General features: G+C 46.1%; 2 protein-coding genes and 1 pseudogene across 2 annotated transcripts; 1 reads left to right on the forward strand and 2 right to left on the reverse strand.

Annotated features, from left to right (window-relative positions):
- Nucleotides 1-34,898: 34,898 nt before the first annotated feature.
- LOC135989250 (potassium channel subfamily K member 16-like) lies at nt 34,899-46,712 on the reverse strand. Its single transcript, XM_065635959.1, has 5 exons — nt 46,392-46,712; nt 43,379-43,499; nt 41,147-41,313; nt 39,440-39,608; nt 34,899-35,808 (listed from the first exon to the last, which is right to left on the reverse strand). Exons 1-5 carry the CDS (start codon nt 46,584-46,586, stop codon nt 35,450-35,452), a joined length of 1,011 nt encoding a protein of 336 aa, XP_065492031.1. The 5' UTR covers nt 46,587-46,712; the 3' UTR covers nt 34,899-35,449.
- Nucleotides 46,713-57,173: 10,461 nt separating this feature from the next.
- LOC135989085 (inositol 1,4,5-trisphosphate receptor-interacting protein-like 1) lies at nt 57,174-59,028 on the reverse strand (annotated as a pseudogene).
- Nucleotides 59,029-64,114: 5,086 nt separating this feature from the next.
- On the forward strand, nt 64,115-65,707 carry LOC135989624 (inositol 1,4,5-trisphosphate receptor-interacting protein-like 1). Its single transcript, XM_065636588.1, has one exon. The coding sequence runs from the start codon at nt 64,115-64,117 to the stop codon at nt 65,705-65,707; it is 1,593 nt and encodes a 530-aa protein (XP_065492660.1).
- The last annotated feature ends 5,674 nt before the right edge of the window (nt 65,708-71,381 follow it).

Raw genomic sequence — 71,381 nt, forward strand, 5'->3', positions numbered from 1 at the left:
TGCTTCCTATAAACCTGGCCTGGAAAGAGTAACTGTTCCCCAAGGGAGTTAAGTATTTGAGACAGTCCTGACCTCTCCCTACAAGTAATGTGCATGTAAGAAGGGCTTTCACCAGGTGTTGTTTGTTTAAATAGATTTCTGGTGACGGCATGGTTATGTATGACCTTTGGGGATGGGGTTGATAAGGAAGGAGCAATTAAAACAAAACCCTGAAAGCAGATATGGAGACTCATCAGGAAGCCAGGGATGCAGATGAAAGAGCATTGGTCCCACAGCTCTGACAAAAGCCAAGGGAAAGACTCTTGTGGGCTGCGTCATGGCTGAAAGATTCTGGTGTTTCTGGGAAAAGATACACATGCAAGTCAGTCCTGGGATTTCACCTGCATGTTTTTCGTAAAACATCAGGATACCTGCCTACATTTCCAGTTTTGTTGACTCATCAGAAACAACCCAAAGACATCAAGTGTGACCAAATCAGAAACAGCTATAGTAATTTATTGATGATTTTGAGGTAGGGAGGTTCAACAGATGGGAAACTGGCAGAGGACAAGCAACATGCACAAGGCAGCCTCAGAGATCTGTGACAGAGAGGCTGCTTATGGATATCTTAACCTACAAGTGAATGCCCTAGATGCTAGAACATCCTTTTACTCCAACAAGCGACCTCAAGCCTCTGTTTCTTCTGTACTAGGGCTGTTGCAAGAGCCAAGCAGTTAATCTTCATCCATCACTTATTATATTTTGTCTAGTTAGTTTACATGGTTTGCTGTCTCATTATGGGGTGAACCATCCTTGAGGTCTCTCTAAGTACTGTTCCCTGGGATTTCAGGTCAGGTTGTTCCCCTCCCAGGCACCATTCTTCACCTAGTCACAAGCCCAGCATACCAACACCCTTCTGTTACCTCTGCTGCGAATCTGGCGGGTTTTGAGCTTGGGAAAAGGTTTTGCATTGAAGCCTAGGGCATCAACTGATGAAAAGTGACTCAGAAACCGCTATGGCTCATAATTGTTCTGCCCTACGTGTCCCAGGTGGGTGGGAGATAAGGGCAAGGTGATCTGCCAGTCAGTCAGGGGCCAACGGGAAGAGATAGAGACATTCTTCTTCTGTTTCCCTCTTCAGAGGTGCTTGGTTGGGTTTCCCTTCTTTTTATGTGGGTGATGAATTTTTCTTTGTCTGTTCAGTGAGAAACAAATCAGTAGGAGCATTATCTTGAAGGCATCTACCTCTCTTTTGAATGTGGTTAAAATTGGCAAGCTGATTCAAATGTTTAAGGGTGGAGAGGAACCAACAAGCTGTATCCTCATATAAACCTTGTTTCCTGAGATAGTAATGGGTCCTACACTTTCTGCATAAACTTAACCTTCTCTTGCTGTGTGTCAGGCAGCTAATTGCTTTCAGCAAGTAATGAACTCATCTCTTTATGTCCTGCCCTAGTATGTCGAAGGGACTCCTCCTTCGCTCTCCATCTCTTTTTGCCACTCTCACCATCGCTCACCCAAACATACTGTGCCTTCCAGGGTCTTGGAGGTCTGAGGTCTCCTTTGATCCGAGGCTTAGCTTGAGGAAGAATAGCTCACTTCACCTGGGATGTGTCCAGCCATTGTTATCTTCATGCCTTTGAAGCTGCATATCTGCAGTGCACTTCTCCATGCTGTTGTTTTTACTCCTCCGAGTCCTTTTAACAGTCCCTTCACAGCTGCCTTTGCCTCCACCCCAGGCATTTGGCAGCACAAAATCAAACAGGAAAGTGGAGTCGCCCATAATGTTAATTAAATATTCCCCCGCCATCCCGTGGGTTGGAGATGCTGGCTGCGGGAGGAAGACTTGCTGGCTGTGATGAAGGCTGCTTTCGTTTGCCCAGCATCCCACCCGCTCTTTCCCATGAGGCACATTGCAGCCATTTGCCATGACCCCAGGGCTGAGAGTGTTGTACAAAACCAGAACAGCTATCATGCTGATTGGAAATGAGCCACAGTGAAAATCCCTGCTTCAAATAGCTCTGAGCTTTGGAGAGAAGTTTTAATGTTGGATCAAGAACTGACTAGTAACAGGTTTTTGTTTTTTTTTTTTCCTGAATGCCTTTATCCTCTGCTCATGGCCAGGCTACCTGAGCCTGTAGCAGTGATAAAAAAAAGCAATACCTGTGAAACACTGAGGTATTCAAAAGCTGATCAGGATAATGTGAACGTCGAACCTGAGTATTTCATTATCAACTCAACAACAGTACCGGGACCGTCTTTGCAGAAAGACAATCATTATAGAGGATTATCGTTCATTTTTAGGGCTAGGCGAAATCGCAAAGTGAGTAGTGTTTAGCTGGGAATAAGTAAATGAATTCTTCATTCAATTTGGCCTTTGCTCAGGACAAGTGGTTGAGCCTCCCCTCCCTGACCTCACTTATTGAAAACATAGCATTGTTTAAAGCCATAGGGAGTTCATTAGAGTTGTCTGTCTCTGGGTGACTAGAGATTAAGGTGTGCATACATTAGCTGAAGCAAAATCCATCAGGCCAAGGAGAGAAAATAAAACGGGCTGTATTCACTACAGCTGAGTACAATTGTGTGCTGCCACACACCAGTGAATATGGCCCTGGATCTCTCACGTCTGATTCTGCACAGAAATAATTCAGGAATGAATATGGGATCTATTTGTATGTCAGCCTGTGGAACTCTTAAGCGTGACTCCCAGCAGAGGTTACTTGGAATGGAGCCCTTGAAGCCCCACTGAGATTCCCATTGAGATACATATAGACCATTGTGTATTGCACATTAATGCAGAGTAATTATGTCGTACTGGAAACCTTTCAAGTCAGCATTCATCATTCAGAAATCGTCTTAAACCAGTTTGTGCTGCTCTTGTGCTTGAAAGCGAATTGTGCGAAATTGGCAGCCATAACCACCACTGCAACTGAGAGTATAAAAGCCCTTTCATTGTGGAGTTAGTGGTTTTACTGTAACTTCCCTGTCTCATCAATAAGCACCATAATTCACTGCAAAAATCTATAAATCCTGGAACATCCTGAGTCTTTGGCTTGCTGAGCATGAGCGACTCCATCCTGAGCTGTGGTGGGATCGTTTCCCCACGTCCCAAGGGTACCATCAGCAGGCAGACAGCAAGCCTGGACAGAGAGTCCCATGGAAGTTGGTCCAGATTGCACTTTCCAGGTGGTGCGGCTGCGCTTGCTGGGTGGGAGCAGGGCGGTAGGAGGAACGTCATCCTCAGCAGCAGTTCTCTAGCTGAGCTAATATAGAGGCAAGCAGGCATTTGCAAATATCATGCTGGGCAAATTCTCCAGGGCCTCTGTCACAGCTGCAACATGAGAGAGATGATAATGAATATCTTGTTTGTTCTGTGGCCTTTTGGGCTGTTCCTGACTTTGCAGCAGGATTACAGTATGCAAAGAGCAAGCCTCCAGCCTCGCGCACCAAATTAGGTGGTAAAAATAATTGTGAAGCAATTTGTGGCTCAGTTTCATTATGTTGTTTTTTTCTTTCTTTAGGAGCTGCCGTGTGCTGCAGGCACATGAGAATAGCGTAAAAAATACTTTGGAAAAAAACATTTAGAAATAAAGAACTTTGAAGATTTTGGTTGGTGAAGATCTTCCAGCTCAATCAGGTTTGAAATCCAGTTAGAATCATAGAACCATGGAATGTCCTGAGTTGGGAGGGACCCACAAGGATCATCGAGTCCAACTCCTGTCCCTGCACAGGACACCCCCACAGTTCACACCGTGTGTCTGAGGGTGTTGTCCAGTCTCTTCTTGAGCACTGTCAGGTTTGGGGCCGTGACACCTCCCTGGGGACCCTGTTCTAGTGTCCAGCACCCTCTGGGTGAAGAACCTTTTCCTCATGTCCAACCTAAACCTCCCCTGGCACGTCTTCCTGCCATTCCATCAGGTTCTGTCACTGGTCACTAAAGAGAAGAGTTCAGCACCTGCCCTTCTGTGTTCTGTGTTATTTCAACGTCTGGCACAGCAAGGAAGAAATATCCAGGTTGCTAGTGGTGGGAAGGAGCAAAAAGAAAATAAAACCCTTTGAAACTTCTGAAGAAAACACCATCGCCCCTAAATTCAATGGCAAAACCTTAACAGATCTCATTATAGCCAGATTTTCACCAGCCTTCGATTTTAGTGGAGCTGCCCACATGCTTATAGCAGTGTCTTAACAAGTTTTTGCAAACTTGGAGCCTTAACTCATGGTCCCAGCTGCTGGAGGTGGGAAAGATATATTAGTGCAGCTTTTTGCCATGTGGAAGACTGCTCTCTACATGACATTAATTGCTCTCTGCCTAGCTTAATAAGAGTCTGCTTTCAGCAGCCGAATATAACCATGTAATCGGAAGAATTTCTGTTTATTGTTAAAATGTTTTCATGCCTAGAAAATGAGGACTTCTGGAGTGTGTCTGATGGCAACACGATATGGGCGTTAGAAGCGAGCGCAAATGTCTGGAGTGCTGAGCTGTGATTTGCTCTGCAGCCACCCCATGCCCTGCTCTGCGATCAGCTGCTGCTGATGTAGAATTTAATTTCAGATTAAGGAGCCTAAGGCAACAAGGACTTTTCATTATAAGTGAGGAAATAGCGTGCCAGTTATGCTGCCTGCTTGCATGTGCTTTGTGTGTGTGAGCACACAAGCATAACCATCCGTCGTGATGGGAAATGATGAGCAGCTGGGACATGTCCTCAGCACATGCATAACTCCTGCAGTGAGGGCGATTTGTCAGACATGTTACTGCTTTCCCACAGTAGGGATGGCACAGAAATGGCATTGGTAACGTCCTCCTTCCCAGGATAATCCCATGCCAGCTGTTCACATCACCCCCCGCAGCTACTGCCGTGGCATGCTGTGCAAGGAAGGAGAGGACAGTCTGTCCTTTGGAGTAGCAGCTTTAGGATGCTGTCAGCTTCGGCCATGTCTCTGGCACTCAGCATCCCCTCTGGTCCTCTCCACCCCAGGAGGTTGCCCCATGTGTTTTGCACAGGGAGAGGGCTTCAGGGCAGGAGGATGTCATTCTAGGGAGGGTCTTTCTCCAGGAACCATCTCGCAGGTGCCTTCATCTCTTACGAGGAGCTGTGCTGGAGAAAGCTGGGCTCAACAAAAGACACCCCCCCCAAAAAAAAAAGAATCTCAAACTACTGCTTATGATTTTTAATTGGGCAGCACGTTCTCAGTCAAATTAACTGGTGCTCAGCTGGTTCATCTTGCCTAAACACTCCCACATCCTAAGCCCCAGACTAGGGTCCACTGGGTCTCGCCTGGATCTGATTAGCGCTGGAAGAAAATGAAAACAATACATTTGAGAAGCTGTGTCAGAAACAGGAGTTTTTCAAAGGTTCTTTTTGCCTACGGGTGTTCAGTGAAGAAAGCCGCCACGCTGGAACAGCGGGCTGTGTGTCAGGGGACATGTCTGCAGCGTGTCCCCACTCTAAGCATCATGATGAGTGGTTCCTACAGCACTTGGTGGCTGAGCTGCAGTGGTGGCAAGGACATAAGTACCGCAGGCATCCCGTGAACTGACCGGCCTTGGCTTTATTTATTTATTTTTCAGTAAGCGCATCTGAGCCAGGAAAGTTACTGTTTTGGCTGCTTCTCCCTTCACCCCTGAGTGTTTTTTTCATCTTTAGGCAGCCACCTGTGTGCGGGGCACAAGGGACTCAGTAAGGAGTTAAAAGCACTGATTTTTTTTTTTTCCATTGCATCCTGCACATTTCTAAGGGGAGACCTCTCCCCTCTGCAAACGTTCAATGCAGCTCTTATGCACTGGATCTGCAAAAAAGCAGTAAATACGGCACAGAAGCATGCTTTGTGTGCTCTCCTGCCCGAGAAAAGTGTTGTAGAGCTACTAGAGTTTCAAAGCTTCCTCCGATAGGACGTTTCACTCCCCACGGGATTTTGGGCACCATGAAGCCTAGCTAACTCAGCAAATGTATTTACTTTTGTGAACCAGAGAGTCACAAGGCAGGAATTCACAGCAACCCCAACTTCTTAGCACAGAATCAATAATATTATGAGCAACTCAGGGCAGCTGTGAACAAGGGTTTCTTTTATAGGCAGGAAAGTGTAATGCAAAGTGATTCTCGGCCACAGAAAAAGGCAAAATCGCCCAGGTAAATGTGCAGTGGGAACTGCAAACTGGATTCTTTCTGAAAAGTTTTATAATTCTATGTTATCCTGTGAAAGCTTTCCGGTATTATGAGTAATGATCCTCTCCCCTCTCCCTCCATGTTAAAGTAATTAGATTGCAGAGATTACAGAATGCAATGGCTGCAGAATGTATCTATAGCTTTTGTTATTTAGAGGTTTTCGGTGGTGGTGGTTTTTTGTTTGTTTATTTGTTTTGGGGATTGTTTTATTTCTTTCTCTACCCCCATGATGAATCTGAGCTGGAAGCTTGCCCTAGGTCTGCAGCCCCACTGACACACATATTTTGTTCAAAAAGTTCTAGCAAGTATAAAGCCAAATTAGAAAGTTAATATGCCAAGATGCTGCTGGAGATGTTTAGCTGTTCCTCAGGAACTGATTCTCCAGATCAGCTCTTTAAGTGTGAGGATTTTTCCTTCCAGCCAACCCAGCACAGTGGCATTGCTAAATGAAATCCTACAGGGATCACCAGTGCAAGGAAAAGAAAAAGAAAATCTACTGTTCCCTGAATGAAGGGCTGTAGCATACTGCCTTGTCAGACTGGAATGAGAATCCACCTATCAGGGAAATAGTAACATTAGGCTGTTTTCTGACTATTAAGTGACATCAGTGCTACCTTGAATTTAGTTAGAAATACATGCAATTGCTTTATATTTTCTTCTAGCTGTTTGAGAAGAGTTTGGGTGTAAAGTCAGGTGCTTCCCAGAGACCTGAGAGACACCAGAAAGAGTCCTGGTGCTGCTTCCATCCCACAGAGAGTGTAAAAGTGGAGGTCACGTCCTGAAGGGCCGGTGCTGAGTTATCAGGAGGGGGAGCTCTGACCACACAACCCAGCTGCGAGTGTCCCCCGCGGGCTTCCAGATTTCTGCCCGTATATTCAGTTCCTGCTGGTCTGTATTGGCTTGCGCGTTAGTGTCCATTCCCGTCTTACTCTGATCTATACACCTACAATAAAGATCTTTGCATCACCTTCATTCCGTCAGGGAAATGGGATTCCCCCCTATGGCACTTTTGGGGTTCCCCAGGAGACATCGCAGAGTATGGGTTTGGTGCCTGGTAGGGGGACCTTTCCCTGTCACAGTACAAAGCATCGGTGCCTGTGGCCCTCTCTGTGTTTATGGTGTACTGGGGAAGCTTTTCATAAGCAGTTGTTCTTGATGGAAGTTTTTAACACTTTGCATCTGTAATGCTGAATAAAATGTGTCTAGCTTTTGAGTAAACAAATAAAATCCAGATATTTAAGTTCATAGAAAAAGACTGCAATGAATATAAAAGTATTTTTTAAACGCATGTTATAAAGGAATATTACAGAAAAAGCAGAATATTGAGGGCTAGCTATCAGCTGCTAGGATCCTGCTGATCAATAGGTATCAATCTTCATAACAGAGCAGAACAGGGCAGAAAATGGTGAATAGAGATTTTCACCATCATACTAATTTCTGCAGCACCTGATGGTTTCCCAGTGTCCTGATTAATTTAGCCTCATGGCTTCCTAAGGTGCCAAGTGGTCTGAAGGGGACGAAAGGCACAGCCTAACATGCCACTTAATAATCTTAGGCTTGAAGCTTCTTCCTTGGCTTAGATATCTTTAAAACTGATCCCCAGTGTTTGAGCAGGACAGTGTAGCCCCGAGGTATTGGCCATCTCTGTATGCATCTGTGTTAGAGGAAAATGAGGCACTTCGGAGACTTTGTTGACATTCATTTACAGCAGATGATTTGCGAAATGTCAACAGTTCAACACATGTAGGCAACTGTGCTTCATGTCTTCTGCCAGTGCTTCTTGTGTTCAGGGCCATGATGGTTCAGCACTTTGTGAACAGAAAAACTACAGCAAAATTTGCCCAAACAGTGCCACCTTCTCAAAGCAGGCTCCTCTAGGACCTGTCCATGCTGCCACACAAATACCTGCCCAAGAAAATGAATATAAAAGGGAACTGTGTCAGGGTTAGTTTCAGCCCATCCTCTTTAAGAATATACTTACATATCCCAGAGTATTTATTGTGAAGAGAAAGTGTCGCAAGGTTCAAACCTCCAAGGGTTGGCTTGCAGGGAGAATGCAAAGGGAGAATGGATCCAGCCCTGCCCCAGGCTGTCCCGGTCCTGGCTGGAGCCACCATGCCCAGATGTGCTTCATTCCTTCTGCAAGATGGCGTGTGAATTAAACAGAGAGGCATGAGATAGATTCATCTCGTAAAACTGCTGGGCTCTGAAATGAAGCCCAGCCGGTGAGGTGATTGTGAAAAGGAGTTGGAAATATGTTGCCTGTCCCTGCTCTAAAATATGCTTCCAGTTGCAAAGTGTTTTGTTTGCTCAACCTCTTTCTAGGCCACAACCTGGCTCGTGTTTCCTTGTGCTGGGTTTTTCCTTTCCAAGTGATTCAGTCATTGTTTCCACTCCAGAAGTTTCTCTGGTGGGGAGAAATTTCCCATTCTGAAGCATTTTTGCTCTCTGTGGATTAAGCACAGTCCCAGCTCCTTGTAAATTCGAGGTCTGTGGGTGAACGATGAACACTCCTAACCAAGATTTAATAAAAACTAAAAGTGGTCACAGTGGCAGCAAAAGCAGCTGGAACCAGACAGCTTCCTTGCATCTCTAAGTGCTCTCTTAATGCTGAGGAGTGTTGCAAAAGATGATGCTCTTTTTTTGGAAATCAGCACTGGCATTTCTTCACTTCTGATTGCTGTCAAGAATATCCCTGTAAGCAGAGGAGCGAGGCCAGTCCCAGCCCTTAGTTGCTGCTGGAAGCGCTGGGGTTCACCTGCCCCCCCAGTAGCAGTGATGGCTGTTCACAGGGTTGCAAATTCCCCCTGGAAGCTTTTAAAAATCCAGTGTCAAATATTGTGAAAATACAAACCAAAGAGGCTTATTTGACATGGAATATCAATTTCTTTCCCCACAGCTGGCTTTGTGGGGTAATCTGAAATATTACTTGCAATATTATGAGATCCAAAGTGATCTTCCAATTGATGATGTCCCTTTAAAATGGCTTTCAAAAATCCTTTTAGAGTAGATGGCAGAATTTTAATACTGCCCGCAGAGTTCAGCATGTATCAGTGTCACTGTTCCTGTGCAGCTGTAAAAGACCCTCTGCATCTGGACTTTAAAAGATTTTACTTTAAAAAAGCAAAACAGCAAACTCCTCATCATTAACCAGGAACCATTTGTAATAGAGATCTATGAAATTAAAGAGCGCTCATGCTAAATGACATCTATCCAATATGTATGACACATTAGATTTGTTACACTTTGGGAAACAGTGATATTACTAGGCAGAAATGTAAAAATTCCTCATAAAAGAACACACACACATGAAAGAACAGCTTCTTGTGGCATTTCTCTTTGAAGTTGCTCTGGCTTGGTGCCAGTGAGCGGTCACAGACTGATCTGCAGCCGCTGTACATTCTCGCTGCATTGCTGGACCTCATCTGCTAATAGAGCCGGGTGGACTTAATGCTGAAATTCGAATCGGTGTGCTTGTCTCTCTCGTGCTGTTATGACTGGTAGGGCATTTTTCAGGCTCAAAATTATTTTCTTTTCTTTTCTCTTTCTTTTTTTCTTTTCTTTTTAATTCAGTTTCTTGCTTTTCAGAAAATGTGAATTGTTCCCTTCTTAAGTGCAACAGGTAACTGCATTGAGAGAGCAGCATTTCAGCACCAAGGGACTTTGTGTGTCTGTAAGAGGAAAGTCACCTTCTGGCATCTCCTCCAGCAGCAGTCCTACACCTCATCCTCAGAGCCTGCTCTCTCTAACAAATAGTTTGTCCTGATTTTGATAACCATCTGCCTCTCGTTTTGTGCAGGTTATCCAAGGATACAAAGCAGGAGGACTTATTGTAAGAGCTGTTAGCATCAATGACGTGTGGGTTATCTGAGGCATGAGTTGAGAGCGTGAGAAATGGTCAATCTAAATCAAACTTGCAAAACTGTTGAGAAACGTGGTAAACTCCTGCAAAGTCTTGTCTCCTCCTCATCCTCCCACATCCCAATGTGTGTGAGTCCTGCCTCTGCTGGAAAATTGTACAAATAGTCAGGAACCCAGCCAGTGTGAGGGAAGGGAGAGAGTGAGTCTGCAAGAACATGAAGAAGAAAATGAGGAGGAGTTGACTTTTCTTGACATCTTCCACAGGCTGACATTCGTCTTCATCTTCTATGGAGAGATGATTTTATTTATCAGCTCTTTGCAAATTCCTTGTGACATGTACGTAGAGAGGATGCCCAAGACATGGATGGATGGATGGACAGACAGACAAGTAGACATGCAACATATCGTCTCCTCTCTATTCTCCCACTTATCCATTTTTTCAGTACAAATATGGATGCCCCGTCATTTATCACTTCCTTCAATCCTGACAGCTGATGAGAAACTGTTGTTTAGGACTCAGGTTCTTTATTTAGTTTCCTAATAAAATAATTTAAATGTACAAATTGACACAATAGATTAAGAGCCACAAATCCCACTGCTTTCTATTACATGTGGTTCTTCTTTGAGCAAATATATAATCACAGCCCTAAGTTATAATAATTATGTAATATTTTTTGATAGAAGCAATTGGAATCTATTGTGTAGGGAAGTAATTACAGCCTACTTTAGTTCCTTTGTTTCCGAGTGGGTGGCATTTATGGGCAAAAAATTATGCATGCTCAAAAATCTTTATAAAATGTTGGATTCTCTGAAAGTCTTGGACCTCCTCAGATGTATGGGATTTTTAAAGGATAATAATTCCTCTTTATTTTCCACAATGCAAAAATGTTTATTCAATTAACCAAGAAACATTTAGTTCTAAGGATGACAGAACAGCAAGGGAAATGTTTTCTTTAAAAAAAAAAAAAAAGAGAATTTATAAATTTACACGTTCAAATAGGCTTGATGGGTGTGTTCATGTTCTCCCTCACACACACAGAAGATATGAGCTGCTTTTAAGATGACACCTTAAATACTGACTTTTATCCTGTAGCAATTTCATGTTAGAGGGTTCTCTTTTTTTTTTGTAATTAAATTGTTGAGAAAACCTTCACCGTAGTGACAGTGCAAAAATTGGCTTAAAGGAATAAATTAACAGTAAGAGCACAAAAGAAGGAATGTTAAGCAGACTGCTACAACACTGTCTAATTTGCTTTTCCGATCACATCAGTGAAGGTCTGGAAATAACCAGGCTCATTAACATTTTTCTAGAAATGATAAAAGTTACCATCCTGTCAGACATTCAGTTGGTTTATTAATTACCAGTAGAAACTTGAGATGGGGGGTGTGTTGGTTCAACTACTTAACTGCTCACTGGAGAATGTTTTTAAAGGGATTTCCTGTAGAGGAATAAGAGAGGTTTGGGAAACATTTTTGAAGCTTGAAAACAAAAATGTTAAGTTTCAGTTCCTGCCATGGTCTTTATAAGTCTTTCATCAAGTGTTTGGGGGGGCTGGTAAAGGATGCAGGAAGTGAGCTGAAGAGGAGAAAAGATCATAAAAACACAAATGTTTATCCTGGAGGCATGGGGTGGCTTTTTATACATAGCAAACTAAAGGGCTCCTCTTATAGCACAGTATACTCAATCACTCCTACACCCGTTACAGTCATGCTGGGTGCCAAAATTAGCGTTCAGGAAGCTGGAACTGGTGTTTTCCATGTCAGAAGTGGCACTTGCGTCACCTCCAGCCCTGGCAGTGTCCTTTCTCACCATAACTTAGTGTTGACACTGGAGATTAGATGAGGCATCTCCTAGCTTGGGGGATGTCTGGTGACAGAGTTTTCTTCAGGTCTGTACTTTCTGCTTGGTTTTCATCTGCTCAGATAAAACAGCCCATCTTTGGTGTCTTCCTAAACATTACCTTCCTTTTCTGTGATATTACCCTTTTAAAAGGTGCTTTTCCCATCTGCCTCAATTTACCTTTCTGTAGCCAGTTGCATCTCTTGAGATTTGGACATGCAAGAAGATTTTCTGAGGTGCCACTGTGACATCTCCTCCATCTCTGTGTCTCTTGTTGAGATCGGAGCCAGAAGGGGCTGGTGGGACACCAGTGGCCAGTGTTTTGTGTCCCCGTCTCTGCCATCCTGCGGTCTGAACAAAGGGCAGTCTTGCCAAAAACATTTTCCGGGGGTTTGTCGAGCCATCATCTCAGAAAGGGGATTATTTGGTGCTAGTCTTCAATTCCTACCCTCAATTTCAGTTACAGTAAAGCACAAGTATGCAGCTGGGAGTCTCTGTTATCGCTAATATTTAGTCACCAGCACCAGCTGAGAAATTGGCCCATGGCTTCATTTTCTCCTGACTGACACAGAGGCTTAAAAACATCAGCTGCAAAGACACCTTCAGAGCCACCACTCTGCTGATAGCGGTAAGTATTTATTCTGCTTAGATCAGCACATTTCATCTGCATATCTCCCTTTTCATGGCAGGAGGTTGTACTAGATGACCTTTGAAGGTCCCTTCCAGCCCAAACCATTCTATGAATCTATGATCAGTCTGCTTCCTAAGGAAAGCTTTGCAAGTGGCTTCTGAAGACGAAAAATACTGTTATTTTCCTCCCATTGCACATAGACCCACATACTTTTGCTCCTTTTGACCTGATTCCCTGCCTCCTGATCAATAGGCCAAAATTTTAACTAGTGGCCATTTCCAAAATGTTCTCCTGGCCACTAGAGATTCCCTAATTTACTTTTAACAATTGCCCTGGCAAGAGCAGAATTGGCAGTGTGGTCCCAGCCCCATGCAGTGCAGATGCACGGGCTGTAACCCCTCGTATATCATACACATGTGTAAAGCTTTGCTGGGTATAGACCTATGTGCAGGACCCAAAGTCAAAGCCTTTTCTCTGTATCTGAGTTGCATTTAAAACTTTTTTCTTGTGTAAATCTTATTCTGAATGCCCGCTGCTTAAAAAAGCCATGGCATGTTAGCAAAGCCCACCCTGTTCCACATATTTTGACTAATTGCCTCAAAACATCCTGTGTTAAATTCAGGCTGTGCTTTACACCCACTTCAGCAGCATTTTCTTGTATGTTTTATTTCACTGGCTTTCTGAAGTGAGACTGCGAGCTGCCAAACTCCTTGGAGATAAATTAGAGGGCAGGGTTTGCATCACAGCTCCCAAATTACATGGACAAGGAGAAAGACCTAACTGTTCCCCTGCCTGTGAAAAACTTCATTTTACAGGATGGTAAAGAAACTTTGTATTGAATTAGATGGAAAACATAACTGATCAGTGTGGGAGACGGCTGAAAATTCCCCCTAAAGCTCTTTGTACAGGGTTCGGAGAGGCGGATCACTGTTGGGTGCTGTCATGCTCATCCCTGGCCACAAACCCTGGTTTCTCCCCAGACTTGAGGCTCACCTGAAGGGAGACTTTCAGGAACAGACACTTCAGGGATATGTCAACTACATAGCTGCTGCTTACCCTATTGATATTTTGTATTGAGATTCAAATAATTTTTGAAAGATTGCAATTTAACCATCAGTTTTATTCTAGCTGTGGAGATTTCTTAATAACTTCCTCTCACATACACAATGCAAATTAATTTCTGATCCTAAAGAAGTGATGTGACAAAGGCAGTTTTAATGACAATGTTTGGTACAGCCAACTCCAAACCAGTCTGCTCACTCAGGTCTGTGTGTACAGCTCATGCTCCCATAACCCCTTCCCTGATGTGTTTCACCCCCTAAAAACAGCACTGTAATCCCCATTCAATTGGAAAAAAAGTGAAAATAAGTTAATAAATAATTTATTTTCACGTGTATCTTAGAATGACCTATTTGGCCTGTTGGTTTCAGAAAGTGAAAATACGATCCCACCCCAGGTGACAGCTGTTAGGGATATGCCTGATAGCTCCATAGTGGGACTTGCTTCAGCAACCTGTTGCGATAGGACAAGGGGTGATGGTTTTAAACTAAAGGAGGCGAGATTCAGGCTAGATATAAGGAAGACAGTTTTTTTTCCACTGAGGGTGGTGAGAGCCTGGCCCAGGTTGGCCAGAGAGGTGGTGGCTGAACCATCCCTGGAGACATCCCAGGCCAGGCTGGACGGGGCTCTGAGCAACCTGAGCTGGTGCAGATGTCCCTGCTCATGGCAGGGGGGGCACTGGATGAGGTCTGAAGGTCCCTTACAACTAAAACTATTCTATGATTCTATGACAACCTTCGTTTCTCCATGTGCACACTTGTATCTGCCTGCTGCACTGTTAATAAATAACACCTTCATTTTCATGGCATATATGCCAAGACAGCAAGACGTTGTCCCAGAAGGCAAACACCTCTTATGATTCATAAAAGAGTTAACAGGCAATCCTGTGCCTCGCAGGGAGACCTTTGCTACACATTTTTAATGGCCTGGGCTCTTGGTAGGTGAAAGGAAAGTTCCAAGCAATAATTCAGGTTTAAAATACTGTCTCAGTGCCAAGTAATCAGACTAGTTTTAAGTGAAGCAATTAGCAAGCATTAGAAAGGCAGTTATTTCCTGCTTGAAGGTGGTAAACTCTGTGTCTCTTATTATAATTTCTCTGGGGATGTGAGTAATGAGCTATGGGTGTTTTTTTGGGGGGGTGGGTTTCTTTTGCATGTGTGGAAATACTGGCAATGTCCTAACTCCTTGCCAATTTACTAGATACGAATGGCAATGAGGGTGGAACAAAGTCCTTACTCTTTTCTGGTAGCTTAAGCAATACATGTGCCAAAGTCAAAGAGGTGGTTTTCTCATTAGTTAGTTAAATACAGGTTTTTCATTGTCGGTTCAGGCTCACTGCCTCACCAGATCACCTTCTTTGGGACCAGGTTAGCACTGGCAGCTGGAATGAGCAGATTGGGCAAAACCCAGTTGTTCTGCTGAATTTGCTAGAATTTGTTGGGGTGTTGATGAAACACAGGCAGGGAACACATCTCTCTGAAGAAGAGGTTTCTCTTTGAAACGCGTTTGATTTTCTGCCCAGGGGAGCTCTCAGATCCCGCATTTCCAAGGTCTGCAGCAGTGAAGTGGCTCCCATTGCGTGCAGCTACACCGGCAGCCAGTTTTAACCCAAGCAGGTGATTTTGGAACCAATCTGCCACTTGTCCTAATTTCTTGAACTTTACTTTGTAACAGGGAGCTGCCCTGGAGAGCTGGACCAGCTCTGTCCCCCATCTCCCTTATCATAGAAACGTAGAATCATAGAATGGCTTGGGTTGGAAGGGACTTTCAAAGCTCATCCAGTGCCCCCCCTGCCATGAGCAGGGACATCTTCACCAGCTCAGGTTGCTCAGAGCCCCGTCCAGCCTGGCCTGGGATGTCTCCAGGGATGGTTCAGCCACCACCTCTCTGGCCAACCTGGGCCAGGCTCTCACCACCCTCAGTGGAAAAAATTTCTTCCTCATGTCTGACCTGAATCTCCCCTCCTTCAGCCTAAAACAATCACCCCTCATCCTATCACAACAGGCCCTGCTAAAAAGTCTGTCCCCATCTTTCTAACTGGCCCCTTTTAAGTACAGAAAGGCCGCACTAAAGTCTCCCCGGAGCTTCTCTTCTCCAGCTGAACAGCCCAGCTCTCTCAGGCTGTCCTCCCAGCAGAGCTGTTCCAGCCTCGGGTCATTTCTGCGGCTCCTCTGGCCCCTCTCCAGCAGGTCCATGTCTGTCCTGTGCTGAGGACTCCAGTGTTGGATGCAGGACTTGTGCCTCTCTCCTCCACCACAGCTTTGTAAACTGGCATCCACATCTAAGGCTCCTGAGATTAATAAGAAATTCCCCCGTTGGCTCTGCTGGGCTTTGAAAAAGGCCTCAGGGGCTTCAACCGAAAGCACGTGCAGCCAAATAAAGGTGAGAAGTGAGGCTGACACCTTGCAAAAATGCTAGAGATGCAGGAACATGTCCCCGAAGGCTCAGCATCACATGAGGGCAAACCACTGCCCCAAGGGGAAAAGTGCCTCTGCGGGAAAAGTGAAGACCAGAAACAGGCACTTCGTGATTGTTTCATTGCAATTTATTCTACCTGTTTTGACTTTGGGGAAAAAAACCCCACCTTTTCTGAGTGAAAAGTGTGAATGTTAGGAAATATTAAAACCAGTTTCCTTTCTGTGGTTTATGTTCCTTCCCCACCAAATTCAGGCAGGATGGCAACAGACTGGAAAGCCTGAAAACCAAATTCTTCAACAGCATTTCAGATTTGTGAGAGCATGTGCCCTTATCTAGTACCAAGCTTGATGAGACTAATTTTATTTTGATAAATCTGGATCATAAATTTGATCAGATGGCAGTTCATGCTAGCATCAGCCAAAACCTGTACTGGTAGAATTATTGCTGTGTATAAGCAAAAAAGAAAAGCACACCAAAAAAAGCTGGAATCTTACCTCAGCTTAAAGAAGCAATGAGAAGTTTGGCAGGAAATGTGAAATTATGTCCTTTTTAAAAAGTATTGGATTTTTGAGACCACAGGAAGCAGAGGGGGGAGGTCCCCCTCACATCTCCTGGATTTTCAATCAATTTGTTCTTAATTCTTTCTCTGAACATACAGGACAACTCAGGCTTTTCTGACAGGGTGTCTAGATACTGGAGATAACTACAACTGTGCTTAAACTAATGGATTTTCTGGCTGAGTGCTGGGATAAAGAGCAGGCAAGAGGAAGAAACAGTGTCCCCAACATGCAGGACCTCAACCCAGATGAGTATTGGCAAAATAAACTCCTGTTTTGGAAAAGGAGGAAGATAATTATCTCCTTTCCAGCTGATAACTCAGCTGATGAGTCTATCAGCTCATTGAGAAGCCTCTTGTGTGCTCTTTACTTATTATCATAATGGCATCTGTGCAAAATTTGGTGTTTTACACAGCTTTGATTTTCACATTCAAGTTTTTCTGGTGGAGGCATGAACACCTTTACAGCAATCTAAGCACCTTCCTAGTAGGTTTGAATTCACAGAGAAATGAGTCACAGGTTGAAAACTATTAGACCGCAGCTGATAGCTAGATGTGATATTTTCCATCAGAAGACCTAGCATTTGGTTTTTTAGAGCTTTTTCTGCTTCAAATGGGTATTTTTCTGTGTGTCTCTGGTCAGGTCAGACTCCTCAGAGACGGGTGCTAATTACATGCTGCTGGTTGCTTTAGTCCCGAGCTTGTGACCCCCTTCTGCCAGACACAAGGGTGAAGCTCTCATGATTGCAGATGCAGTCAAAGGGGACCTGTACTGGGACCAAGTAAAGTGCTATGGAAATAAGTACTCCAAAAAATCAGCCCTTGTGCTTTCTCAAATTAGCGGATGCTTTTAACAATGTTGACTTTCCTATCTCGGCAATTCTGTTCCCCGACTCCAAAAATGGGGATAATAGTATCATTTTGTGGCACAGAGTTCCGCTGAAGATGCATCCATTAGTGCCGGTGAGGTTTTCAGTCCCAAAGAGAGAGCACTTCACTGGAAAGCTCAGCCCAGGGTTTGAAAGTTCTGCAAGTGAATGAGGATGAGAGGCTGTGTGATGAACAGGGAGAGAAACGCACAGCAACTGCCTTGTTTGGGGATGTGGATCATTATGTACAGAGCAAAGCAGGGTCTGATGGAGGGCAGAGGTCTCTGATCATGTCTTTCGAGACTGCATTATAATATATGCAGAGGAGACACGTGGATGGCACTGTGTGTGTGCACGCACGCATATACATGTACAGGATCTAATCTTAAATTAACAGCTCGGGTGAGGCAGTAATTTTTAATGGTGAGATTCACAGGAATGAGTGTGAAGTTGAGGGTGACTGTGAAATGCGTATTTATCAAAAAAGAAGTAAAAAAAAGAAATTAATAAAATAAAATAAAATAAAATAAAATAAAATAAAATAAAATAAAATGAGATTTTTCTAATCCTGCTATGGAAGGATCTTCTGCTGCCATAAAAATCATCAGAACAGAAAAAAAATAACCCATGGTTGCACTGAAATCTTAGGGCATGACATTGTGGCACAGAGCAGACTCCAAGGCATTTCAGGATGAGAACAACCAGGGCTGCTGAGGCAAACCTCGAAGGTTCAGGGCTTTACCAGGCACCAAGATCCTTCCAGGGTGTCCACCCCCTTGTCTGGAGCAGGAGAACCTCCAGTGCTGGATCCTCTGCCTGTGTCTGGGGTCTCCACAGCTTCCTGCTCGCAGCTGCCGCTGCCAGGACTTGCTCAATGTTAAGGTGGTTATTTATTGTTTCTGCAGCCAGATCTCTTCAGGGTTGGGATGTGAAAAGCAGAGAAATGTCTGTGCTGTGCAGATGGTGGGGTGGTAACCTCTGGCCAGCTGGATGGGGCAGCTGGGGCTGAGAGAGGGTTATAAACCTTGGATTGGGGGGACCAGTCACTGCAGGAGGTGGGATGTGCAATTTGGACACTCCTGTGAGATCTCTTTGCTTCTGCATCAGTCCTCAGATGGGAGACAGCAAGGTTTGCTTCTCACAGCTTACATCTTGCTAGCAACATCCCCCAAACCCTTCTCAGTCCCACAACCCCTGCCAAATAGAAATGTCTCTTTATACGTATTGTTTCCAATCTGAGCATCTAAACTTCTCTGAATATCCTGTTCAAATTTCCTCGTTTGAAGATTGAATCATTTATATCCTGTTTTTACTCCATTTTTCTTTCAGGTGGGCCTGATTGCTCCTTGAAATACTCCCATTGCATCCAGCTGATCAAGATTTTTCACAGTGGAGCACAGTGTGTTCACCCGGAGTGTATCCACCTGACTTCAGCAGTGCTGCATTATTAGCTTGGGAAGCAGTGACCTTGAAGGCTTTATATTTAATTTATTTCAGCATTCCAGCCATAGAGATGTTTGCTCTGATTAGACCCAGTAAATTACCCTCCACAAATGAATTATCAGTGGATTTTCTTCTATTTTTTTTCTGCCCATTCTCAAACTACTCAGAATAAGCCTGGGCACGTAGCTATGTGTGTCTGGATAGCTTAAACAACTCCTTTTCCATAACACAGGACTCTAAACAGTCTACAGTGAATTTTCCTGAAAGACTGCTCATCATGGATGTGCCATTTATGGTGTCACCCTGTCTCCAATCTGATTATCAGAACTTCTCAACAATTAAATAAATCACAAATTATTTGCAGTTTTAGCCAGGGATTAGCAAATAGGTAGTAGATCCATGGGAATATCTGTATCTGCATCCCAAATAAGGCATAGCCAGATGTTGTCTTGGCTTTATGGGAAGGAAAGCATCTTTCTTATCAATTTAGGAAAGGAGATATACAAATAATGAAAGAACAACAGAAAGTCTGAATGAACATCCACAAATGCTTGCCTTCTGGAATTAAGTATCTTGATTTATATAGCCCACTATTGCAGTGACCATGGCTTCTCTAGGTGAATAACATTGTTTGCAGAAATGTTCAGGATTCTGGTAGCAGAAAAAGTGGGGATTTGGTCTTGGTGTGAGAACTTTAGACACACTGACCAGTCAGGAGGAGAGCTGAACCAAAACTTTAACATCTTCTGGTTCTGTATGAGGAAGAGATGTGATTTTTCTGCAGCATATATAACAAGTACTTGCAAAAAATTGAGTTACCGAAGCTTAATTCTTTATCACTTTCGCCCCAGCAAGAAGCCACATGCAACTCTGACCTAATTGCAAATGTAAAATAAAGCATATTAGCTCCAGTCGCCCTGCAGGGACATTTTGTTTTGCACTTGCAGGAGGCTATAAGTCTGCACATGGGTAGTCACTGTAGTTTACTTTGTTCACAGTAACTTTTGCTGAGCTTCCGTAACTTGATTACCTGCAGCTACGTGAATATATCCCTAGGGAAGAAATGGTTATATCAGCATTTAGAAAACTACTTTTTCCAGAATGACTCATCTTAAAGACTAAGAATAAGGATAGATGCACGCTTCTGAAGGTGATTTTTTCTCCTTGGGGGACAACTTTTCTTTGAGCAGGACCTGTAGCCTGTGCAGAGGCTGGGTTTATGCCAGTGTGCTCATGATTCCCAGCAGAGCAACCAAAAAGCCTGTTAGGACAAGCATTTACCTTGCAAGATCCAGGACCGTGCTACCTTACCTAACACTCACGGAGCTTCCTGCAGGCTCCTCAGCTTCATCTCACTTCTGGAACAGTGATGAACATTGCCTGCTCCCCTGCACCTCTGTCCTGGTGTGCTTCCAGTGCTGTGCTTGGGGACTCCATCGGGAGCTAATTGCACTCACAGAACAAGCTATCATTACAAAAAGCACTTTTTACTAATAATCTCTGCAGCTCCATGAGAAGGTTTCCCCCCACAAACTCATTTTCTAGTTTAGATGGGGCTGGAATTGATGGGAGCTGGTGGCTCTGGGTACCCTGACATTTGTTTCATTGCAGTGATTCGGATAATGCTTCTCAACTCTGGGGGAAGGAGGGTTGGGTTTTCTTGTTTGTTTTTATATGGAGGACTGGAAACTGTGATTTAATTCTTGAACTGTGTAAATAAAATCTTAAATGCAGAATTACTGGAATAGGCACAGGGGCTACTTCAGCCAGGAAATAGCTTCATCAAATGTTTTTTGGATTGAAACTGCTCAAAGTGTATTTTACACTTTCCATGTCCAAAAAAAAGTGTTGCAATAAATGAGGATACATAATTATTTGAACTCTAGCATAAAATGCTAACATAACATTCTCGTGCACCATTAGCTCTGTTTCTTTGGGGTATGTATAGCTACAGGCAATTCAGAGCTTTGGCAGGTCAGGGTAACATTTGCTTAAAACATGTTTAAGCCTGAGCTCTGGTGACCTCACTAACCAAATAGAGGAAGCTAAAAATAAATGCGAGATGTTGTAGACACACAGGAGCCCCTGTTCCCCCAACTGTTTGCAAAAGGAAGAGACTGATTCTCCTGGTTTCAGTTTGTCATTGGAGATAAGAGCTCACATCAGACAGTTTGGGTTGGGGGTCCTTCGGTCTCATTTTCTCAGACAGCAAATACTGCATAGAGATCCTCCAGAAATCCCTCCTGCTCTCTGCATTCCCATTCCCCAAATACTTTAGGCCCTTACATTTTTATGGCTAGATAACGAGACCAGACCAAATCTGTCATCTGATCCCTCTGCTAATGTAGCAGACACAGTTTTCCAATCCCAGCTTAAGCTGATTTTACTTAACTGTGACCCCTGCAGCTGATGGGAGCGGAAACGAAACTTCTTCAGTTCAGGTCTGAGGTTTTGGACGATGTGTGACTGCTACTGCCTACAACTCCATTTGAAAATCCATATAACCAGCAGGTCAAGATGCTGAGTTCAGAGTAACAATAAACTACCTTAAGCAAATAATTAGCCTCGATCACAGAAGTGGGATTTCATTTTCACAAACAATTTGAGAATCAAATGGAGCTGGCACAGAAAGATTATGACAGACAACAGACAGTTGTCAATTTTCCCATGTAACATGGACAAAAAATGGTTTCAACAAAGGTTTGGATGTGCTGTGCTATGGGACATCAAGACGGTCCTCCACAGGTCTGGATGGGTCTGATTCATCTGAAGATACAGGAAGCAGAAGAAGGTGATGGCAGCTCATCGTGAAGGTGAGAAATGTTTGTGTTGACATGGCTCTGATGGCCAGAGTTGATTCCTTTAGTCTTCATCCCGAGATGAGGCTGTGAGGCACATTTCTGAAGGCTAGTAGAGCACTGGGAGAGTTCAAGACAGGTAGGTGCAGACAGACCCAGGCCACTCACAGCACCGAAGGTGTCACCAGGACACCTAAACAGAGTGAATTTTCCCTAAGAAAATGCATATACAACTGGACAAGGTGTGACAGTTAGCATTGGCGTGGTGATCTCTTCGACGTGGTGTGTTGCGGGAATAGCACGTACTCGTTGTTCCTTCCCCTCTTAATTAGATGTGGCCTTTTGATAATGAGGCTTCAGACGCAAAGGGACCTGGGCTGGGCAGGGACATTGGCCATTCCCACCGCGGCACTGTTCCTCAGGCTGAGGTGATTTCCTCCTTCTCCTATTTGGAATGAGGTCTTGGCGGGAGTGGGGCAGGGCTCTTTAGGGGATGTTTTAAATGATTTTTCCTGCTGGCAGAAGATGAGGAAAAGCTTCCAGAATGAGACCTGACCTTTTGCATGCTGCGGCACTGGCTACCAGCGAGGCCCGTCGAATTCCTCCCTAATGAGGAAGAACTTTTTTTTTGTGCCACAGCCGAGTTCACTGAGAATAGCCCCATTTCCCTGCCGATCAGCTGGAAAACTTCCTCTCTCAGGGCTTCTGTGGGCTCTTCTGGCCGATGGCTCATCCCGTCCCCCTGTGTGTGGGGACCCTACTGCACACCAGCCTATGGGACTTTCTGTCCAGAAGCATCTTGGTCTCTTCAGCGCTTCTTCCCTGGGTGACTCCAGGGTCCTTCACAGCTGACAATCAATTTCAGGAGGTCCAGGAGCTCTGACTAAACCCCAAAGCCCCAGGGTAAACCTGATCTGCCTCTAATATTTCTTAAAAGAGTCAAGAAGGCCCAGATCATCCCAGTGGAGGGAGAGTCTGGGGTGTGCAGACAGGTCTTTTCCTTCAGGAAAGGCAGAGATGTCTCCTCCACTGCTTATTCCCCGTCCTGTGTCCCAAACCCAACTTTATGCAGTCAATTCCCTTTGCTCTCCACCGTACTCAACCTCCCCTCATCCCTCCATCCCTCTTTCCTTGCCCTGGAGCTGGTAGCTGCTGAGGGAGATGAAGGAAACTTGCACGTTGCAGCAGAAGGAATAAACATGGTTTCCCTTCCTCACTCCACGCTGAAATTCAACTCGGCTCATTTTCACCCTCTGCTCTCCTGTGATCACCTCTGATGAACTTTACAGGCTAACTGCAGTGTCAGCTCAGCTCTGTACAAACTTGTAATACAGGTATGTAAAGAAAACCCCCAAACATATCCCTTTTTGTAAAAAAAAAAAAAAAAAAAAAAGACTAGTAGGAATGTGTCAGCTGCAATAGCTGCAACGTTTCACCAAGCAGGTACAAATAATTGCTTTAGGCTGCAGAAAGGCAGCCCAGGGCCAGAGACTGGCTGTTAGAATGTTTGCGGTGACACTGTGCCGGGCTCTGTGACGGGAATTCACCTTCGTGTAATTAATTCTGAGGCTCTGTCACCGAATCCAGTTCTCTTCAGATAAAGCCGGTGTTAAATAGGCTCAAAAACTTGCCATGTCAGTACGCTTTGTACTTGAGAGGAGACATGTACCTCAGGGTAGGGGGAAGGAAGAGAAGGCAAATATGCTGATGACTGAGAGACATTAAGATATGCTGGTAATGGGGCCAGCCAAGAGCCAGAGAGAGAATAAATAAACATAATTTGCTAGTGACAGTCTGTCTGGCATTGTACTGTGGTCTGCTAAGATTTCTTATTTTTTTTTAAAGAATGAAGTAATTTAGTGAAAACAGTTTGATGAAAGGGCTCTGGTATTATTGATTAGCTTTGATCCATAAATTGCTGCTGAACTCCTCGAAAATGCAGGAGATAAGGACAGCCATACAGGACAGACTGTGGTCAGATCTGGACTGATGCACAGGTCTCGATGGTGCTAGCATCACAGAATGTGACCTTAGAACCAACTTGAGTGGGAAGGGGCTTTTACTAGTCTATGGTGGGTCTTTCCCGGATATAAAGCTAATGAAACTAGCCCTACTCAAGCCCTTCAGGTTCTACTACAGTTTAGGGAGACCATATTGGACCTCAGTGGCAGGAAAGCCTGTTTCAAGCTGTCTCAGTGTGTGTGTGAAGTAAACCCTGAGGAGATGGCTTGCTGAGCTGGGAGATGGAGAGGAAGCAGAGAAAACCCAGACCAGTGACTAGCAGAGCATGATGCGACATGTCCCATCGGGAAACACCATGAGTGCTGGGCTCCTCCAGCCTCCTAATGCACCCTTTCTATGACACATTTGCTCTTGGATTTGGGTGTGTTACCACACTCATAAGTGGGTTGCAACCCCCTGTACTATGGGAAATATGTGAGTTGAAACCCCGTCCCTTGTGATGCTCCCTCTGCGGGAGGTTTCTTTGCAAGCTTAAGTTGGTCAGTGTTATCAGAAATGCTTATTCCCATGGACAAATTTGAGCATCTGAGCCCTGTTTGGAGGAAATTTTACCAGATTGCTTTCTGAGCAGTGAAACAGCTACATTTCACAGGGCCCTGGCCCCTAAAGAGTGTAAAATATTCATCTCCTCTGTGCGAGCCTTGCTGGCTTGATTTCCCAAAATACTATTGTGTCTCAGCATTGCAAGGTTTATTGCATGTCTCTGAATGCACAGCTTGGATCCCTCAGGCACAGGCCTCCTATAGCCGTTATGTCACCGTCACCATGAGCAAGGCTGGTAGCAAAGAGTGGACCCATGCAAGGACATTTTTGAGCAGGGTCAGGCTTCCACAGGGCCTGGAACTGGCAAATGAACTGCAAATTGCCCACAAGTCTTTGCTGCCTTTGATGATGATGGTCGTCCAGAAAAGCACATTCTCAACCTCTGGTGATTCAGGGCCAACATTTTATTTCATCAGGGATCAGCTGTGGTTGGACATCTTGCCAGCTGTCAGATGAATGCTCCAAGGCTGGAGTTTCTTCAAAGAAGCTGTATAAGGAACAGAGTATCCCCTGGTTTGATTGTGGAAGCAAAACACCTTTTTTTTAAGCATCTGGTCTTGCGATGATCTTCAGAGTGCTCCAAGGCTGGCCAGGGAAGTCATGGTATTTTCTTTGGACCATCACTGCTTCCACCTGGGTTTTTATGGATAGCACACTTGCTAAGCTCTTTCTCACAGCACCAGGTCCTTTTGCAGATGGTGCTGGAGCTCTTTTGGCGCATCCTTCCACTGAAGTCTGTACCCACCTGGCTTCAAGTCAGTGACATGTTGCCCATCCAAACTGCCATTGTTTCTTCAGGATCAGGCCATGCATGCTGGTTTTCAAGGGCTTGGATCCAAATCCTAGAAGTGGCCATGGAGAAATTCCTATTTATTTCAGCTTTGGACTTCGTGCCAAGTTCTCAGCACTGTGCTGAGTATGAGCCAGGATCCTGCTGGAGGCAATATCTGATGCAGCACCATTTCACCACTTTGGATTCCCTGTCTTCAGCTTTTAAAACCCAGAATAAGTATTATACTCACCTCCGTATGGTTATTCAAGAACACAAGATGGGAAGACACTTGAATCATCGAGGCTAATCCCCTGCTCCCTCTGGTGACCATGCCACTCAAATCCTTGCATAAACCTCAGTTTTGGTGGTAATTAAACTGTTTGGCCCTTTAAACCATGGCTAGTCTCTCATGCATGTTGCATCCTTTTTCTGCCCAACACGCAAGTGCATTGTAGAATCTTTTCTAGCAAAGCTTGGCTGCTGTCATTATCAGCTCACACCTTCTACTCCCACCCCATCTGTGCCTGGCGCTATTTTCATGCATAATACATCGATCATCTGCAGCCTGGTAGGGGGGAAATCATCACTTTGAGTCACTTTTCTGAATTCAAGCCACATCCGAGCTGTATCCTTTTCTGAATCCCATATCTACAGTCTGATATACAGGGGGAGGAAAACCAACCAGAAGACCTCAGACTCCTCCCATCTGCAAGCATTCCAATGCAAATATTTCTTGCATTTATGAGTCTTCGAGAACCTTATGGGTCACAGTCAAAGCTGGTGGAAACCCACGCAAGTCTGATGCACCTTTGCAGCAATGCCAGCTCACACTAGGCAAAGGATAAGGGCTGTGTGTCTTTGCAAATCTTGGCTTTCTGCAATGCAAAGGATCAGGCTCTCCTCTTTTGCAGGCTGTCTGCAACCCCTTGAATGTTTACTCATTTTTCAAGCATGCTACTCTTGATTTACACCAGCATAGCTGGGAAGAGCACTGGTGTTTCATTCTGAAAGATAGGTCTTCAAAGAGTAACGCACACTTAACAAACTTGATTTTGAAGTCTCTCAGGAAGGCTTTGAAAACAAAGGCTCAAATTCCAGAGTAAGTAGAAAGTCCTTGGTTCCTAGTGGCGAAAGCTTCCTACCGGAATTATTCCCAGAGGCAGTATAGACTTTGCATTTTGCCTCATCTAAATGCATTAGGAGGAGTATTAAATTTCACATGTGCTGCATGTTGATGTAATTCTCCTGACATGTCTGTTTGCACCATTATGAAATAAGGGATTTCCTTTCCCTTTCTTTCCACATTTGCCCTGCTCTCTAGGGATCTCAAGGATGTGATCCATTGGCATACAAGGATTATGCCTTTTACACAGAGGACTTAAAAAAAGCTTCGTCATTGTGCTAACAAAGGTCTCCGGACAACATCCTGCATTAGCAGTGCTTGACTTAACTGACAACCTATGGCTGGAAGAGATCCATTAATCTTCTGTGTCACGATCCCTCTAGGCACCCCAGCCCTGCTCAAACTTTGGTATGTGCAACTCTGCTCTTAGCATGAACACATTGATGGTGGAGGACCTTGAGGGTCTTTTCATGTAGCAACAACACCTCTGTGCCCTATAAGGGCTGGAGAATCTGGCATCTCCTTCATTAACTTTTTTTTTTTTTTTAATCTGATGTTAGGGGGAAGTATGTTTTTTTAAAATAAACAGCCCCTGAATCTCCTCCCAGTTATCTGCAGGTGCAAGGTGATGGTGGAGGATGCTCTCTGCCTCTCTGCACACCCCTCTGCAGCCTGCGGAAGGGTCACCAGTCATCTCCCTTGGGTCTCACACCTCAGTTGCCTCAGTGCTTGGTGTCAGGGGCGGTGCTGCTGTACTTGTGACTTTATTCTGCATCACAGCTCCACACTGTGACAGGGACAATGGAAATGCCTGCTTTGAGGAGAATTTGGGGCCTTTTCTCTCCCAATAAATTTTGGTTGTATTTAAATCTTGTGGGCTGAAAGGAGAGGTCAGACTTAAAGGGAAGAAGACGTAGAGCTTGGATTTTTTTAAGCCTTTTTTTTTTTTTTTTTCCTAATAGGCAAATCTACATTGCTAAAAGAGTGGCATAAAATGAACCTAACAGGCCAAGGGGAATAGAGGAGACAACCAATTTCTTGATCAGCTAACACCAACCTTACTACACAGACTTCAAGGCATACTGCTTTACACCAATGGGAGATGCAACCACTGCTCATGTTCTCAGATCCTTTATCCAGGGCTATTTGCTGTGTTTCTCAGCCCATCAGCAGCCTGGCACGCAGGAATGTGTACTGGAAGAGAGGAATGGCAAAGAGGCTTTTATTCCTAATGCCAAAAGTTTTATCTGTCTGTCTATTTATCTATCTATCTATCTATCTATCTATCTATCTATCTATCCATCTATCTATCTATCTATCTATCCATCTATCTATCTATCTATCTACCTACCTACCTACCTACCTGTCTATCTATATCTCACATGTACAAATATATATAAAGGTGATGAGCACCTACATGCACAGAAGCATGCAGAAGTGCACATTAGTATAATGTGCATGTAAAATGTTGGTGTGCAGGGCTACAAACTACATCCCTCGGTTTTGTCTGTGAACTGAGGACTTTTTCCAGGTGAACTGGAAACCCTCCTGTCTGTCTGTCTGTGTGTCCCAGGCGGGAGAACGGGGACTGCAGGAGAGTGTTTCTGGAAGGCATACCCTGCAAATGTTTTTCTGCTCGGTTTTGTTGGGTTGCTGCTGACATCTGGAGGCTGTGCCGTGGCAGTGTGTCTGCACAGATATTTCTATTATACGTGGCTTTTTTTGCTCTTCTTCATGGTTGCTTTTTGTAAGCAGCACCTTTTTGGCTATGCTGCTATGCCAGCGTGAATTGACCCTAGGGCATGCCTAATTGTCTGGATATATTTGCTGAAATCCTGTTGCTGGTTTGGGTAGCATTTAGCATGTTTACTTTGGTTCCCTCTGTTAGCGACATCTGCTCATGACATGGTCAGTAGACATGAGATAAACTTGAAATAAGGCAGATCTGAATACAAGACAAACTGTGATCTGACCAAGTTCAAAAGTCAAGGAAAGCTGAGTTAGGCTTTCAGATTATGGAAAATTGCCTTATTGTCTCAGCTGACAGACATCTGGAGCATCACTGATGTTCATGATGGGGGTTCACCTGCAATGCAGGCTGCCTTACATTGCTGACCCCCAAAATGATCCACTGCACATAATCCCATAGGGAAGAGTGTTTGACCTGTCCTTCTTCTCCGTGTCACCTCTCCTCGCCATGCTGTCACCACACATGATGGGTGGTCCAGGTGGTGGAGTGACAATGCTTCTGCAACTCACTTCTCTGCTTTTTGGCATCTGTGATGTAGGTAAGGGTTTGGGGGGTTTTAGCCTGAGGTTGCAAGTCTTTGCTTTTGCCCATGAACCGTATTAACTGAGAAAACTGTGTGCCAAAGCAAGGCTCTTTATATGGAAATTTCCAGTCACGCTTTTAACTTCCCAGAAGTGTAGCTGAAAGGCACCCTGGCTGCTACACCAAAGCCCTATCCGCTTTGGTACAGTTTATTACTGTTTATTACTACAAATACCAGTATGCAAATAGTCATGCAGCAGGAATCGTGCTTCTCTCTTAACATTTGCATCCTAAGAGGACGTTTTCCACCTTCACTTGTGGGTTTGCTGGGGCAAATCGAGTCCCCACAGAGGGCTGTGGGATGGTGACTGGGAAGTATTGTTACCAAAGCCCAGACCTATAAATGAGCCAGGTTTGAGCCTGGGCAGCTTGTATTCAGACTTTTGCACAGAGACCTACTGCAAACAAGGAATAGACTTTTACAACCCCTGCTGGGAATTCCTCTTTTTTGTTTCCTGCTGGCAATTTTTGGCTATTTGGCATCACCAAATTGTGCTACCACTGCTGCTATTACACTCAGATTTTAAGCACTTTGTAAACCTTGCTGCTGGGTCATTTTTCTCTAGGAGCTGCCCAAGAATTTCTGGGACTGTAGTGAGTTCTGCTGCATCTATTCTTCATCCTATTACCAACTTGAGGGCTGTAAGGAAGAAAAAAATACAGAAGGAAAGGAAGAAAGGGAAAAAAAAATATTTTATGTTGAAATTTTATACTGGCCATTGGGAAACTGGCCAAAGTTCTGCAGAGATGGGCATTTAATCTCTAATTGATTTATATCTACTTTTAAGTAATATACGTGCCCTGACCCCAGCATTTCTGTTGCAACAGACTTGCACAAAAGAGATGCTGAGTAGCTCCTGTGTATTTTGTGGAGAGGCAGACTGCTTGAATATGCAGAATTGGTGTCTAGCAATTAGGAGGTGCGTATATACTGGGCTTCTTGCATCTTTCTCGTTCTGAGGAAGTGTGTATTACATTTTGAGATGAATGCCTGGACTTCTGAATTGAGAATAGACAGATCTCTGCTCGGGTTTCATCCTTGGTTTCCAGTAAATGTCTAAAGCCATTTTAAATTTAAGGACTTAACCTTGTCATTAAGGCACTCAATGGGTCATTTAAATGAATGGAACTGTGAATTTTGGTGGATTTTCAACAAAAATTCTGACTTATGTTCTTTTCTAGTCTTGATGCATGATTTTCTCCATGCCTTGCTATGATGAACAATTATCTTTTACTTTAAGAAGCTGGATTCACTTCAAGCCACATTTGTTCTTTGAGAATATCAGCATCTTTCTGACCAATCCCTCTCAAGGAAGCCATTAACTTAAATTTTAAGTTGTACCTCCCTTCATTTTTCAATGACGCATGTTTGTTAATATCGTTCCACTTATCAGTATATCTCTCTTTCTGGGGATATATTATTTCATGCTTCAGCATCTCATCACGAAAGTACAGCTATGGTTTCCAAACACATATGTGAGAATAACTGAAAGATAAATTTGGAAAGACTTTATTCAGGAGACCTGTCTCCTAAATCATGTTGAACCAGCAATTAAATTAATTCAATAACTGGCCTAACATTAACTCTGCAAAAAGAGCCTTTCCAAATCTCTGGTAGAGAATCACCCTAAATAACTCCAGAACCCCTTGTGATAGAAAATGTTGAATTTTCTAAGCAGATTTAGAGTTGTCTGAGTACATGTCCTGAGGTGGAGGTGAGAACGGCTGTGGGGATGCAAGAGAACAGACAAGGTTCTCTGGATGGCAGCATTTATGCTTCCCTCCCAACTTTTTAGCCCCAGAATAACTAAATATTGACTTTGCTAACATGGAACCAGCAATGTTGCCCCAGGTCCTCAGCTGCATGTGCCGGGGATCCCAGGGCTCCCCTTTCCTTACAGTGAGAGCTGATGTAAACCCTCGCAGGAAATCTTCAAGACCACTTTGAACCCTGCTTGAATGGTACAAGGGGACTTGGCTGACACCAAAATCTGATTTTTTTTGTTTCTTGGGGTGTGATCATGAGGGATAGAGAACGGGTCTTTGGAGAGTGATAAGTTATATTTGTTAAACCAGTTCTGAGCTGGATCCACTGCCTTTTGGTCACGAGTCAGGAGAGAAAGCACGTATCCAAGTGTGACAGAGTGGAAAACAGCATGTGTGTGGCCCACGTTTAGTAATTTCTGTAAAAAAATTATCCCACTGGCTATATGATGTTATGTTAGCCAAGCTGTTCCACTGCTTTGAGTAGTCTTTCTGCTTCCAGAAAAAAAAAAAACCAAAACTAATCTCTCCAAATGAACTGGTTATTAATCGAATGAGATCTCAAAAGATCTCTAAACAACCCCATATACTAATTAAAGACAGATCAAAGTGGTTTCTTCTGTTCTCTCTGGAGGCAATTGAATTTCTGAGGGACTTCTTTCTGAGGGAAAGATAATTCCTCGTGGCATTTCCTTGGTTTCAAGTGCAGAAATGCACACTGTTTGCTAGCTGGCAGCAAAGATGTGGGTGATGTATGAGGAGCAGCCCAGACTGAATGTACAAACATGCTGCTGCCATTTAATCCAAGATAATATATTTCATGATCAGACTCTTGGAGTTTTTCAGCAACTGATTTCATGTATGGGAAAGTATTTGGCTTGCGTTGGAAATGTTTTCCATTTGAAAACAAGCTTCAGTGGGAGAGCTGGCAGTTGCACAGGCGGCTGCTCCGTGAAAATTGGATTTCCCAGAGCGGTGCAATGGGGCTGGGTCACAGCGAGGGCTTTTGAGCATCTCCCAGGACGGGCTCCAGGCTGAGGAGATCTGCCGATGGAGAACCGCTTCGCCTGGTCTCCAGAGGATTGCTGCTACTTGGCAGAACAAGGACTTCGGAATGGATTTTGTTCCTGTTTTCTGTCTCTTGGGCAAGGGAGATGTGCAGAAGAGGAGCTGGAGGGCTGGCTTACACTCATGAATTAAAAGTCTTGGGGGTATTTTAAATTTCCAGCTGTGGAGAAGCAGCTCTGTTCTAACTTTGCTCTCAGTTCAAGATTATTTTTCTTAACTTCAGCAACTGTAGAACCACTAGCTGGGTCTAATTTATTAGTAAGCAATACTAGGACACCTGGTCCTGGTTAAGAGAGTGCCAGACCAGGTGTTTGCCAAAGGTGCCATGCGTGAGCTTAGGGGATACACTTAATTTTCTCTGGGGCCCCTACTATCTACACAGAAAGCAACAACTCCCCCTTTCAGGGGTGATGTGAGGACAAGATCTGCTGTGGTTGCACGGTGCTCAGAGGATAATAATGCTGGAAGATGCTGTTTGCTCCAGGCCTGGAGAGATTTGTTGCTGTGCTTAAGCCCTTCTGTAGACAGCTTTATTGTTCAGCATAAGCATGAGGAACAATATCACATCTAAAAAAGTTCCTCTCCCACCCTGGCTTGCAGCTTTCCTGGGCTTTTCCCTTGCCTTTCCCATCTGAGAGGACCACACAGCCTTTGGTGCTGGTTCTTTCTTCCACCTATCTGCAGCTTCTACCTCCAGCCCTCCTGAGCATTAGGCACTGCCTGCCCTCGAGCTCATCCTGGCCCCAAACCTGCCATTTTGCAGGTTTTTTTCTGGACAAATACCTTTCCCCCTGGGACAGACAGTGTGAATGTGTGTCTCGGTCCTGCAGCAGATGTTATGCAGGAGAAGCTGGTGCACAGGGAACATGGCAGCAGTATAACCCCTGTCATCAGCACCGTGAGTGCTGCCAGTGACTGTCCTTCGCATGGTGGTTTGCTGACAGAAAGCAGTTGTATCCCCAGCTGACCTCCACAAAGCTGTTTCGGTGTGAGTACAAGGCAAGATCCCTTTCTGGACCAGTTTGGGGTATCAATCCCCATCTTTTTCTTGAGAACGAAGAGTGTTTTAGCCCTTAGCAAGATTGTATCAACTGCATAAAAATACAGGATGACTTCCTCTGGTTCACACTGACAAAGCTGCTGCCCTGGGACTTGCTCTGGCCAGGGCTATACCAGCAACATCAGCTGAACTGCACAGTAGGAAATAGAGTAAAACTGCCTGAACTTGGTGGAAACACAAAGTGTGTGTGTGTGGGGTCTGCTGCACACAGCCACGAGAGGGCATAAGAAGCAAAGCTGAGACCCTCTTCAAAAGGCCTCCCTGTGGGTGGTAGGATTTATGAATAGCTAGTTGTCTTCCTTAAGGCAGTTATCTGAATTTCTCCTGAGAGATATTATGGTTTTATGCCTGCGGCTGTGTTTTCTGTCTTCCCAGGCTGGCATCTACAGCTGAAGAGACATTTCAGTTCTTGGTGCCTGAAGGATGACAGCCCCATGACGGCCATATCTGGCTCACGTTTCCCACATCTCCCGGTGCTGGGTGAGTTGTTCAGGCCCTCTGTGCCTTCTCTGGAGGACACATCCCTACCCGAGACTTGTGACAAGAGGGGATGAGTTAGAAGGTGAGTTGCCTGCCTCTGTGACAACAGCCACAGAAGGCAGACTGACTTTTGGAAATGGGAAGTGTTTGGTTTTCATGGCTTGTTGCTAAACATTCACCCGTGTGGAGGACAGAGAATTTGTCCTATTTTGCTCAAAGAGCCACTGCCTCAACCTGTGTTTGCTGTTTATGGTCAGAGTCCAAGAGTCGTCTCCCTTGCCCTTTCTGAAATGTCTAAATAAGCATCTTCAACTGCTCTGTGCTGCAATGGGAGATGACCAGCTTGTTTCAAGGACGGGTTGTGTTATTTGTCATGACAGGGAGCAAGCAGGACAGTGGGAACAAGCTGAAGAAAACCCTTCAGAGGTGCGTTGACTTCAAGATGTTTCTTGGAGGTTCTTCTTTCTCCCCAGCAATAGAGACAGCAAATATACATGTGTTGTGCTGGCCCAGAGGCCCTGTCTGCCATCTTGGGCCTGGAGGACATCAAACAGCAGGAACCAACCTGGAAGGAACTACGAGAGGCTGTGCAAAATGGTCATCGCACCTCAGGGTGGGACCACATCTCCCTAAACCAGCCCTGGCAGTACCTCTGTTATGTTGGGGATGGGGTTAATGGTCCTTGTAGGAAGGGCTAGAAGAAGACAGAAGAGAAAAAATGATGCCTGGAAAATAATTATGAGTCAATGCTTGGTGAGAAGGGAACTTAAAGAGAGATGAAGAGATCCCTGCCTGAGAACATCCAGCTGATTTCTCCACCTGGCTATGGTGTCACCTTGTGATAGCAACAGGTTCGTGGCTTGCACAAGACCACTGTGTCCTATGATACCCCTGTCACCTTGCCCCAGTTTTGGTCAGTTCTTGTTCCTGCTGCCTCAGAAAGGTTTACTGAGTGTGAGATAGATTAAGCAAGAAGTCAGCCTTGAGGGCAACACTGGAAAATAATTTGGGGAGGGAAAGAAAGCACGTATTTGGTCAGGTCTACATGCCAGGTCTTGAACCAGCAGAGCTGTGTTTTGGCAAGAACTGTGGTTTTGTTTGACTGAAATAGTTATGAATTCAACTTCAAGTCTGATTGCATCTTTATGGCCTGAAATTGCTTTATAGCTGTAATTTATTCTCCCTTTCATACAGGAATAGCTCTGGCAAGGGCTGGTCTTGCTGTAACAAACACCTGGAGGCTGAGCTGAGAAAAATTATTCACTGTCTGACAAAACAGGAACTTGAGGATATCATGAAATCCTGTCAAGCTGCGTGTTCAGCACCATCAAAGGGAGGCGCTTTGTGTACTGAACCTATAGACTGCCTTGGGTGGGTCCTGCTGATGTGAGTTCATTTGGGCAAGTTCATGGACTTTGAAGTACAGACACCCCACCTCTTGTTTGGGCAGCCTTTGGGCCACCAACTACTGGAAGAGGGATTGCACTCCAGTGCAGGAAGATGGCAGAGCTGCCTCATTATTATGTTATTTGGAGGCATAGGCCAGTAGGCATGGTCAGAGACAGAATATGGGACTAGACTGACTTCTAGTGTAACCATATACACCCATGGGACTTTTCACCACCATGACTGTGTCCACCTCAGCTGCTTTGCCAGCACTTCAGGCCAGGGTTTTTGTGCACTATTGACACACACACACACAAGGCACTTGATGTGTAGATCGAACCTTTAAAGTGCAGGGTCTTCATCCCCGGGATGGCCTGCATGCCAGGAGGTACAGCTGAAACTCAGTGCCCAGATTTGACATCCTTTTTTTACCTGGTTGAAGGTAAGGCTGCACTGTTTAGACAACACCAGCACTTGGAAAGCTACCTTAGCACAGAACAATAGAATTGTTTTTAAATGACCTTATAGCTCCCGTGGAATACAAACACAGTAGCAAGGCTCCGATGCAGTGAGGACTCCTCCATTCAAACCAGTCTCTGTTCTTATAAAATGTTTATAGAATAAAATTATTATAAAATTTGAATTATAGACATGGGTTTATCTGTTCTTTATAAACACCATCAGAAAGTTTTTTCAAAGCCACAGAGATAAAAGGTAAAATTGCCTTTATTCATCTTAGTATAAAACAGGAAGAGGTAGAATTAATAATTTCTAACACTGCTAACCTTTTTCTAACCCTGTTCATTAGATGCTTCTCTGAACTGAGCCCAGGTCTTGTCCTTTAAACCTGTCTTTCACATCACAAACGCTTATCCAATATGATGGCTCAAATCAGGCATCTGTTAAGTTATATACCCTTATTTCTTCTTCTAAAGGTGCTATGCGATGCCTCAGAAAAGCTTGTGCATATCAGTTCCTGGAAGACAGATGATTTCTTGCAAGCAGAAAAACCCGTATAGAACAAGCAAGATCTACCATGCCCCTCATCTGCATTTTTGTGGAAGCACCTTAAAAACACCTTGCAAAACAGGTGCACTTCTCAGGTTGTTAGCACAACCTAGCTGCAAATTGAGGAGGAAATTTCTTACTATTAATATTTGGTCTTTGTGTAACTCTAAGTCTTGAGTTCTGATAGGTCCTGTCTCAGGAAACAGTACGAGAAATTTTATTCCCATGGGAATTTCTTTAGAACAATTCGCTAACAACTCTCCAATGAAGAATTCAATTCTCATATGTTATGGCAATAGTTTTGCTACAAGAAAAAACTCTTTTTTCATTTTTTGTGTGTTCAGAATCTGCTGCTAATGACTCCGTTTTCTCTGCATCCCCTCCAGCACATGGTGGTAGTAGTTCTTCTTCTGGAATAAATTGAGCAGGCCAGCATCTTCTTCGTTGGCTTACTTCATTGTCCTTACTCACCTTTCCAATTTGATGGAGATCCTTGACGATTATTTTTTCAGTATCTTCTAGTACCATCGTCAATAAATTAAATAAGAGAGCAATCCAGGCAAGGCCAAAAAGAATCCAAATGGCTACCAGCGTTCTGTAGTACCTAAAGTAATTCCTACCGGGCTGTTTACCTGTAGATAAGGAGTAGGAAAGAAGAAGAAAATTAACAAGTTCAAATTGTTTTGCCTGTGTAAAGTGGGCCAGCCTAATGGATTCATCAATGTATTCTATGATGAGTACTTTAAAGTTATGTTTTCATTGTAATGGAGTCTCTAACCTCCCCAGCATTAGGTTAAGGACGGGCAAGTCTCTTGTTGTGGCAGTAAACTGATATATGCTAGCACAAACATGCTGGACTGTCAAAAAGGTATAATGGGATTGAGGTGAACTACAAGCAGACCAGGATATTTTTTGTCCTCTTATGACATACCAATCCCAATTCAACCTCCCCATGTACAGGTAAATGCAATGATGTGGGAAGTAGTGTAAAATTGGATTATATTATCTTGAAAATATTCCCAAACTCCCAAAGCACAGTGGGCCACTATAACCACATGACTATTACCATCTAGGTTATTGTAATTCTGAGTATTTCTATAAAGTGTCATTATAACCTAGCAAATATTTGCTTTGAATTGTAGGTACCCTTGATCATGCAAAGAAAGCAGCTGCAATTTCTACTTCAATTCTGAATGGCTTCCGGATCTTCCTCCATTGAAAAACTAGGTGACTGAAAAGAACTCACTGACACAGGCCAAGAGCACAACTTTCGGTGTTGGAAACCAGTGGACCGAAGCTTATTTCATGCAGTCCAAACCTCTTAGCATCAGCTGGCATCGCACACCCGCTTTTCTGCATGGGTCATTTTGTTTGTTCCTTCGGACGTCAGCTATCCACCACCAACATACAGGGAGCATTTGCTCCTACTGCACTTAGTTCCACACAACATTATCATCATAATACAGCTGATATGGCCCTGGAATCTGCACAAAAATTTGGTGATGTTGCTTCTTAAATGCTATAAGTCGCTGTCAGGGGTGAGTCCACATAGTAGATACCACAGCAATATGCATGGACAAGGAGATACCACAAACCTTGTGGATCATTTCCCATTGTGAAGCTGCCCAGAAGAAGCCAGGATACCAGCAACTCTTTTCAAATCCTGCAGTTCTCTGCACTACATAGATCGATGTGCAGGATTTTTGTACTTCATCACAAAAGAGCTCTGGAAATGGGTCAGGAGTAGGCTGGTTCGTCCTTCTGGGTAGATATCCAACAGCTATTCCTTTTTCTTCTGCTGGGGTTGAGTTGACAGAGAGGATGCCAGCCTTGCTAAAAAGCATCTCCTTTTGTGCTATTATATGAAGTTCATGATGTGGGGTTAGCAAAGCAACTAGTAATATCTTTGAGAAATGTTAACTCGAAACTGGACTGCAGCAGGGCATAAATTCGGTTCACAGCCCAAGAGGAGTTTCACCCTAGAAGGATCACCTATGTGTACGTGTATTATAAACAGTTAAATCCAGACTCTGATATCTTCCTAGGTTGTCTCCCTACACAAAACAGGCTTTATCTCATCCTTGTAGTACAACAGCTACAAACAAGTTTTGAATTACTAAAATGCAAATAAACTCAAGATTATTCTTTTCCACTTGGCCAGTGCAAATCCATTTGCCATCTGTAATCAATTCTAAATCCATAATACTCAGAACAATCATTGATTCTGCTTGTTTCATTGTGAAGGTGTGAGGCATTACATTTATCATCATTTCATTACCGCTGTTAAGGGCCAATTGAGATAAATATTGCAGGGAAAAATATTTCAGATCAAGTTAATTGATCCTAATGAAGATGAAATCACAGATCGAGGAGGCTTGCCTAATTGTTAGTTTTTAACCATATTCGTAAAATATTATGGCTGCAGAGGGGGAAAGTGCTATGGAGACAGTGGTTTTCAGGCTGTGACTTGCTATCATTGTTGTAAAACAGACTTGCAATTTGGACAAGGGAAGAGAATGTATCAGTCTCATGTCCACTTTTTTTCCTGTATGGCACCAGCTACTCTCCACCTTCCTGTATTTTATGTCACTGAAGTTCGAGGTGCTCAGTATTGCACAGACCAAGGTTATCAGTCCTACAGACCGTTAGGAAAGAAATGCCTGTGCCCTATTGTTCTCCACTGCAATGACAAAGATTGGCCCAGACTGGAGAAAATGGTGAGCAAAGAGGCCGCTGTTGTGTGATACAGATTCCTTGCTGATGCCTGAGTTCTGTGTCATGTTCATAGCAATACTGCTTAACTGCTGCTGGAGACAAAGCATCTTTCTCTGGATTATATGAAAAGGGGATTTTCAGGGGACTCTTGTTTCCTATGCTTTGTAGCAAGAGGGAGCAGTTAGCTGGCTGGGGTCACTTGAGGAAATGTCAACTGATTGCCACTGCATGAATTAACCATCAGCTAGGTTACAAGATCATTACGATAACTAAACTCATGCAAACAAGCAAGATGTCTACTGAATCGTGAGAGCGCTACCAGCAGCTTTAGCAGACTCAGAGAAATTAAGGTCAGCAGGGAATTTCAGACTGTCTGGAAAAGCCTGTGGGCTCCCTCTGGCACAATCCTCAGCCTGATGTAAGAAATCTTTCAAAAATACAAGGTTGCCAGCCAGTCTCCAAGGCCCCTCTTGCATCTCTGCAAGGCTTGAGAGCCTAGGGTTTATTGTGTGGTGGATGTCTGTCCATCAGAAAGGGATGTTGGGCTTCCAGGTTGTCTGTAAGGACAGCACCGGTGCTCAAGTATTAGCTTCAGAGCTTCCTTCTCATATCCCCACTGAAGAGAAGTTCAGGCTGGCAAGATGCTAGCAGGACAGGTTGTTCTAGAGAAATATTTGATTCTCCATGGAGTCCAGGTGTTTGAATACTTCATTAGTGTAGACACTAATTCGACTTCTGGTGACTATTTTGGAGTTCCTCTAGAAGCTTATTCTATGAAGAGTGTATTTTGGGCAGCAGATCCACAGAAGTGTTTTGAGAAGCACTCCAGCACACTGGAGTGCAGCTTGAACAGTTCATTTTCAGGGGAAATCCTAAGAAGGTCTGTTTTCCAGTGATATATATGTTTAAGCCCCACTTCTCATAGAGTGAGTGGATTTCCCCACTTACCCATGCCTGGTATTTCCACCTCTCACTCTGTTGTGTTAAATCATGTCTTCTGAAAAATGACCACTTACTTCTTTATTCTGCACTTTGAAACATAGGTCTTAGGTGTCTAAATCAGGGGATACATGCCTTATTTTTTATGACTGTAGCTAACTGTCCCCTTTTGGTATATGCAAAATTCTTAGGCTCCTTGAATTCTCCCTCTACACTTCCCTTTCCCTCCCCAAAATACATGGCTTCTTTGCACCCAAAAGCACCACATTTCACTATATTGAGATAATTTTGTGCTTTTGTCAGCACATGCAATCCCAGAGAAGTGAGTATTTCCCCCAGAACAGTATAAGACAAAGACTAGTCAAAGAATCATAGAATCATTTTAGTTGGAAGAGATCTTCAAGATCATCAAGCCCAACCATTAACCTAACTCTGGCACTAAGCCATGTCCCTAAGAACCTCATCTATATGTCTTTTAAACACCAAAGTCAAAGACTCAGACAGAAGATTCGTCTCTGCAGTACATAGGTGGCCTGTGCAGTCAACACAGGGCAATTACAGTCATAACCCTGGCATTTTGCTGTGTATCCTCTCTGAAATCAGCCTTACCTACTACATAATCTCCAAAGCCAATGGTGCTGAGGGTGATAAATGCAAAGTAAATTCCTTCGCTGTAGGACCAGCCCTCTGTTATCTGGAAGAAGAGTGATGGCAAGCACAGAAAAACTAGGATCCCCATTACCAGGAAGAACAAAAGGGTCAGAAATTTGATCTTCTTCTGAAAAAGAAAGAAACCAATTCAGTTATAATCATGATTTGATGTACTAGCAGGCCATATATACTGATGTCTATTAAAACTGAGTGTCTATCTAGGAATACATACTAGGACCACAGGAACTGAAGGATTTATATTGAGTGCTCTTCCCTTAAAAGTACCTTAGCCTTGCTCTGGAGCAGGGGGAAACCATGTATTGTGGGTGTTGCATGTCAACAGTAGCCCTCGCAGATGTAGTCTTTTATCTGATTGTATCAGCCTCCACTGACCATGAGTGCAGGAGGAATTCTTATCCAATGACTTTTACTGGAGACAGACTATTTCCACTTTTCACCAGACAACTTCACTTTTAGCTTTTAGGTATTCAGGTGCGGCACTCAAAGAACATTCAAATTTGCCTGGGAAAACAGACTTTAAAAAAAAATATTAACACCGTTTTTGAGAGTACTATCTCCAAGAGTGTAGATTATTGACTTTATTTCTCATTGCATCAGTGCCACAACTTGGCTTCTACCCAGTGGATACCTTGCTAGAAGAAGACCTTTAACAAATGAGCTCCTGATGAAAAATTGCCTGGGCAGTGACTTTTGAATTACCTTACTTCCCAGCAGTCATGAAGGAGCCTTGACTAGAGAAAAAGACTTGCTATATATTAAGATTTACCAGCTAGACATGCATACAGATGCAGACAATTTTATAAGTTCAGATTGACTGGAAATTAATGGCAACTGTTGGATAATTTGAAAGGGGTTGTCTGTAGCACTCATATCTTTTTCTGAAAGAGAATTACAGTAGGAGACATGGAAAAGCTATTCTCACTTCCTCAGTAGTGGTGAGAGAAGGGGAGGAGTTGAAAATAACTTGGGGCATAGCCAGGCAAGACACATCCTGTCTCTTGCCCTTTACAGGTGCCTCCTCACCCTTCAGCAACTGGGCTCAAATGGACAACTTCAACCTGATGTTTCCTTTCTGTCAAAGTCAAGGGAGGAGAGGGATTAAAGGACTGCATAGTGAATGAGGAGGGCTGACACGCTAGGTATTGAGTCAGTACCCATTGAAACCCCTACAACTTACCTACTTTTTACAGCTTTTTACAGCACACCTGCTTTTTACAGCTTTTTACAGCTCACCTGCTTTTTACAGCTTTTTACAGCTTATCTGCTTTTCACTGCCTCAAGATGAGATGCTTAATCATGTCTCTCTTTACTGTTTATAAAGGGTGATAGGTACTTCCCTAGAGTGTAAGCTCCTGAGATACATGTCAGGAGAAGCAGGATGAGGTGCCCACTCTCTCCATTGATTTCTGAAGGGGATTGGATATTTGACATTTAGATGGGTAGACAAACTGTATCCCTTTTCCTGAATATCTCCTCTATGATTGCCTTGTCTGTTTAGTTCTGCAAGTGAAGAACGTCTCTTTCTCTCACTTAGCACAATGTCCAACACAGCACGAGAACAATTATAATAGAGGAAAATGCCAGAATACATTTTGAGAAAAAAAAGAAATGAGCATATAACTGTGCCTAAGTAAAACAAATTACCTTTCTCATTCCTTTCTCGTACAGGAATTTCCCCAGCTTTTTACACAGCAGTGAGAGCATCTTACCAACACGGTGCAGAAAAACAATATTCAGAGGGATTCCGAACAGTGCAAAAAAGACACAGAAGATCTGACCCCCAACAGTTTTAGGATGCAGCGTGCCATAGCCTATGAGAAAAGATGGGTCAGAGAAGATATTCCGGAGAACTGGAGCAGTCCAGGATCACATTCGCACCTACCCCAACCTGGCCTGCCTTTGACCCCAAAAGATGTGGCTAGCACTTCTCAGTCCACATTCCCTTTTTTTTTTTTTTTTCTCTGAAAATGGCAGTAAGAAGATGAAGTGATTCACCCCACATGTTCTGGGTGATGCAGAGTACACTGTGTGCTCCCAGCCCAGCCCTAGTGGGAAGGAAAGCACAATCTAAAAGCAGTTATGGGAAACATGCACTGTCCTGTGACAAATACATAAAAAGACAGAAACCAGAAGTCTGGGGACCTGGAAGACATCAAGGCTGGAGTCCCAGGCTGTTTGCCATGTCAGAAACACATATAGCCATTACGAGCTTCTTGTTGATCTGCCTGTGTGTTAGTGACCTCCCTGGCCAAATGCCAGTACGTTGATATGTCCAGATACTGGCTCCAGGCCTGCAGGCAGTGCAGTGTGCATTAGAATAGATGGTGTTAATTAGTCCAGGCCTTACTGGTGTCTGATTTATTCATGCCAGAGTGATATCTGTCTCAAAGCCCTACTAAAAGAGGATTTATCTAAGTAGTGGAAGGACGACTGCAGAACTCCAAACATGTCCTTTAATGGACTGGAGACTTTGTTCCTCTTAGACCCTGTGAGGTACATCCCTGAGTGCAAGAGCCCTGTACTTTGTGTATGTCCTTACTCTATCAGTGACCTTGAGAAAAGGCACTTTCCCGAGCACAGTTCATCTCAAGGCATCCATTACTTGGAAAATGTAATGTTTTCTTTGGGAAAAAGACAAATAAAACAACCAAGTGATTTATTGCCTACTAGGCCCCCAAGTGCTTGAGCTGTCTAAGGCTCCCTGTCACAGAAATATTGTATTTTCATGACTAAACCTGGTGAAGATGAGTGGAAGTACCTGATTTACCTTCACAACAGACTTTTGTGGTGAAGGTGCAGAGAAAAGAAGTTGCACTTTTCCTGGGACAGCCTGTCTGCCTCACTAGGGAAACAAATCTGAGGGAAAGCAACCAATTTGTTTTGCAGAGAAATGCTAAAATGAGAAAATACAATAATACATATGGTGGCAAGAAATAGATCAGCTGGTAGCAGGGTGCTGACAAACCAGAAGCTTTATTGATACGTGAATGTTGTAACCATGGAACATTTGTCATTGATGTGATGGGTCAGGAGCCTTTCTTCTAAAGCAGAGGGTCTCTGCATGGGTTCATGCAACATCTACACATCTGCCATGATGCTGGGACACCACTGGGGCCCTTGTGACATGTCACACTCAACAGATCAGTGGAGCAGCTATGCCTGAGGTATAGTGGGAGTGAGGCCTCAGCTTCACTCTGCAAAAAAATAGATTTGACTTTCACTGCCTAAGACTGCAAAGCAAGAGCCAAGAGTGGATTTTATGCTTAAATTTGGCAGGTCTGTGCTTTTTGGAATGCATATTTGGGAGAAAAGGAGAGACAGGCAGAGCCAGGCAGCCCATGAAAAGGTCAGGACAACTTGAAGTAGCAGTGTGAAAGTCTAGGCATTTGCCTTGCCCTCTTCCCATTTTTTTTCCTCCAGCACATTACTAATTCAATATGTGCACTAACAGCTCAGCAGAGATTGTTGAGACAGTGTCCATGCCCCAGCAGAGTTCACTTCTTTCCTACCATTCTTTTATGCTTTACAACAGTCTTGGATTTAAAGTCTATTTGACCCTAGAATAAAGACCAGGAAAGCGAAGTTTATCTCCCACCACAAATGGCAGCAGAGCAAACATTTTAACAGATGGCTCAAACAGAAGAAACAAGTGGGAAATCACAAGAAAGGACACTTGTATTTCACAAACCAAAATAATGCACAAAGAGCTGTGCAGTGGTGAGGTCCCAGGACCAAGTCCCTTGCCACTTACCATGAATGACAATGACAGGCTGGAGTTTCTATCCTTGAAAGTATTGTCTGTTCAGGTCCTCATAACCAGACATAATAAGCATCACACACACAGAAACACACATGTATGGAAAGCATTAGACCTACCTATTGTGGAGACAACCGTGCCTGCAAAGAAGAAGGAGTCACTGAAATCCCAGTTGCTGTCTTCAATCTGTGATTCATTTCCTACAGGGTATACTCCATTCTGAATGGCTTCAGTCAGGTTCTGGGGGGGAAGCAAAGTTTGGTATCAGCATGGCTGCTTTACTCAAGTGCTTGTTGCAATAGCATTACAGTTTTAGCCAACTACTGCTCCTGTGCTGGTTTGACTGAAATTGAGTGAATTTTTTTCATGCAGTTAGAAACTTTGCTTTTTTGTAGCTAGCGTGGTTGTTGTTTAGATTTAGTTTGAGAATAATAAGATAACACCGTGGGACAGTATTAATGTTTTTCTTGAACTAACTTCCCAGTGGTTTTGAGTTGGAATGAAGAACATGTAAGAACATTGTTATCTTAGCCATTGTCTGGGAGACCAATGTCTTTCTGGTTTTTCTATATGCAGGTATGAGGCACCTGGGAAAGGAGGCATGGATGGGATAGAACTTGACTGACACCAGCCTAATCAATGAGAATATTCCATGCCATTAGCATCATGCTTCATATTTAATGGGATTTTTCTGGCTGGGGACACCCATTCCAGTTCTGCTCTGTTTTAGCTGAGTTCCATTTGGGAGTTCCTTCAGTTTGGCCTTTTGCTGTCCCGCCATTTGGCACTTGGCCTCTAGGCTTTTTCTGCCTTTTTGTTCCCTCTCTGGGATGGGTTGTTTGGGACCAGAGTGCTCTCTTCCTGGGACTGGCTGCTCAGTGCAGAAGGAGTTTGTGAGGAATTGCATTGAGGATATATATATATATATGTATTTTTAATAGAATAGTAGTAGTAGTAGTAGATTAGTATTATTATATTATTTTATTAAACTGTTTTTATCTCGGTCCATCAGTTTCCCCCTTCCAATTCTCTCCCTTATTTGGGGGCAGAGAGGGGGAAATGAGCAAGTGGCTGTCATGGATTGCTAGATTGCTAGCTGGCGTTAAACCACAACAGCTCCTTTCCTGTGAATACCGCTCAGCTGTCCTCAGTGATACTCTGAGACTATTCACACCTTTACGCCCAAGGCTGGGTAGCAGCCAGCCAGTGTTTTTGAGTGTTAGTCTTTTGCCCTGTTTATGCTTACTGCTGTAGTGGGTGTTAGCACTTGTTTCCTTCAGCATGAGCAAGGACTGTGATCTTTTAGGCTAAGTACTTTGGAAAAAATGATTCTATAGATGACTAGGATGTAGCAGAGCAAGACAGGCCACTAGCTTAAGCGATGGGGTGGCTGGTTGCTGCTTTTGAGCTTGCCCTTGAAATGGCAGTGGTGGATCCAGGATCTAATCACCCACCTGTATGCAGGTGCTCTGAGCAGTGACTCTGATCCCTCCCAGGAGGGTATCAGTGAGTTATAGCACAGTACATGTGACATACACAGGGAATTTCATTTTAAGGCTGTATTCTGATTAGTGTCACAGATTTAAATTCAGAGAAAGTCCATTGATTTGCAAAGCATTACACTTGGTGCAACCACAATCAGAATTCAGCCCGATATACCCACTCCTTTCCAAACTGCATGCGTGAACACACATGCACATATTTGCAGTGTGGCCTTTGAGATGAGTAGAGATGAACATCTGTCAGAGATGGTTTGTTTTGAGTTGAGACTGCCCTGCCACAGGGGGTTTGACTAGATGTTTCTCCTAAGCCCTTCCAGCCCTATTGTCTATTGTAGAATAGAATATCAGGTTGGAAGGGACCACAAGAATCATCTAGTATCTGATAGATCATCTGCTCTATCGTGTTATGCGTTTTTCTGACTCTTCCTTTCTTCCTTGCTTTTAATTCTAAGTGCTGCGAATTTTTTTGAACTTGAAAAAATAATAATTAACAACAACAGAAACAACAAAAAATATGGTATCCAGCTGTCCCTGCCTTTAGCAAACAGACAATATTGCATCAGGCATCCAGAAAGCAATCTGGTTTGTAGTGAAACAGCCTCGATAAAATCCAGATCTGAGTCCTGCCAAAGTCAAGACACAAGCTGGAATAAACTACACCAGAAAAGTCTTCCCCACTTCCTCCCTCACTGTCTTTTTGCTGGTCTCCCAGAAAACAAAGGCTAACAGAAATCATTGCTCAGCCCTTGCACAAAGATTTCATTGTCTTGAAAATTTCCTCCTTCTTTTTTTTTTTTTTTTCTCCTCCCCTACCTGCAAAAAAAATCCAAGGTGAAGAGAGTGGATGCATATGGCGGCTGGATCACTGGTTGTGTTATTAGAAATACCAGTTCTTCCTCTTCTTATCTTGTGATCTGGCCTGTTAAGAGCTCCATTAATTTCCCACGCAAAAACGTTTACAGGAAGGCTTTTTGAACTCCCCAGTTTCTTCTGCGTTGTAGCAGACAGAGGTAGGAAATACCAAAGATGAGGAGACAACTGTGCTCATTCTGAGTTTCCTGTCCTGTGACCAGCAACACCTTTCCCTTGGCCAGGCTACCTGTTTCACTTCTGCAGCATCTTCAAAAAGTAAACCCTGACTATGACACCCTTCTTTCAGTGATTTGAACTTCTTTTCTCTTTTTTTTTTTTCTTTTTTTTCCATCCAACAGATTGTTTCGGACCTTGCCATATTGTTCCTTTGTGCTACCTGTAATACTACCTTAAGTGGTAACCATGCCCATCTATTTCAGACAGCCACATTTTTCTTGCCATGCCACCCATTGTAGGTGAGCACAGCCCCACTGAAATCCAAATCAACAAGAAGCAAAACCCCAAAGAACTGGGACATCATGGGATGAGGACTGTTAATAGCTAACACATAAGGTTTTGTCAAGCTACACAAGCTGTATTTACCATAAGTGCGAGCTGTCTGCTCAGACCAGAGAGGACTTGGGGTTTGCTAAAATCACCCAAATGACCACATCAGGAGGAAAGCAGTGAAAGTTATCTGTGTAGCAAGGCTGAGTAGGAAACAACAACTGATGGGGAAACAGGAGGGAGAAGGGGCTTCCTCAGGGCTGGCACTTACCTTCATAAACTGTTCTATCTCTGCTATCGTGAGGTGGGTGAAGTTCTGCAGAAAAGCCTCCTTCATCTGGGCAGCTGCTATTTTCTCCTGCTTCTCAGCAGTCCTCTCCAGTGCCTGGAACACGGCTGCACCCACCAGCAGGTAGACGAAGTAGCCCACCGCCAGCAAACTTGTCTGCAGCTTGCCAGTGCACATGGCCTTTGGTGGGACACGGCAAGGGATGGGGAGTGAAAGGTGGCGATTGGTAAATCCCTTGCACTCCTGGGAAGCCTCCCCCAGGCAGGCGGAGCCCTCCCAGCTCTGGTTTCTGCTGGGATCCTGTGCTGACAGGGACAGCGAGCTGTCAAATACATTCATGGGGAAGTTGGGAAAAAAAAATCAACCAACAAACAAACCCAACCCCCTCAAAAAAAAAACTTTCCACTCTCTGGGCTGCATGCTGTTTAGGGATTTCCTCTTGTCTGTGAAACTCTGCCTTGCTGAGTTCTCAGGAAAAGTGCGTCAGGATGTGAGGAGCTGGCAGGTGGCCATCTCCTGCTCAAGAGGCTCTGGGGACAGGTGAGGATAGCCTGAAAAGGGCCCACAGGGGATCTTGCTTGGAAAAAAACATTATTTTTCCTCCTCTGCCTCCTGCTAACAACAAGAACTGGACTCCAGAGCAAGCCCCGATAACCCCAGAAGCCTCTTCTTGCCCTGAGTTCAGTGGTGGCTTCAGGGAAATGCAGCCGGTCTGCTCTTCTGGGCTTCACTTGTCTGCTTGCATTGCAGGGCAGGGACAAGAAGCCCTGCATGGCCACAACAGCTCACAGCAAAACCTTGACATAGGGGCAAACAGCTGCAGGTTGCATTTGTACCAGGCCTGGACAGGTTCTTCTGCCAACATTTCGTATGATGTGTATCCAAGAGAGGACATTACAGTGTGGCTGTGTGCACAGTTAGATGGATAAAAAAGCAGTTATGCCATCAGATTGATAGAATCATGGAATAATAGGATCATTTAGGTTAGAAAAGACATTTAACAACATTGAGTACACCTGAAAACCTAACACTGCCAACACAACTAAAGCATATCCCTAAGCACCATGTCTATACATCTTTTAAATGCTTCCAGGGATTGTGACAACCACTTCCTTGGGTAGCCTGTTCTAACATTTGATAACCCTTTCAATGTAGAAATTTTTCCTAATATCCAATCTAAACCTCCCCTGGCCCAACCTGAAGTGATTTCCTCTTCCAGATCCCTCTGTAGAGCCTTTCTACCCTTGAGCAGATCAGCACTCTCACCCAACTTGGTGCTGTCTGGAAACTTACTGAGCATGCACTCGATCCCCTCGTCCACATCATTGATAAAGACTATAAAGATATTCAGAGGTTAGTGGTTAATGGGTTGTACTTTGCTTAGTGTAGTGGAGTACCACAGGGGTCTGTCCTGAGGTCTGTCCTGGTAAACATCTTTATCAGTGACCTAGAGGAAGTGATGGATTGTACTGTCATCAAGTTTGCAGGTAACAGGAAATTGAGAGGAGCAGGTGATGTGTTTGCAGGCAGGGCTGTCACCTACTAAGGCTGGCAGAATGGGCTAACAGGAACTGTATGAAATTCAACAAGGACTAACACAAAGTCATGCCCCTGGGAAAGAGGAACACTTTGCAAAGATACAGGCTGAGGACTGATTAATTGGGAATCAGCTCTTGGGAAAAGAAACTAAGGGTCTGAGAGGTTGTGCAATTTCCATCCTTGGAGATTTTCTAACACCCATCAGGACAACACCCTGAGCAATCTTGTCTGACCCCAGAGCTGATGCTGCTTTGAGCAAGAGGTTGAAACAGAAATGTGAGATCTCTTCCTACCTGACTTATTCTGTGACCCTGTGGTGTCATGAAAGATGCAGCACATACAAGACAAACAACTGATCAGGCCCAGCCAGTATGGGTTTATGAAAGGTGGGTCCTGCTTGAACAACCTGATTTCCTTCTGTGACAAGGCGATCCAGTTAGTGGATGAGGCAAAGTCTGTGGATGTTGTATACCTAGATGTCAGTAAAGCCTGTGACACTGTTTCCCACATCATTCTCCTGGAGAAGCTGGCAACTCATAGCTTGGACAGGAGTACTCTTTGCTGGGTAAAGAACTGGATGGATGGCTGGGCCTAAAGAGCTGTGGTGAATGGGGTCAAATTCAGTTGACAGTCGGTCACGAGTGGTGTTCCCCAAAGGCTCAGTATTGGGGCCAGTTCATTTAATATCTTCATCAATGATCTGAACAAGGGGACTGAGTGCATCCTCAGTAAGTTCACAGACAACACCAAGTTGGGCAGGTGTGTTTATCTGCTTGAGGGTAGGAAGGCTCTAGAGAGGGACCTGGGCTGGCTGGATTGATGGGCTGAGGCCAACTGTATGATGTTCAACAAAGCCAAGTGCTGGGTCCTGCGCTTGTGTCATAACAACCCCATGCAACACTACAGGCTTGGGCAAGAGTGGCTGGAAAGCTGCCTGGCAGAAAGGGGTCTGGGGGTGCTGGTCAAAGACTGGCTGAATATGAGTCAGCAGTGTGCCCAGGTTGCCACGAAGGCCAACAGCATCCTGGCTTGTATCAGCAATACGGTGGCCAGCAGAACAAGGGAAGCGATCATTCCCCTGTACTCGACACAGTTGAGACCACACCTTGAATTCTGGGGCTAGCTGGGGCTGTTCAGCCTGGAGAACAGGAGGCTGAGGGGAGACCCTCTCACTCTCTACAACTTCCTGAAATAAGGTTGTAGCATGGAGGGTGTTGGTCTCTTCTCCCAGGTAGCAAGTGACAGGAAGAGAGGAAATGGCCTCAAGTCGTGCCAAGGAAGGTTCAGATTGGATATTAGGAAAGATTTATTCCTGGAAAGGGTTGTCAGGCATTAGAACAGGCTGCCCAGGGCAATGGTGGAGTCACCATCCCTGGAGAGGTTTAAAAGACATGTAGATAAGGTTCTTAAGGGATATGGTTTAGTGCCAGAGTTGGGTTAATGGTTGGACTCCATGAGCTTGATGGTCTCTTCCAACCAAAACAACTCTATGATTCTATGATTCTAAAACTTCATTTTAGAGAAGTCCCATTGGAATCCGTGCACAGATGCTTTGTTTGTTGGGACCAGAGACTGGATCCAAGCAAAATCCCCATGAATGTTAGAGGCATGTCAGTCTGCACACCATTTAGGATCCAACCTGTAGGTTTCGAGGTTCTTTTACCATTTTTAGAGCATACCAAGTGGTTGGCACAGTGTTGTCATCTGACATGGTTCACCGGCCCCATCTAGGATAGTTTGTTTTTTTCATAGCAGCTCATATGCTGCTCTGATTGAGATTTTTGAGCAAAACAGTACTGATAACACATTAATGTTCTAGTTTTTGCTGAACAGTGTTTGCAAACCATCAAGGCTTTCTCTGTTTCCCACTCTGCCCCCCTAGTGAAAAGATTGAGGGGTGCACAATACGTTGGGAGGGTACACAACCAGGCAGGGTCTCTGAACTAACCAAAGAGATATTCCATGTAACATCATACTCAGCAACAAAAGTGAAAAAAAGAGACTTTAGGGGGATTAACCATCTTTTTCTTGGGAACTGGCTGGGTATTGATCTGTCCACGGGAAGTGGAGAGTGATTGCTTTTGCATCACTTGTTTTGTTTTCTTCCCTGTACTACTTCTTATCCTTTACTTATTAAAAAATTTCCTTGTCTATTTGTCTGTTTTATCTTGATCACCAAGTTTTCTTGTACTTATTCTTCCTTTCCTTTTCTCCTGTCCCACTGGGGATAGGGGAAAGAATTGAGCAAGAGACTGTGTGGTGCTTATCTGCCCACGAGGATTAGCCCACAACACATGCCTTGCCTGTTTCTCAGTGGCAGGAATGGTAGATGACCCCAAGGGTCTGAAATGTCTTAATGAATGCCTCGGCTCTATTTTTTTCTGACATGACCAGATGATTAGTATAGAAGAGAGCTTGCAGACAGTCACTAATGCTTCTGATTCTGAGTCTGCCTAGATTGGTTCCTTAATCATTCCCTGGAGAGTTTCCCATGCACCTCTTGGCTCCTAGAGATCTCCACTCAGTGGCTGAAAAACCTCTGTGCTTTTCCAAGGGTCTGATGACTTATCCGTCTCCCCGCAAGCATGAACATACCAAGAGACCTGCTTAAAAGCACATACTCATTGGTTTCGGCTTGGACTATGACTACTCCCTCGTTCCTCATTGCATTTGTCAGTACTTCTTAGTTAGGTCCTGGCTTCTATGAAGTATTGATATATCTCCTATGTGGTGAGCACACAGCTGTGCTTTCACGTCCCCAACAACCTAGGAGACCTCCGATGGACTTTAATAGTGCCTCTGTGTGCTGTTTATATCCCTTGAGACTCTTTATATGGGGATCCTCAGACCAGGGTCCCCCAGATGGCCTGTGGTGCCTGGTTTAAAAATGATGAGGTGTTCATAATTTCCTGTGTTCCAAAGAATATTATGTAAGATAGACTTAGCTTTTCATGAAGAAATGCTTGATCGTATCACTGTATGTTATCTACAGTAATGTAAGGTCTACTAATTTCAAAAGGATGGTTAGCATGCATTGGGAACTCACTTATGCAAGTATCAGAGCTTCTTCCCGTCAGCTTCAATGAGAATTTGACTGCCATTGAGAAGAATTTGTAGGGTGGGAGGGCAAAGCCCTTGAATGAATATAATGACTTTGGAACACATAGCAGGCAGACGTTGATCTTGGCTGTACCATGGACACTCTTAACAACTTTCTTGACCTTAGATTTTCCAGCATTTTCATTTGCTTTGTGCAAAATTTCTTTGTTATTTCAGCAGATGCTCTACTTTAATAATGAGAAAACACTGAAGCAAATCAGCCTTTGAAGAATCATTTAAAATGCACCACTTGTTCTGCTTTTCAAACCTTTGTGTTTCAACTGAGTTTGAAAATACAAGAAAAGGCAGAGACTCTGGGATGAGCTTTGCAGAACTGGTGTAAACAAGAAGTGGCATATGGCTTCACTCTGTCAAGTGCAGGTTGGCCTTTCACATATAAATCTGTTTTACCTCAGAGGAAAACAGGAAAACTATGAAGGAAGGTAAGTGGCTTTGCCAGCCCTCACAAGTTTAAAGATTTTCTTTAAAGTTACTTGAAAGGAGTTTGTAGAAACAGGATGCGTCATGTTTCCTTTCACTTCTTCTGAAGCTACAGCATGCTGAATGTGTGTTTCTTCCTCAGATTTAATCTATATAAATAATGGCACCTATGGCTTCACCCTTTTCTGGCACCTTTTCACACCTTTTCTCCCAGCTCTGTGAGACAAGATAAATCCATTTGCATATACGAATGCAGCATTTGCTTGTGTGCACAGCAGGTATGAAGATAATACAGGTGGATTATCTCTTCAATACGTCTGAGGGGAAAATTAATGGAAAAAACATGAAACTTGTAGAAGATGGTGAGAATTTTAACATTGACTTCATTGCTGTGGTTTGATCAGGGTGGGTAAGGTGCCAAGAAACCTCACCTTTCTCATGCTGTGTGTATATACTAAGCTGGGTTTCCCTCTAGCCTCACCTCCAAGACAGCAGGTTTGCTGTTTGTGCATGCATTTCAAGAAGACTCTGACTGCCAGGAAGCATTCAAAAGATTCATGACCTTTGTTTTCCTCCAGCTCTGGAACAGGGAATACACATAATCATTTTTCAGTCTGTCTCTTCATACCTGCCCTCAAATCTTTAACAACCACTACAGGTTGTTCCAACATAAGTGTTCCATCACACACCATCTTGTTCATACTTGGGTTGACACTTGCAGAGGGAAAGAGAGATAGAAAGTACAGTATATGTTCACTACTGAGATCTTCACAAATAAGTTGCTTTGGGAAAGAAAGCAATGGGAAACCCATATTCACATAGGGTCACAGTGACGAGGCAGAATGATTTCAAGCTAGGAAGTCAATCTGCAGATGAGAGTCCTGTCCTGAGATGTCCAGGAGGGGCTGTGGGGATGAGGCCAGGCTGAGGACAGGCTGGAATGTTGGCCCACTGGTGAGCCTAGCTCGTTGAGGCCCATGGCCAGGCTGGGAAAGGCTGGGGGAAGCTGGGAACTGACAGCCTGAAGCATCTCTGGGACAGGAACTGACAGCCCTGGTTTGGGATGGAAGGGGAACCTGGGCCGTGGACAGGGTGGAGGAAAGCCCTGTGGGGCTGGTCAGGGCCCTGGCAATAATGGAGGCGGCATGTCTGTTAAGGCAGTTGATTCTTTTTGTTCCTAAGCTAGCGGAGACCCATGACGCGGTTATGGGACCAGGAAAAGAGAAGTGATGCAGAGTTCTCGCACCTGCATTATTTACTCAGCCCATTGCAGGGAAACTCACGTAGTGAGATCCGGTGGTAATGGAGGGTAGGGAGCATTTCCTGTCTGTCACACGATGCGCTAGGACAGGGTTTTCTTAAGCCAAGTCCTGCTCTCGCTCCTTCCCCCTCCCACTATACCCACAGTTCAGCCATTCCCTTTTTCTACACATATCATTAGCTATCTTGCTGCATCCTTATGTGTTCTATGTCCTTAGGCAGATTATAGCCTGAAGTTAATTCCAGTTTAATGGAAAATGTTATCAGTTGCCATGGAAATGCCTTACCATGTGATTGTGATTGTACTTCCTGTTGTTTTTAGGGCTAAAATTGTTAGATGACTTTCATTTTTACACTTTCTTACTGTTCTCCTATAAATATCTGTTATTCATAACTGTGGTCAGAACATTCAGTCTTCTAACATGGGTCATTTTGGTTTTTTATGCTGTGATCTTATGACAGGCTATTAAACTCTTGTGCTAAAGCTTTCTTCAACAGAGATCCTCAGACTTCCTGGTTTGTTATTCAAGATCTGCAAAGCCAAATTCCTGTAGATAACTTTCCAATGTTGAGGAAATTGGCTGATTTCCATGAGTGAAGAAAATGCTGAAGCTGCTCACTTGCCTTTGCTAGCTGGCTGATTCTGAGATGAGAGCTCTAGTATGCAGAAGGTAAGGGCTGCTGTGCCAGGCAGCCCAGCATAGAAAACTGCCCAAGTGCTGAGTGACTCCTGGCCACAGTGTTGGCAACTGTAAACAGCACCTCCCTTTTTCTCAGTGATATATCTGCCATCACCAACTGGAGATCTGTGTTGGCTTTTTTTTTGTTCATCATATGCATTAGGGATTCAAGTAATGCAGTTTTGTACAAGCTCATCTCTGCTGTTGTCATCATCAAAGACTATCCCCATCATCAGCAGTGCCAACTCCAACAGTCTTTGGGCAATGCTTTCATCACTGGTAGCTACACCCAAAGGCCTCCAGGTCAAAGTAAACATCTGCACTATGAGGTCTTTCACCCACACAACAAGGTCCCCAAGACCATTTGATCCTCACTGTCACAATCAGAGTAACAGAGAATTTGATCTGGGAGAGACCTCTGCAGGTCTTTAGTCTAGCTCCCTAGTCAAAACAGGGCTAACACAAAAGTAAGGACATGTCATTCAGGGTTTTGTGCAGCTGAACTCTTAACGTTGCCAAAGAAAGAGATTCCCCACCTTCTCTGGCTACCTCTTCAAGGGTTTGCTTGCTCTCACGGCATACTTCCCTTGGAGCAATGTGTCACCATTGCATTACATTCTTTCACTATGCACCTCTGAGAAAAGACAGGCTCTGGGTAGTAGAAGACATCAACTAGATCTCCCTCAGCCTTCCTTTTTGGAAAGATGTGGTTTGGTGAAGTGTACGGATGTCATCCTGCTAGCTGTCCATAGAGCTGTGGCATCAGCTTGTCACCAAGCCAGGGCACCCACCTCTTGAAAACAACTGTCCCCAGAGCAATGTCTGCACACAGACGGGGACAATATAACCTCTGGGAACCTCTCTAGACATCACGCTGTCCTTAACCACCCCTGCACCTGGGCACACCTCTTGGCATGCTTATTCAGGGCCACTGACATGGCCTGCAGGCTCATAGGCAACTGTGGCCTGGCTGTTAATCAGTGAATAGTGCCAGGCATGAGTGAATCTGTGTACTGTCTGAAGCACATATTTCATTGTGAGCTTTTCTTACGGTTATAAGCTTGCAACATGAGCATCATCCCTTGTGCATTTGGACTCTTGGCATTTAGAGGCCCCCACAGTTGCATAGAAAACCAGACAAAAATCCTCATTCTTATGCAGCCTGCTCCTGGCAGCCCTGCTTCTTTGGCATCTTGGGACTCCCGGGAATTACTGCAGGTCTGTACTAATTCCTTTCTTGAGAGGAATCATGTCTCTGTAGTGTGACAGCCAAGGGACTTGGGGAAAAGTGAAAACTGACAGCAAGCTACCAGTGCTTCCAAGTAGGTTCTGCAGCATGCTCTTGGGCAAGAGACAGCAGCTGGCTGGGACACTGCCATGACCCAGGGGCTGTACAGTGGATGTTTAGTTGTGCCTGAACACAACCAGGTTGGAGATCCTGTATCGTATGGGTATATGTTCCAGTTATCCTCTGGGAGTGAGAAAACAGACTGGTCAAGAAAACTTTTTAATAATGTTGCTGTGACCAGAGTTGCCAGTGGCTCAGGAGTTTTACAGAATATTAAAAAAAAGAGGAAATACAATCCAGGATGCCACTTTTTGAGAAGAGACCGCAGAAAGGTAAGCAGGAATTGCCAAAGAGTCTGGAAAGCCTGGAGCCTCTTGGTATGGGAACCAGTTAATGTGATGAAAGTGCTTTGGCCTAGGTCACTGGCAAGCCTGACTTTGTGGTAACAATCTGTTGGGATGCAGAGGGCTAAGCAGGTTGCATTGTCTTTATGGTCTCAGTCAGTGCTTTTCATTCTTCTTCGTCCCCCAGATCATCAGCCTTGTCCTTGATCAAAAGAACTTGGCAAGATGAACCTGCTAGGTGAGCTTTTTCACTGGATCAAAAGCTCAGAGGTACACAGACAAGGCAAACAAAACCCCAAGAAATAAGAAACAGGTTCAAGAGGAGAGATCAGCAAACTGTCATTAACAGTAACTCAGACATTGCTCCTTGAAACTGGATAGATGCAAAGCACTCTTTAGTGCTTTAGAATATCATGGATGTATTTGAATGAAAAAAATATCACAGGAGATCTTCCTCAAGTAGTATTTCTCTTCTTGCCTTCATATACCAAAACCATAATGTGCTTTACCTCTGAACCAGCAAAGATGCACAGTAAATGCAGTGTAATGGTCATTGTGCGGCAAAACCAACTTTTTTGTGGGAGAGGTCGGGCTACAGAGTGAAAGCCACTGGTATGAAACATCCCAAGATAGCATCTCATCTGAATTTTAACTTCATTTCCTAAAAATCCATCATTAGCTAAGGAAAGTTCTAGTAGCTTTAGGCATCATGGAAGAACTGGCCATGTTCTGTCATCTACCTGAAAACGTGGAGAAGCCTAGGCTTCTGTAGCCCTCCGACATAGACAGGACAGCCCTCCGACTGATAGGACAGTTGTGGAAGAGCTTGCAAATATTCACCCCTATACCATCATTGGATTTCCACTGGATGTGTCCTAAACAGAGGTATGACTGCACCTCTTCTGCTACCCAGCTGCCATCAGGCCACTGCTTCTCATAAATGGACCACACAAGTGCATGTCTGAATTGGAGACATCCCAAAAGCTTTCTTTAACATTGCTTGGGTCTCCCTTGTTAAAGTGATGGGAAGCTGAGCTTGCAGGTCATGAGCAAGTCTGGTTCTCACAGAGGGGCCACAGCAGCCAGAACCCCATTCTGCAGTTGTGGCACTTGTTCCCTCTGCAAAGGGCTCCCTGCTTGGACAGAGTGACACCCACTTCACTGGGGTCACCCAGGGGCAATGCCGTTGGGCTCCCAGGACTTGCATATGGCTACCAAGGAAGCCACTCCAGTCTCCCTATGGGACAAAGGAACTGTGCGCAGCTATGGGGGGTGACAAATTATTCCCATTCCCCCAACAGAGAAGCACAGACCCAAAGAAGCCCGAGTTACAGAACCAGAGAAACCACAGCCCACTGCATCAGTTCTTCTGCAAAATGCTCTCTGACTCTGTGGCAGCTGGGCAGTCAGAACCCTATGCCCACAATTCCCACAAAAGTGATGCACACACAACACAGCATTTATTCAAACACAACTCTTATTGGCAACTTTGCACATGGTAAAGCTCCCAGAAGGAACAGTATGGACGGTGTTGAAAAGAGAGGGCAGTTGCTGTCCGGGTGGTAACAGAGTCCCTGTCACAAGCCTCCTCGCGATGGCCTCTTCAGCTGCGTGGTGTCACACTCCCCAGCATGTGCTTTTGCTGGGGAGGAAAGGCGCGGCACCAGTTCCCGCTGCCGACTGATCAGCGTGTTCCCCGTGTCCAGCGTGCTCGGTTCTGTGGCACCAGCTCCCCGGGGACTGTCTGGGGTGGGCAGAGTGTCCCCCAGACCCCAGAGGACACACAGAGGCACACGGAGCGGTGCCTCTCGCTTGGTCCCTGCCCCGCCAGAGCTCCCAGCAAGAGTATCTGGGCCAATGTGAAAACGCCACCGTGGCCGTGAGAGTGAGAGGGGAAAGCAGGGTGAAAATCCTCTTTGTCATCACCGGCTGCTGCGCTGGGGAGACCATCGAGAGGGGAACGCTGCCATTCCTGGCAGAGGGCTGCTGCGCAGGGTGTTCCCTTTCGTTTCTGTGCCCTGCATTCTCCCCTCTGCTTTTCTTCCTGGAAGACACGGTCGCCTGCCAGCAGCTGTGACCTCCACAAACACAGCTCTGTGCAGGAAGACCTCTTTCAGCGTCCACGGAGAAGCTTTGTATGAAGCCAAGTACGCAGCACCAGAAACTCAACCAGTGCGTTCTCTTGGGCGTTAGGATTCTGCGCCAGGTGCTGGAAGAGGTTGAGCGGTTCAGCCATTTGCAATTCAGGGGGCAAGATGATCTCCTCAGGCACGTTCTCATTGCCAATGAAGAGGTGGTTCAGGCATCTCTTCTTCAGGCAGCTCTGCAGGTACTGCAAGATGTCCTCCAGCCGCTCCAACAAAATATCCTCGCGCCAGTGTGACAGGGGCTTGGTGGTCAGCAGGTGCATCACAACTGTCTTCAAGGTATAGGTGGAAAAGCCTCTGCCCACCAGACTGCGGGTGCAGAGCTGCAGGCTTTTAAGGTGGAAGCTGTCAGGCTGCACTTGACCCTCAATATGCCTGAAAAACTTAATCTCTGCCACAGCATATTCTCCCTGGCCAAATTATGTTTGGAGTGTAGGCAGCCTCTGTACTCTGGCTGCTAAGGAAGATGTCCAAGTCACCTTCCTGCACCCCAAACATCATCTCAATTAAAAGCATTTCCTCCTGGCCTTTTGTCAACTGGAATATGCAGGAGCGGTCAGAGGGCCACACCATGAGGTCGTATATGGAAGACTGAGGTAAAAGGATCCATGCAGCTGTCACCAACCTCTGGAACCAGTGAGCAGTTTTCTGCACATCTAGGTAGAAGCCAGTGCAGAGAGTGTTGAGCAGGCTGGAGCCCTTATTCCTGGTCAACTCATCCTCGGCGTGGTGGAGAAAGCAATGCATCTGTCCTCCCGGCTGCCACATCAGGCAGGTACATACCAAGTCAACACGGATGCGAAAATTCCTGGCCACCATGTCTACTGTGGAAGCTGGCTCCAGGTGGAAGATATGCCCATGGGGGGGCTTCAGGGGCAAAAGCAGGCAGTAGGTAATGTCTCCTTCATGGGGACTCCAAACTTTGAAGGTGCTGCCCACCTCGATGGCATTTTCCAGCACTGGGAAGCTAGTATTTGACAACAACATCCTTAAGACAAGGATGAAGTCTTCCACCAGGTCCATCACAGCCTTGCGCTCTCTGTCCAGGTGCTGAACTCGCCTCTGTATGGGATCCTCAAAAAACCTTCCCAGGTAATTTGCATCACCATTCTCTTCTTTGTGTTCCTCCTCCTCCATGTCGCTGTCAGAGCTCTCCTCTTCTCTTTCTTGCTCAAGGCTCCGTCTCCTGATCCACCAGAGGAGCCCGAAGAGCAGGACCAGGACTCCAGCAACGGCCCAGAACTGCCAGTGCTGCAAGGCAGAGAGGAGCAGGGATGCCCAGGGAACGCTGCTCTGCTCCTGGCTCATCTCCTCTACCTCCTGCCACAGCCGAGTCATCTCCCGGTTCAGCATCTCTGCACGCTGCTCCATGCGCTCGCGCGTCTCCTCATCCAGCTCATCGCCAACTGGCTGCACGTTCAGGGTAAGAATTTGCCAAAGCACAAAGAAAATGTCCATGATAGCCATGGCCTGCAGGAGAAGGGAGAGAAGGGGCTCAGTGGGGCTGGGTGGGAGGGAGGGGGCTGACAGCAGGGGGAGCGGGGCTGGGGTCCGCAGGGAGCAGGGGCAGGTAGGAGCGGGGCCGAGGCAGCTGGGAGGCAGCAAGGGCTGCCCCAGCCCCGGCGGCGTCAGCTCCGTGCCCTGGCCAAGGTGCTCCCGTGAGCGGTCGGGCCCTCCATGCAGGGTGAGTACCCACCGCCGGGGGCCGCGTTTCTGCCCCGGCCCCCATCCAGCCCCGCCTCCCCCCGCCTGCGCACTCACCGCTGGCCCAGGCCGGACTGGGGCAGCGCTGCCGCTGGTGCCCCTTATATACCGCCCCATGGGGACTCGTCCCTTGTGATGTCACAGGCGCCAGAGCGCGTCACAGGCACGCCCGCCGGCCAGCCCTGCCCGTGCGCCCCACTCACAGCTGCCCCGGCGTCCCGGTGAAGGCTGGGCCAGAGTTCATGCTCTTCACGGGCCCTTGCGTGGCACTTCACGTTGGGTTTGTTGTCCTCTGCCTGCCCATGGCAATCTCATAATCATAGAACATCCTGGGATTGGAAGGTGCGCACAGGGACCATCTAGGCCAACCACTGACTCTGCACTGGGCAGGCTTCAAGATAAATCACACAATCATAGAATCATTTAAGTTGGAAAAGACCTTTAGGTTCATTGAGTCCAGCTGCAAACCTATCACTGCCAAAACCACCATTAAACTATGTCCCTAATTGCCACATCTACACATGTTTTGGGTACCTCCAGCCATAGTGCCTCAAGCACTTCCCTGGGTATTTTCTTTGAATGCTCGTTAACCCTTTCAATGCAGAACTTTTTCCTAATACCCCACCTAAACCTCCTCTGGAGAAACTTGAGGCCATTTCCTCTCTTCTTATCACTTGTTACCTGGCAAAAGAGAACAACCCCCGCGTCACCACAACCTCCTTTCAGGTAGTTGTAGAGAGCAATAAGGTCTCCCCTCAGCCTCCTTTTCTCCAGGCAGAACCCCCCCAGGTCTCTCAGCCGCTCCCCATCACACTTGTGCTCCAGACCCTTCACCAGCTTCATTGCCCTTCTCTGAACTCGCTTCAGCACCTCAAGGTCTTTCCTGTAGTGAGGGGCCCAAAACTGACCCCAGGGTTCAAGGTGCAATTTCAGCAGTGCCGAGTACAGGGGGATGATTACTTCCCTCATCCTGCTGGCCACCGTATTGCTGATACAAGCCAGGATGCTGTTGGCCATCTTGGCCACCTGGGCACACTCCTGGCTCATATTCACCTAACCGTCAATGTCCTTTTCCAGCCACTCTTTCCTGAGCCTGTAGTGTTGCATGAGGTGGTTATGACCCAAGTGAAGGACCCAAACTCGGCCTTGTTGAACCTCATACAGTTGGCCTCGGCCCATAGATCCAGCCAGTCCAGATCTCTCTTTAGAGCCTTTCTACCCTCATGCACATCAACAATCCCACCCAACTTGGCGTCATCTGCAAACCTACTGACCGTGCACTCAATCCCCTCATCCAGATCATCGATAAAGATATTCAAGAGAACTGGACCCAGTACTGAGCCCTGGGGAACACCACTTGTGACGCGCTGCCAACTTAATTTAATTCCGTTCACCACAAATCTAGCTCAGGCATCTTAAGAGCATTGTCTGATTGATTCCTGAATACCAACAGGCTTCAGGCCAACACCATTTCCTGGTGGGGGTTTGTTTCAGTCCTTGATCACCCTCTCCATGAAGAACATTTTCCTGACATCCACTCCCTAGAAGCTGCTTTGAGCCATTCCTTCATGTCCTATCAGCAGACCCCAGAGAGAACAGATCAGCACCTCCTTCTCTGCTCCCCCTCCACAGGAAGCTGCAGACAGCAATGAGGTTGTCCCTCTGTCTCCTTTGCTCTAAGCTGAGCAAACACCGTGTCCTCAGCTGCACCTCATCAGGACATGCCTGCTAGTCCTTTCACCATCTTTGTTGCCCTCCTTTGCAGACCTTCTATCACTTTTATATCTTGCTTGTGTTGTGGAGCCCAAAGCTGCACACTGTACTCAAGCTGAGGCCGCACCAGGACTGAGCAGAGTGAGTCAATCGCTTCTTGCAACTGGCTAGCTATACTGTGTGTAATGCACCCCAGGAGACGGCTGGCTCTTTTGCCTTCCAGGGCAAATTATTGACTCCTCTTGAGCTTAACCGTAACCACAACCCCCAAATCCCTTTCCTAAGCCCATACACTTCTGTTTGCTGCCTAAGTTCCCAAAAGAGAGCCCTGGCCAGCCACACCAGCCTTCTGCTCCTCTTGTTTGATTTGCAACACATAGTAATTTCCCAGTCCTGTGCTCTTAAGAAGTGGCTTTTAAAAAGTCACCAACACTTAGGAACACCAATGCCCTCGAAAGCACGTGCCCAGGTGTGAGGCATGCACTTGACCCTTCCCAACCAAACCAGCAGCAGTTTGGTACACGCTCCAAAGGAGGTAGAGGCCTGAGCTGTAGCTGAGCCCAGAATCCCTTTTAGGAAATCCACAAGGAAGCAGAATGACTCACTGAACACCGATAAGCTGTGGGTGCAAGGAGGCTCTTGCAGACCTCCCCCACTCTATGCAATTTGACTACGAGCCAAGCATTTAATTCCTTCAAGATGGCAGCCTGGTTGAGCCTACTTTGACGTCTCTCTGCTATACAAGCACGGCTGTATGGTAATGGTCTTTTACTAATCACAGATCACTGGATGAGCCCAATTTAATATTTATATTAATCATTTAGCTTAAGTAAGCATGTTTGAAATAGAATCAATCACTTTGAATCAGAAGGCTGTGGGATTTTTAATACACTGTCTGTTTCACATCACTTAGTAAGCAAAATTTGTTGAAATCTTATACTACATATTGAAAATTCTGCTCATACTTATCAAACTTGTATCTACTTAATGAACACAAAGCAGCTACAAACCATCAGCACCTGCAAGATAAGGCCTGTGTCCCTGACACCCTTGGGCTGGGTGTGGAAGGGACTGGGCAGCAGGCAGCAGGTCTTGGGAGAGTTGGGCACTGCTGGCTGTCCTCGCGGTGTCTTCCAGCCATGGGAAGCATTAGGAAACTTTTCAAACTGGCCTGTGCCAGCCCAGCAGAGAGGCTAGGATGCAAAGCATAGAATTACAGGACTAATTCTTTATTCACGCGCATGAGGTATCTCACTCAAACTGGAGCACCCCGAACGTGGTTTCACATGAGCATTCAGGTGCAACGTGATTTGTCCAATCTCTGCTTAACACACACATACTAGTAAGTTGCAAAGCAGCTAGAATTCTGTGCCATCACCATCCACCTGCCTCATTCTTGATCTAAACAACCCTGGAGTCGCTCTTCCTACAGTTACTTATCTATGATGCCAGATACTGGGAGGGTTTCACAGAGGTGAAAGAGGGGCCAGGATGCAGATGTGATTGTCTGGGATTAGAGAACCGAGAGCCCTGTGTAACAGGCAGGATCCAGGAGAAGGCATGCAAGCAAAGCTGAGCCACCCACTGCCCACATTAGAAGCAGTGCCACCAGGAAAGGGGCACGGATGGGGCAGACTAGCATCCAGACAGATTAATTAGAATATTCCATGCCATTAGCATTATGCTTCATATTTAAGGAGAGTCAGGATCTTCCGGCTAGTCCCAGAGCTGGGACAGAGACCTGTTTGGAGGAGCTCTGTTCGGGAGTTTCTTTATTTCGATCTTTTGCAATTCTGCCGTTTTGCAGAGGCCTCTGGGCCTTTCTGCCTTTTTCTCTCTTCTCTCTCTGGGACCGGTTGTTCTGGACAAGGGTGCTGCTTCCTGGGATGGGCTGCTCGGTGCAGACAGAGTTCATGAGGAATTGCACTGGGTACCTTTTACGTTCTATTTCCATTTTATATACATTATTATTACTAGTGGTGTATTAGTGATATTTTGTTGTTTTATTAAACTGTGTTTCTCTCAATCCATGAGTTTCTCCCTTCCCTTTCATGTCTCTCCCCTATTTGGGGATGGGAGGAAGGGGGAGTCATCAAGTGGCTATCATGGTTATATTGCTAGCTCGAGTTAAACCATGACATGGAGCTGCGAGATCGCTCACGACACTGCTCATCTACAGGCTCTGAAAGAGGTCTTCATGCACAGAGCTGTGTTTGCGAGGCTCACAGCTGACTGCAGGCGACAGCTTCATACCATAGGGATAAAGAGTGGAGACTAGGGTGGCTACAAAGATGATTTCTGCCATGCTTTCCCCTCCCACTCTCACAACTATGGTGGAGATTGCACATGGGAAAAGAAACTCCTTGGCAGCTCCACCTGCACTGGGACCAAGAGAGAGGCACCGCTGATGTGTCTCCGTGTGTTCACTGGGGTCCAGGTGGAGAATCTGCTGATCCCAGATACACTCCGGGGAGCTGGTACCACAGAACTGAACATGCTGGACGTGGAGAAACCAGTGCTCTATCGGAGTGGGAGCTGCCCACTGGGAAATCTCCACCTGCACCCCCTCGTCGCCCTCAGGAATTATCTCTTTGGAAGCAATGTCCTCTCGCAGTGGCACAGCAGGAACAGAGATCCTGCCATTGAGAGGCCCCGTCTCACCACCACAATTTCCACCATCGCCCATCCTGGGGTGTCATGAAGGCAACAAGGGCCCATCCATGACCACCAGAGCATTGGCCAGCAGCAAGGGAGCTGATCCCATCTCAGGGGATCGGATCTCAGGGAGCAAAGCATCCATGGGTCACGTCACCCAATTTTACAATTGGGAAGGGTTTGGGGGGCTTCTGTCTGCTTTGTAAACAGAACCCTGGGAGCCCTGTCCGGCTCGGTGGGTCTGTACATTGTCGGGGTCGGGCTTTGGCTGCCGGGGGGAGCTGTGAGTGGCTGAGCCAAGGTGGGGCGCATGGGCAGGGCTGGCCGGCGGGCGTGCCTGTGACGCGCTCTGGCACCTGTGACATCAGAAGGGACGAGTCCCCACGGGGCGGTATACAAGGGGCACCAGCAGCAGCGCTGCCCCAGTCCGGCCTGGGCCAGCGGTGAGTGCGCAGGCGGAGGGAGGCCGGGCTGGATGGGGGCCGGGGCAGAAACGCGGCCCCCGGTGGTGGGTTCTCACCCTGCATGGAGGGCCCGGCCGCTCGCGGGAGCACCTTGGCCAGGGCACGGAGCCGCCGCCGCCTGGGGCTGGGGCAGCCCTTGCTGCCTCCCAGCTGCCTCGGCCCCGCTCCTACCTGCCCCAGCTCCAAGCGGCCCCCAGCCCCGCGCCCCTGCCCCGCCAGCCCCCTCCCTCCCACCCAGCCCCACTGAGCCCCTTCTCTCCCTTCTCCTGCAGGCCATGGCTATCATGGACATTTTCTTTGTGCTTTGGCAAATTCTTACCCTGAACGTGCAGCCCGTCGGCGATGAGCTGGATGAGGAGACGCGCGAGTGCATGGAGCAGCGTGCGGAGATGCTGAACCGGGAGATGACTCGGCTGTGGCAGGAGGTAGAGGAGATGAGCCAGGAGCAGTGGAGCCCAGAGCAGATGTACCAGCAGCAGACGAACCAGGAGCAGAGCGGCACTCCCTGGGCATCCCTGCTCCTCTCTGCCTTGCAGCACTGGCAGCGCTGGGCCATTGCTGGAGTCCTGCTCCTGCACTTTGGGCTCCACTGGTGGCTCAGAAAATGGAGCCGTGAGCCAGAGAGGGAAGAGGAGAGCTCTGACAGCGACGTGGAGGAGGAGGAATGGGAAGAACAGAATAATGATGCAAATGAAGCCCAAGAAGAGAATGATGGTGCAAATGAAGCCCAAGAAGAGAATGATGGTGCAAATGAAGCCCAAGAAGAGAATGAAGGTGCAAATGAAGCCCAAGAAGAGAATGAAGGTGCAAACGAAGCCCAAGAAGTGAATGATGGTGCAAATGACCTGGAAAGGTTTCCTGAGGAGCACATAGAGTGGCCAGTTCAGCACCTGGACAGAGATTGCAAGTCTGTGAGGGCCCTTATGGAAATCTTCATTCATGTCTTCCAGCATTTCTTCTCAAATACTAGTTTCGTAGTGCTGGAAAAAGCCATCGAGGTGGGAAGCGCCTTCGAAGGTTGGAGTCCCCGTGAGGAAGACATCACCTACCGCGTGCTCATGCCCCTGAAGCCCCCACGTGGACACATCTTCCATCTGGAGCCGGGCCCCGTGTGGCCAGCGAGGAACTTTCGCATCCGCGTGGAGTTGGTGTGTACCTGCGGGATGGAGCAGCCAGCAGGACCGACACCTTGCTTCCTCCACGACCCCGAAGAGGAGCAGAGGAGGAATGAGGGCCCCAGCATCCTACAGGACCTCTGCACTGACTCCTACCTAGATGTGCAGAAAACTGCTCTCTATTTCCAGATTTTCGTGAGACGTTCCTGGAGGGCTCTGCCTCTTTCAGCCAGATACCGTCTAACAATGCTGCCCTCCGAGCGCTCCTGCAAATTCCGGGTGACACAACGCCGGGGGAAAAAGATTTTAATTGAGTTGCTTTTTGGAGTGCAGGAAGGCAACTCCGACATCTTCCTGAGCAGCCAGTATACAGAGGCTGCCTACACCCCAAGCACAATGTGGCCAGAGAGCTATGCTGTGGCAGAGATGAAGTTCTTCAGGCATATCGCCAGCCAGGCACAGCCCGACAGCTTCCACCTCAGATGCCTGCAGCTCTGCGCCCGCAGCCTGCTGGGCAGAGAGTTTTCCACCCATACATTGAAGACGGTTGTGATGCACCTGCTGACCATCATGCCCCTGTCAGAATGGCACAGGAGGCATTTCTTGGAGCGGCTGGAGGACATCATGGGGTACCTGCAGAGCTGTGTGGAGAAGAGATGCCTCAACCACTTCTTCATTGGCAATGACAACGTGCCTGAGGAGATCATCTTGCCCCTTGAATTGCGAATGGCTGAACCACTCAACCTCTTCCAGCACCTGGTGCAGGATCCTGATGCCCATGAGAACGCACTGGTTGAGTTTGAGGAGCTGCGACATCGTCTTCGTATACTGGTGCTCCACGGACGCTGACAGAGGTCTTCCTGCACAGAGCTGTGTTTGTGGAGGTCACAGCTGCTGGCAGGCGACCGTGTCGTCCAGGAAGAAAAGCAGAGGGGAGAATGCAGGGCACAGAAACGAAAGGGAACACCCTGCGCAGCAGCCCTCTGCCAGGAATAGCAGCGTTCCCCTCTCGATGGTCACCCCAGCGCAGCAGCCGGTGACGGCAAAGAGGATTTTCACCCTGCTTTCCCCTCTCACTCTCACGGCCACGGTGGCGTTTTCTCATTGGCCCAGATACTCTTGCTGGGAGCTCTGGCGGGGCAGGGACCAAGCGAGAGGCACCGCTCCGTGTGCCTCTGTGTGTCCTCTGGGGGCTGGGGGACACTGTGCCCACCCCAGACAGTCCCCGGGGAGCTGGTGCCACAGAACCGAGCACGCTGGACACGGGGAACACGCTGATCAGTCGGCAGCGGGAACTGGTGCCGCACCTTTCCTCCCCAGCAACAGCACACGCTGGGGAGAGGGACCCGATGCAGCTGAAGAGGCCATCGCGAGGAGGCTTGTGACAGGGACTCTGTTACCACCCGGACAGCAACTGCCCTCTCTCTTCGACAGTGTCCATTCCATGCCATTCCTTCTGGGAGCTGTACCATGTGCAAAGTTGCCAATAAGAGTTGTGTTTGAATAAACGTTGTGTTGGGAGTGTTTGCGTCACTTTTGTGGGGATCGTGGGCATAGGGTGCTGACTGCCCAGCTGCCACAGAGTCAGGGAGCATTTTGCAGAAGAGCTGGTGTGGTGGCCTGTGGTCTCTGATTCTGCAAATCAGGCTCCTCCTTCCATCCATGCTTCTTCATCAGGGCAATGAAAAAAACCCATCAGCCTCTGGAAGACGGTTCATCCAGTGCAGCAGATGGAGCAGAGGATTCAGGAGCACAGTGGTGTGGCCTTGGGAGCACTGTTATTTCTGCCTTGCAGCAGTGGCAGGTCTAGTCTTTCTCCTGCTCTTTGGGCTCTGCTGGTGGCTATAGAAAAGGACCTGTGCGTATTTCAGCATCAGTGAGGAGGAGAGATCCAGTAGCAACACAGCGCAGGAGGAGGAAGAGGAGGCAGGGCTGAGAAGCAGGAGGAAGAAGCAAGTGAAGAAGATCCCTGTCATGATAGTGATTTGGGCATGGTTTTTGAAAAGCACATTCAGTATCCAGTACAGAACACGGCCAACAAGTGCCAGGTGGCAGAGGAAGTAGCGGTGACTTCCTCCATGTTTTCAGATTGCTCTTCTTCAATAGTTTCTTCCTCGTGCTGCAGCCAGTCATTGAGGCGGGCAGCGCTTTTTAAGGCTGGAATCCTTATGAAAACGATGCTGTCTACCACCTGCTTGTGCCCCTGCATCCTTGGCCATGCCTCCCACCTCGATCTGGGCATCATGGAGGAGGTGCTGGCAAGAGACCCCTGCAACCATGAGGAGCTGCAGCATGCCTGGACAAGGGAACATCTGGTGGAGAATGTGTTGAGGATGTTCATATCCCTGAGGATGCACTGACTAAATATCACCCTGTATCACCCCTCTTCCAGGTTATGGTGCTGCCCTTCTCCCACTAATGCAAACTTCAGCTAGCTGACTGCTTCAACAGGACCCTTTTCATGGTGTGGACAATCGGTGGGGAGAAAGGCGACTCGGACATCTCCCAGAGCATTTGGTAGGCTGAGGTGGCTCTACTGGCGTTTACTTTCTCTCTGATAGGATTGTGCTTTTTCAAGTAGCATTTGGTCATCTCATGATATCATACTCATCCTTCATGGGTCCTTAGGATTTTAATCTACATCTTTTGGTTTTCAATTGTCTTTAGCAGAAATGGTACCCCTTACAGTAGCTAGAGCAAACACATGAAAGCTGCCTGCCTCTTTCTGTCTAGATATTTATCACACACAGTTTGGCAATATTTAGGTCATTGTATTTATATAGTGTTTCTTTTATCCCCTCTTTACGGCAGACGCCAGTAAACACCCTAGACTGTGGCACCCCTCCTGCCCAAGGCACATGTCAAGGTGTCTTTTATACTCCCTCTGTTCTAACTCTGAAACTAGTTTCTGTCCCAAAAATAGGAATACTATGCTGGGTAGGACACCTCTTTTGAACATGAAGGCTTTAAAGATACGCTCCAGGTGGGTTCACATGTAGGTGGAAGGAACCGCTCTGCTGCCAGGTGGTTGTACATATTGCCCGTGGAAAACCTAACTGCTCTCAGCAGTAGTTCCCACCAACTTTGCTGCCAGCCCTACTCGTGATCCTGTTGCGAGAGGGACAAGCTCAGACAGGCAGCAGAGCTCCTGTGGGCTTTCTGCATTGGTGTAGATTTTTCTTAACACTTGAGTAGACTTAAAGGAACTGCTGTGTTTTGGGAGAGGGTTATTGATGGATACAGAGGAAAACAATACATGGAATTGAAATGGAGAAATAAACTTAACAGCTGAGGCAATTATACTGTTAAGCAGGCATTGTTTATTTTCTCAGCGCTGGGGAACACTGGGGATCATCCTCCGTAAGTGCTTCAAAGACGGGACGCTCTTGTGTTGCTTATATTCATATGATTATTACATGTGCATTACAATTTTTGGAAATTTCAACACACTACATCTATACTAAAAAATAATTGATGATGATAGTTACAATTGTTTAGTTTCTTACTTACGATACCCCTCTTAATTATTAGTTGAAAATAAGCTAAGCACTCCGCTTCTAAACAATGTATTACTTAATCTTCTGTCTACTCTTGTCATGCAGAAGGTTCTAAAACTTGAAAAATATCCCCTCGTTTTGCAGGTGGTCAGAAAGCATTTATCATGACAATTGGTTAATGATGGGTTCATCTTTTGTAACTTAATCACAGTGTACATTAATTTCACAGAATCACAGAATGTCAGAGATTGGAAGGGACCTCAAAAGATCATCCAGTCCAATCCCCCTGCCAGAGCAGGAACACCCACGTGAGGCTACACAGGAATGTGCTCAGGCGGGTTTTGAATGTCTCCGGAGAAGGTGACTCCACAACCCCTCTGGGCAGCCTGTTCCAGTGTTCTGTTACCCTTCCTGAGAAGAAGTTTCTTCTTAAAGTTAAGTGGAACCTCTTGTGTTCCAGTTTGGACCCATTACCCCTTGTCTTACCATTGGTTGTCACCGAGAAGAGCCTGGCTCCATCCTCGTGAACACCGACCCTTTATATATTTATTAACATTAATGAGGTCACCCCTCAGTCTCCTCTAAGCTAAAGACACCCAGCTCCCTCAGCCTTTCCTCATACGGGAGATGCTCCACTCCCTTAATCATCTTTGTTGCCCTACGCTGGACTCTCTCCAGCAGTTCCCTATCCTTCTTGAACTGAGGGGCCCAGAACTGGACACAATATTCCAGCTGTGGTCTCACCAGGGCAAAGTAGAGGGGCAGGAGAACCTCTCTCAAACTACTAACCACCCCGCTTCTAATCCACCCCAGGTACCATTGGCCTTTCTGGCCACAAGGGCCCAGTGCTGGCTCATGGTCATCCTGCTGTCCACCAGGACCCCCAGGTCCCTTTCTCCTACACTGCTCTCTAATAGGTTATTCCCCAGCTTATACTGGAACCTGGGGTTGTTCCTACCTAGATGCAAGACTCTGCACTTGCCCTTGTTATATTTCATTAAATTTTTCCCCGCCCAACTCTCCAGTCTGTCTAGGTCTCGCTGGATTATCAGCTTCTCTTCAGAATAAGAAAACCAGCTCAGAAGGGACCACACAGATCATCTGGTCCAACCTGGGGTTGGAAGGGACCCACGAGGACCACCTACGCCAACCCCTGACTCTGCACCGGGCAAGCTTCAAGTTAAATCACACAGTCATAGAATCATTTAAGTTGGAAAAGAGACTTAAGATCATCGAGTCTACGAGAGGCTGGAGAGCAGCCGAACAGAAAGAGATGTGGGGGTTTGGGTTGGTGGGAACCTGAAGATGAGTCACCAGCGCGTCCTGGCAGCCCAAAGGGCCAAGCCTGCCCTGGGGCACACCGAGCATGGCATTGCCAGCCGGGCGAGGGAGGAGATTGTCCCGCTGCACACTGCGCTGGTGCGGCCCCACCTGGAGCACTGCGTGCGGTTCTGGGCGCCACAGGAGAAGAAGGACATCAAACTCTTAGAGTGTGTCCAGAGGAGGGCGACCAGGATGGTGCAAGGCCTTGAGGGCAAGACTTCTTTCCGGGGAGCGGCTGAGGTCACTTGGCTTGTTCAGCCTGGAGAAGAGAAGGCTGAGGGCTGACCTCATTGCAGTCTACAGCTTCCTTGTGGCAGCTGCACATCCCCTGAGGGGATCCGGAGCCTTCAGTAGGACGCTTGATGGCTCTTCAGCACCTACTGTGCCCCTTTGTGCCCCACTGTGCCTGTGTCCACGTACACACCTCGGATGGTGCTGACAGTCACGTCCTCCCCACACCTGGGGGCAGGGTGGCTTCACCTCCCCCTGGCTGAGGGGGCAGGAGGGGTGGGACCCTCGGTCAGTTGACAGGGTCCTCAACAAAAGCACGTTCCCGGAGAAGCTGAGAAGCTTCTGGCCCATGCTGTATTGCCCACAGCCAGATCTGACCAGGCTATAAAATGGGGTCCCCATCGAAAAACCCCTTTGAGTGGCCTTCTCAGAGCAGCAGGTCTGTGAACTGGAGCCCTCCATTAGATTGTGATGCTGTCTAAGGAGACTTCCCAGTATTGAGTGCATCTCACCTCCTCACTTGGGCGAGTGGTTGTTTTTCTCTGCTGGATATACCCTTAAGTGACTCCTTACCTAACCCAGGCAAGTGAATATTTCATCTGGTAGACCTTGAGTGAGCGGCATCTAGATTTGTTTCTGGGGAGTGCATGCATGCACGCTCTGGATCCTCATTATTCTATGTAGTCACACCCCAATAATCTCCTCAGCTGATATCCGAGTCTGTGTTTTATCTTGTTGGAGTGCTAAGTAATTTGTATAAAACCTGTTTCTAATCACTTAATTTGCTATAGTTTTCTGGCTAGAATAAAGTGTGGTTTAGAACTTGTTCTCTGCCTAGACTGACTCTTGAGGTGCCTCCATGACATTCCTCAAGAGAGGCGGTGGAGGAGGAGGTATGGACCTCCTCTCTCTGGTGACCAGTGATAGGACACGAGGAAATCAAATGAAGCCGCATCAGGGGAAACTCAGATGGGACATTACAAAAAGTTCTTCCCTAAGTGAGTGGAGGGCAGCTGGAGCTGGCTCCCGAGGCAAGGGGTCAAAGCATCGAGGCTTTTGGAGTTCAAGGAGCATCTGGACGACACTCTTAAACACATGTTTTAATTTTAGGTAGTCCTACGAGGACCTGGCAGTTGGAATTGATGATCCTTATGTGTCCCTTCCAACTCGAGATATTCTATGATAATAACCAGAGGGTCATGCAAGGCCAGGATGATTCCTGGTAGCGCAAGGTGCAGGGTGGCAGAACAGTTCCTGAAAAGGCAGGTCTGCTGGCACACCAGGGAAGAGTGAATGAATTTTTTATTTTGCTATGCATGGGCATGTAGGTCTTGCTTTATCTTGTAAGCTGTCTTAGCTCAACACACATGTTTTCCCACCTTTACCCTTCAGATTCTCTCCACCGTGCCACTGGAGGAAAGGGCTTGAGCAGCTGTGTGATGCCAAGCTGCCTACTGGGATGAACCCGCAAC

The sequence above is a fragment of the Caloenas nicobarica genome, chromosome 5 (genome assembly GCF_036013445.1).
Source record: "Caloenas nicobarica isolate bCalNic1 chromosome 5, bCalNic1.hap1, whole genome shotgun sequence".
Taxonomy (NCBI): domain Eukaryota; kingdom Metazoa; phylum Chordata; class Aves; order Columbiformes; family Columbidae; genus Caloenas; species Caloenas nicobarica.

Coding starts and splice junctions, on each gene's coding strand:
- LOC135989624 (XM_065636588.1), top strand. CDS start 64,115: ATGGAGCAGCGTGCGGAGATGCTGAACCGGGAGATGACTCGGCTGTGG.
- LOC135989250 (XM_065635959.1), bottom strand. CDS start 46,586: ATGTGCACTGGCAAGCTGCAGACAAGTTTGCTGGCGGTGGGCTACTTC. Junction 43,500..46,391: donor AGATAGAACAGTTTATGAAG/GTAAGTGCCAGC, acceptor CTTCCCCCCCAG/AACCTGACTGAAGCCATTCA. Junction 39,609..41,146: donor ACGAGAAAGGAATGAGAAAG/GTAATTTGTTTT, acceptor TTTCTTTTTCAG/AAGAAGATCAAATTTCTGAC.